This window comes from Oncorhynchus tshawytscha, linkage group LG13 (genome assembly GCF_018296145.1).
Source record: "Oncorhynchus tshawytscha isolate Ot180627B linkage group LG13, Otsh_v2.0, whole genome shotgun sequence".
Classification (NCBI taxonomy): Eukaryota; Metazoa; Chordata; class Actinopteri; order Salmoniformes; family Salmonidae; genus Oncorhynchus; species Oncorhynchus tshawytscha.
In genome coordinates this window covers 1,793,297-1,864,289 of record NC_056441.1, presented here as the reverse complement: position 1 = coordinate 1,864,289, position 70,993 = coordinate 1,793,297, and the positions used below count along the sequence as shown (strand labels likewise).

The 70,993-nt window shown below is 43.3% G+C and overlaps 1 protein-coding gene across 1 annotated transcript; it reads right to left on the bottom strand.

The window, feature by feature from the left end:
• Nucleotides 1–32,082: 32,082 nt before the first annotated feature.
• On the bottom strand, nucleotides 32,083–64,111 carry LOC112236660 (tribbles homolog 1). The gene is given in 4 exon segments (XM_042295058.1): nucleotides 32,083–33,098; nucleotides 33,100–33,360; nucleotides 60,057–60,349; nucleotides 62,399–64,111. Coding segments are annotated over 4 exon segments (1,068 nt in total). The 5' UTR covers nucleotides 62,702–64,111; the 3' UTR covers nucleotides 32,083–32,887.
• Nucleotides 64,112–70,993: the final 6,882 nt, after the last annotated feature.

Here is a 70,993-nt window from a genome sequence, read left to right as displayed (position 1 = left end):
TGGCATTTAGGCCAAAGAATTCAATCTTGGTTTAATCGGACCAAATAATCTTGTTTCTCATGGTCTGAGAGTTTTTAGGTGCCTTTTGGCAAACTCCAAGTGGGCTGTAATGTGCATTTTTACTGAAGAGTGGCTTCCGTGTTGCCACTACCATAAAGACCTGATTGGTGGTGTGAGGCAGAGATGGTTGTCCTTCTGGAAGGTTCTCCCATCTCCACAGAGGAACTCTGGAGCTCTGTAAGTGTGACAATTGGGTTCTTGGTCACCTCCCCGACTAAGGTCCTTCTCCTCCGATTCCTCATTTTGTCCAGTTGTCCAGCTCCGAAGGCCCTGTATAGCTCACTAGGTCAGGATGTAAATATATCTTTGTTGTAAATGTTTTAGGACCAGACTGGTTGCAGTTGTGGAAAAAAAGTCAATAGTTGGAGGAGTTTCAGAGTTCATCAAAAATAATCCCCTGGGCGCAGACGTTATTTCCACGGTTCAACATTTCCACATTGGTTCAACATCATTTCATCCAACCAGTGTTTGGCTTGTGGTTGATGCCCAACCAGTGTGTTGATTAGATGTTTCATCCAACCAGTGTGTGGCTTGTGGGATGCCGTGGTTGATTAGATGTTTCATCCAACCAGTGTGTGGCTTGTGGGATGCCGTGGTTGATTAGTCATGGACAATAGGGACACAGATATGGTTTTGTTTGTTATTCTAATATAAATGACCAAAGTTACCATAGATTGCCATAGATTATCTGTTAATTATCATCATCTGTTATTATCCGATAACTTTGGTAAATTACCAGTAACTTCGCAACCCTACCCCTAACTTGTGGTATTCCAGGCAACACATGGGGATGTGTGAAACTTACTCCTCAGCCTGAAGTGTCCCCACTTGCACCAGTGAATAGCTAGCTTTTCACGTGGCGCCAACTGGTAGATGCTTCAGGAAGGCAGGCAAAGGTCCTGAGTTTGCGCCAGGAATGGGCCGAATCAGGAGGAAGTGCTACTCGTTAAGCAAGCAGTGTGATGTCCTTTACACCAGTGATTTGTGATAGTCTGTGTGTGTGGAAATACCTTCCTTCCATATTGCTCCACAAGCCTGGAATATTAATGTGATATTGAACCCAGTTCAATGCAATACCTCAGATTCCTCTGGGGCTGGGTATAAATCAGGCCATTGTGACATTTAAATACTACCCAGTTTCCATTACATCAATGGAGCACCTGGCTGAGCCAAACCATCTCAGCCTCCAGGAGCACGAGCTGCAGAGATGCTGAATGTCCCACAAATGGAACCCTATTCCCTGGTAGTGCACTACCTTAGACCAGGGACCCTGGTAGTGCACTACTTTAGACCAGGGACCCTGGTAGGGCACTACTTTAGACCAGGGACCCTGGTAAAGCAGGGGTTTAGACCAGGGACCCTGGTAGTGCACTACTTTAGACCAGGGACCCTGGTAGGGCACTACTTTAGACCAGGGACCCTGGTAGTGCACTACTTTAGACCAGGGACCCTGGTAGTGCACTACTTTAGACCAGGGACCCTGGTAGTGCACTACTTTAGACCAGGGACCCTGGTAGGGCACTACTTTAGACCAGGGACCCTGGTAGTTAGCTACGCACACAGATCTGGCACCAGACTACTGTAATACAGTGTAGAACCAGCTGCGTTAATGTCCCAGACTACTATAATACAGTGTAGAACCAGCTGCCTTAATGTCCCAGACTACTGACATCACCAGACTACTGTAATACAGTGTAGAACCAGCTGCCTCAATGTCCCAGACTACTGACACACCTCAACACACAGACACACTCTCTAACCCTCAACACACAGACACACTCCCTAAACCCCAACAGTGAGGGTTAGGGAGTGTGTGAGTGGGCAGTGAGCAGACACACGCTTGCATACCGTACTTTCACAGACCATCACCGTACATGTGTAGTTTCACAGGCCAACTTCTCAAACACTTTTCCATACTGTAAACACACCCTCTAAATCATGCACCATACTATACGATATACACCCTCTATATCATGCACCATACTGTAAACACACCCTCTATATCATGCACCATACTGTAAACACCTCTATATCATGCACCATACTGTATACACCCTATATCATGCACCATACTATACTATATACACCCCCTATATCATGCACCATACTGTAAACACACCCTCTATATCATGCACCATACTGTATACACCCTCTATTTCATGCACCATACTATACTATATACACCCCTAGATCATGTACCATACTATACTATATACAACCTCTATATCATGCACCATACTGTATACACCCTCTATATCATGCACCATACTATATACACCTCTATATAGTGCACCATACTCTATACACACTCTATATCATGCACCATACTATACTATATATACCCTCTAAATCATGCACCATACTATATACACCCTCTATATCATGCACCATACTGAAAACGCACCTCTATCATGCACCATACTGTATACACCTCTATATCATGCACCATACTATACTATATACACCCTCTAAATCATGCACCATACTATATACACCCTCTATATCATGCACCATACTGTATACACCCTCTATATCATGCACCATACTATACTATATATACCCTCTAAATCATGCACCATACTATATACACCCTCTATCATGCACCATACTGTATACACCCTCTATATCATGCACCATACTGTAAACGCACCCTCTATCATGCACCATACTGTATACACCCTCTATATCATGCACCATACTATACTATATCCACCTCTATATCATGCACCATACTATAATATATACAACCTCTATATCATGCACCATACTGTAAACACACCCTCTATATCATGCACCATACTATATGCACCTTCTATATCATGCACCATACTGTAAACAGCCTTTATATCATGCACCATACTATATACACCCTATATATCATGCACCATACTATATGCACCTTCTATATCATGCACCATACTGTAAACACCCTTTATATCATGCACCATACTATATACACCCTCTATATCATGCGCCATACTATACTATATACACCCCCTATATCATGCACCATACTATACTATATACAACCTCTATATCATGCACTATACTGTAAACACCCTCTATATCATGCACCATACTGTAAACACACCTCTATATCATGCACCATACTATAATCTATACAACCTCTATATCATGCGCCATACTGTAAACACACCCTCTATATTGCGCACCATACTATACCTTCTATATCATGCACCATACTGTAAACACCTCTATATCATGCACCATACTGTAAACACCCTTTATATCATGCACCATACTATACTATATACACCCTCTATATCATGCACCATACTATATACACCCTCTATTTCATGCACCATACTATTTACACCCTCTATATCATGCACCATACTATATGATATGCACCCTCTAAATCATGCACCATACTATATACACCATCTATATCATGCACCATACTGTAAACGCACCCTCTATATCATACACCATACTATATACACCCTCTATATCATGCACCATACTGTAAAAACCCTCTATATCATGCACCATACTATTTACACCCTCTATATCATGCACCATACTATACTATATACACCTCTATATCATGCACCATACTATATACATACATGCACCATACTATACTCTGTACACCCTCTATCATGCACCATACTGTAAACACCCTTTATATAATGCACCATACTGTAAACACCTATATCATGCACCATACTATAAACGCGCCTCTATATCATGCACCATACTATACTATATACACCCTCTATATCATGCACCATACTATACACCCTCTATATCATGCACCATACTATACTATATACAACCTCTAAATCATGCACCATACTATATACACCTCTATATCATGCACCATACTGTAGACACCCTCTATAATGCACCATACTGTATACACTATATCATGCACCATACTATACTATGTACACCCCCTATATCATGCACCATACTATACTATATACAACCTCCATATCATGCACCATAATGTAAACGCACCATATCATGCACCATACTATACTATATACACCCTCTATATCATGCACCATACTCTATACACCCTCTATATCATGCACCATACTATACTATATACACCCTCTAAATCATGCACCATACTATATACACCCTCTATATAATGCACCATACTGTATACACCCTCTATATCATGCACCATACTATACTATATACAACCTCTATATCATGCACCATACTGTAAACACACCCTCTATATCATGCACCATATATGCACCTTCTATATCATGCACCATACTGTAAACACCCTCTATAGCATGCACCATACTATACTATATACACCCTCTTTAGCATGCACCATACTATACTATATACACCCTCTATATCATGCACCATACTGTAAACACCCTTTATATCATGCACCATACTATATGATATACACCTCTAAATCATGCACCATACTATATACACCCTCTATATCATGCACCATACTGTAAACACCCTCTATATCATGCACCATACTGTATACACCCTCTATATCATGCACCATACTGTATACACCCTCTATATCATGCACCGTACTGTAAACACGCTCTATATCATGCACCATACTATATACACCCTCTATATCATGCACCATACTGTATACACCTCTATCATGCACCATACTATACTATATACACCCTCTATATCATGCACCATACTCTATACACCCTCTATATCATGCACCATACTATATGATATACAACCTCTAAATCATGCACCATACTATATACACCCTTTATATCATGCACCATACTATATGATATACACCCTCTAAATCCTGCACCATACTATATACACCCTTTATATCATGCACCATACTATATGATATACACCTCTAAATCATGCACCATACTATATACACCCTTTATATCATGCACCATACTATATGATATACACCCTCTAAATCCTGCACCATACTATGTACACCCTCTATATCATGCACCATACTGTAAACACCCCTATATCATGCACCATACTATACTATATACAACCTCTATATCATGTGCCATACTGTAAACACACCCTCTAAATCCTGCACCATACTATATACACCCTTTATATCATGCACCATACTATATGATATACACCCTCTAAATCATGCACCATACTATATACACCCTTTATATCATGCACCATACTATATGATATACACCCTCTAAATCATGCACCATACTATATACACCCTCTCTATATCATGCACCATACTGTAAACACCTCTATATCATGCACCATACTGTATACACCCTCTATATCATGCACCATACTGTATACACCCTCTATATCATGCACCGTACTGTAAACACGCTCTATATCATGCACCATACTATATACACCCTCTATATCATGCACCATACTGTAAACACCCCCTATATCATGCACCATACTATAATATACAACCTCTATATCATGTGCCATACTGTAAACACACCCTCTATATCATGCACCATACTACATGATATACACCCTCTAAATCATGCACCATACTGTAAACACCCTTTATATCATGCACCATACTATATGATATACACCCTCTAAATCCTGCACCATACTATATACACCCTCTATATCATGCACCATACTACATGATATACACCCTCTAAATCATGCACCATACTGTAAACACCCTTTATATCATGCACCATACTATATGATATACACCCTCTAAATCCTGCACCATACTATATACACCCTCTATATCATGCACCATACTATAATATACAACCTCTATATCATGTGCCATACTGTAAACGCGCCCTCTATATCATGCACCATACTGTAAACACCCTCTATATAATGCACCATACTGTAAACGCGCCCTCTATCATGCACCATACTATACTATATACACCCTCTATATCATGCACCATACTCTATACACCCTCTATATCATGCACCATACTATACTATATACAACCTCTATATCATGCACAATACTATAATATATACAACCTCTATATTGCATGCTGTAAACACATATATCATGCACCACACTATATGCACCTTCTATATCATGCACCATACTGTAAACACCCTCTATAGCATGCACCATACTATACTATATACACCCTCTTAGCATGCACCATACTATACTATATACACCCTCTGTATCATGCACCATACTGTAAACACACCTCTATATCATGCACCATACTATATACACCCTCTATATCCTGCACCATACTATACTATATACACCCTCTATATCATGCACCATACAATACAATATACACCCTCTATATCATGCACCATACTGTAAACACCCTCTATATCATGTACCATACTATATGATATACACCCTCTAAATCATACACCATACTATATACACCCTCTATATCATGCACCATACTGTAAACACCCTCTATATAATGCACCATACTGTATACACCCTCTATCTCATGCAACATACTATACTATATGCAACCTCTATATCATGCACCATACTGTAAACGCACCCTCTATATCATACACCATACTATATACAACCTCTATATCATGCACCATACTGTAAAAACCCTCTATATCATGCACCATACTATATGATATACACCCTCTAAATCATGAACCATACTATATACAACCTCTATATCATGCACCATACTGTAAACACCCTCTATAGCATGCACCATACTATATGCACCTTCTATATCATGCACCATATTGTAAACACCCTCTATAGCATGCACCATACTGTAAACACCCTCTATATCATGCACCATACTACATGATATACACCCTCTAAATCATGCACCATACTGTAAACACCCTTTATATCATGCACCATACTGTAAAGACACCCTTTATATCATACACCATACTATATGCACCTTCTATATCATGCACCATACAGTAAACACCCTTTATATCATGCACCATACTATATACACCCTATATATCATGCACCATACTGTAAACACACCCTCTATATTGCGCACCATACTGTAAACACCCTCTATATCATGCACCATACTATACTATGTACACCCCTATATCATGCACCATACTATACTATATACAACCTCCATATCATGCACCATAATGTAAATGCACCTCTATATCATGCACCATACTATACTATATACAACCTCTATATCATGCACCATACTGTAAACACACCCTCTATATCATGCACAATACTATAATATATACAACCTCTATATTGCGCGCCATACTGTAAACACACCCTCTATATCATGCACCACACTATATGCACCTTCTATATCATGCACCATACTGTAAACACCCTCTATAGCATGCACCATACTATACTATATACACCCTGCATGCACATACTATACTATATACACCCTCTATATCATGCACCATACTGTAAACACCCTTTATATCATGCACCATACTATATGATATACACCCTCTAAATCATGCACCATACTATATACACCCTCTATATCATGCACCATACTGTAAACACCCTCTATATCATGCACCATACTGTATACACCTCTATATCATGCACCATACTATACTATATACACCCTCTATATCATGCCATACTGTAAACACACCCTCTATATCATGCACCGTACTGTAAACACGCTCTATATCATGCACCATACTATATACACCCTCTATATCATGCACCATACTGTAAACACACCCTCTGTATCATGCACCATACTGTAAACACACCCTCTATATCATGCACCATACTATATACACCCTCTATACCATGCACCATACTATATACACCCTCTATATCCTGCACCATACTATACTATATACACCCTCTATATCATGCACCATACAATACAATATACACCCTCTATATCATGCACCATACTGTAAACACCCTCTATATCATGTACCATACTATATGATATACACCCTCTAAATCATACACCATACTATATACACCCTCTATATCATGCACCATACTGTAAACACCCTCTATCTCATGCAACATACTATACTATATGCAACCTCTATATCATGCAGCATACTGTAAACACACCCTCTATATCATGCACCATACTATACTATATACAACCTCTATATCATGCACCATACTATTTACACCCTCTATATCATGCACCATACTACATGATATACACCTCTAAATCATGCACCATACTATATACACCCTCTATATCATGCACCATACTGTAAACACCCTCTATATCATGCACCATACTATATGCACCTTCTATATCATGCACCATATTGTAAACACCCTATAGCATGCACCATACTGTAAACACCCTCTAAATCATGCACCATACTATATACACCCTCTATATCATGCACCATACTGTAAAGACACCCTTTATATCATGCACCATACTGTAAAGACACCCTTTATATCATACACCATACTATATGCACCTTCTATATCATGCACCATACAGTAAACACCCTTTATATCATGCACCATACTATATACACCCTATATATCATGCACCATACTGTAAACACACCCTCTATATTGCGCACCATACTGTAAACACCCTCTATATCATGCACCATACTGTAAACACCCTTTATATCATGCACCATACTTTATACACCCTCTATATCATGCACCATACTATCTACACCTCATTTCAAGCACCATACTATTTACACCCTCTATATCATGCACCATACTATATGATATGCACCCTCTAAATCATGCACCATACTATATACACTCTTATATCATGCACCATACTATACGATATACACCTCTAAATCCTGCACCATACTATATACACCTCTATATCATGCACCATACTGTAAACACCCTCTATATAATGCACCATACTGTAAACACCCCTATATCATGCACCATACTATACTATATACAACCTCTATATCATGTGCCATACTGTAAACACACCTCTATATCATGCACCATACTGTATACACCCTCTATCTCATGCACCATACTATACTATATGCAACCTCTATATCATGCAGCATACTGTAAACACCCTCTATATCATGCACCATACTGTAAACACACCTCTATATCATGCACCACACTCTATACACCCTCTATATCATGCACCACACTCTATACACCTCTATATCATGCACCATACTGTAAACACCCTCTATATCATGCACCATACTGTATACACCCCTCTATATCATGCACCGTACTGTAAACACGCTCTATATCATGCACCATACTATATACACCCTCTATATCATGCACCATACTGTAAACACACCCTCTATATCACACCACACAATATGCACCTTCTATATCATGCACCATACTGTAAACACCTCTATAGCATGCACCATACTATACTATATACACCCTCTTTAGCATGCACCATACTATACTATATACACCCTCTATATCATGCACCATACTATACTATATACAACCTCTATATCATGTGCCATACTGTAAACACACCTCTATATCATGCACCATACTATATACACCCTCTATATCATGCACCATACTATACACACCTCAATATCATGCACCATGCTATATACACCCTCTATATCATGCAACATACTATTTACACCCTCTATGTCATGCACCATACTATACTATATACACCCTATATCATGCACCATACTCTATACACCCTCTATATCATGCACCATACTATACTCTATACACCTTCTTTTTCATGCACCATACTGTAAACACCCTTTATATAATGCACCATATTGTAAACACCCTCTATATCATGCACCATACTGTAAACGCGCCCTCTATATCATGCACCATACTATACTATATACACCCTCTATCATGCACCATACTCTATAAACCCTCTATATCATGCACCATACTATACTATATACACCTCTATATCATGCACCATACTGTAAACACCCTCTATATAATGCACCATACTGTATACACCCTCTATATCATGCACCATACTATACTATGTACACCCCCCTATACCATGCACCATACTATACTATATACAACCTCCATATCATGCACCATAATGTAAACGCACCCTCTATATCATGCACCATACTATACTATATACACCCTCTATATCATGCACCATACTCTATACACCCTCTATATCATGCACCATACTATACTATATACAACCTCTATATCATGCACTATACTGTAAACACCCTATATCATGCACAATACTATAATATATACAACCTCTATATTGCGCGCATACTGTAAACACACCCTCTATATCATGCACCACACTATATGCACCTTCTATATCATGCACCATACTATACTATATACACCCTCTATAGCATGCACCATACTATATACACCCTCTATATCATGCACCATACTGTAAACACCCTCTATATCATGCACCATACTATTTACACCCTTTATATCATGCACCATACTATATGGTATACACCCTCTAAATCATGCACCATACTATATACACCCTTTATTTCATGCACCATACTCTATACACCCTCTATATCATGCACCATACTATACTATATACAACCTCTATATCATGTGCCATACTGTAAACACACACTCTGTATCATGCACCATACTATATACACCCTCTATATCATGCACCATGCTGTAAACACACCCTCTATATCATGCACCATACTATACTATATACAACCTCTATCATGCACCATACTATATGCACCTTCTATATCATGCACCATATTGTAAACACCCTCTATAGCATGCACCATACTGTAAACACCCCCTATATCATGCACCATACTATATGATATACACCCTCAAAATCATGCACCATACTATATACACCTCTATATCATGCACCATACTGTAAACACCCTCTATATCATGCACCGTACTGTAAACACCTCTATATCATGCACCATACTATTTACACCCTTTATATCATGCACCATACTATATGATATACACCCTAAATCATGCACCATACTATATACACCCTCTATATCATGCACCATACTGTAAACACCCTCTATATCATGCACCATACTATACTATATACACCCTCTATATCATGCACCGTACTGTAAACACGCTCTATATCATGCACCATACTATACTATATACACCCTCTATATCATGCACCATACTGTAAACACACCCTCTATCATGCACCATACTATATACACCCTCTATATCATGCACCATACTATATACACCCTCTATATCCTGCGCCATACTATACTATATACACCTCTATATCATGCACCATACAATACAATATACACCCTCTATATCATGCACCATACTCTATACACCCTCTATATCATGCACCATACTATACTATATACACCCTCTAAATCATGCACCATACTATATACACCCTCTATATCATGCACCATACTGTAAACACCCTATATAATGCACCATACTGTATACACCCTCTATATCATGCACCATACTATACTATATACAATCTCTATATCATGCACCATACTGTAAACACACCCCTCTATATCATGCACAATACTATAATATATACAACCTCTATATTGCGCGCCATACTGTAAACACACCCTCTATAGCATGCACCATACTATATACACCCTCTATATCATGCACCATACTATATACACCCTCTATATCATGCACCATACTGTAAGCACCCTCTATATCATGCACCATACTATATGATATACACCCTCTAAATCATACACCATACTATATACAACCTCTATATCATGCACCATACTGTAAACACACCCTCTATATCATGCACCACACTCTATACACCCTCTATATCATGCACCATACTATATACACCCTCTATATCATGCACCATACTATATACACCCTCTATATCATGCACCATACTATTTACACCCTCTATATCATGCACCATACTGTCAACACACCCTCTTTATCATGCAGCATACTGTAAACACCCTCTATCATGCACCATACTGTAAACACACCCTCTATATCATGCACCACACTCTATACACCCTCTATATCATGTACCATACTATATGATATACACCCTCTAAATCATGCACCGTACTATATACACCCTCTATATCATGCACCATACTATTTACACCCTCTATATCATGCACCATACTATATGATATACACCCTCTAAATCATGCACCATACTGTAAAAACCATCTATATAATGCACCATACTGTATACACCCTCTATATCATGCACCACACTCTATACACCCTCTATATCATGCGCCATACTGTAAACACTCCTCTATATCATGCACCATACTATACTATATACACCCTCTATATCATGCGCCATACTGTAAACACCCTCTATATCATGCACCATACTGTAAACACCCTCTATATCGTGCACCATACTATATAAACCCTCTATATCATGCACCATACTATATTATATACACCCCTATATCATGCACCATACTGTAAACACCCTTTATATCATGCACCATACTATATAAACCCTCTATATCATGCACCATATTATACTATATACACCCTCTATATCATGCACCACACTATATACACCCTCTATATCATGCACCATACTCTATACACCCTCTATATCATGCACCATACTATACTATATACACCCTCTATATCATGCACCATACTGTAAACACCCTTTATATCATGCACCATACTATATACACCCTCTATATCATGCACCATACTATTTACACCCTCTATATCATGCACCATACTATATACACCTCTATATCATGCACCATACTATTTACACCCTCTATATCATGCACCATACTATATGATATACACCCTCTAAATCATGCACCGTACTGTAAACACACCCTCTATATCATGCACCATACTGTAAACACCCTCTATATCATGCACCATACTATTTACACCCTCTATCTCGTGCACCATACTATACTATATACACCCCCTATATCATGCACCATACTATACTATATGCAACCTCTATATCATGCACCATACTGTAAACACCCTTTATTTCATGCACCATACTCTATACACCCTCTATATCATGCACCGTACTGTAAACACACCCTCTATATCATGCACCATACTATATACACCCTCTATATCATGCACCATACTATTTACACCCTCTATATCATGCACCATACTAAATGATATACACCTCTAAATCATGCACCATACTATATACACCATCTATATCATGCACCATACTATACTATATGCAACCTCTATATCATGCACCATACTGTAAACACCCTTTATTTCATGCACCATACTCTATACACCCTCTATATCATGCACCATACTGTAAACACCCTCTATAGCATGCACCATACTATACTATATACACCCTCTATATCATGCACCATACTATATGATATACACCCTCTAAATCATACACCATACTATATACAACCTCTATATCATGCACCATACTGTAAACACCCTTTATATCATGCACCATACTATATAAACCCTCTATATCATGCACCATACTATACTATATACACCCTCTATATCATGCACCACACTATATACACCCTCTATATCATGCACCATACTATACTATATACACCCTCTATATCATGCACCATACTCTATACACCCTCTATATCATGCACCATACTATACTATATACACCCTCTATATCATGCACCATACTGTAAACACCCTTTATATCATGCACCATACTATATACACCCTCTATATCATGCACCATACTATTTACACCCTCTATATCATGCACCATACTATATACACCCTCTATATCATGCACCATACTATTTACACCCTCTATATCATGCACCATACTATATGATATACACCCTCTAAATCATGCACCATACTATATACACCATCTATATCATGCACCATACTGTAAACACCCTCTATATCATGCACCATACTATTTACACCCTCTATCTCGTGCACCATACTATACTATATACACCCCCTATATCATGCACCATACTATACTATATGCAACCTCTATATCATGCACCATACTGTAAACACCCTTTATTTCATGCACCATACTCTATACACCCTCTATATCATGCACCGTACTGTAAACACACCCTCTATATCATGCACCATACTATATACACCCTCTATATCATGCACCATACTATTTACACCCTCTATATCATGCACCATACTATATGATATACACCCTCTAAATCATGCACCATACTATATACACCATCTATATCATGCACCATACTATACTATATGCAACCTCTATATCATGCACCATACTGTAAACACACCCTCTATATCATGCACCACACTCTATACACCCTCTATATCATGCACCATACTGTATACACCCTCTATATCATGCACCATACTATACTATATACACCCCTCTATATCATGCACCATACTATACTATATACAACCTCAATATCATGCGCCATACTGTAAACACACCCTCAATATCATGCACCATACTATATACACCCTCTATATCATGCACCATACTCTATACACCCTCTATATCATGCACCATACTATACTCTATACACCCTCTGTTCCATGCACCATACTGTAAACAGCCTTTATATCATGCACCATACTATATACACCCTCTATATCATGCACCATACTGTAAACACCCTCTATATATGCACCATACTGTATACACCCTCTATATCATGCACCATACTATACTATATACACTCTATATCATGCACCATACTGTAAACACACCCTCTATATCATGCACAATACTATAATATATACAACCTCTATATTGCGCGCCATACTGTAAACACACCCTCTATATCATGCACCACACTATATGCACCTTCTATATCATGCACCATACTGTAAACACCCTCTATAGCATGCACCATACTATACTATATACACCCTCTATAGCATGCACCATACTATACTATATACACCCTCTATATCATGCACCATACTGTATACACCCTCTATCTCATGCACCATACTATACTATATGCAACCTCTATATCATGCAGCATACTGTAAACACCCTCTATATCATGCACCATACTGTAAACACACCCTCTATATCATGCACCACACTCTATACACCCTCTATATCATGCACAATACTGTATACACCCTCTATATCATGCACCATACTATACTATATACACCCCCTATATCATGCACCATACTATACTATATACAACCTCAATATCATGCGCCATACTGTAAACACACCCTCTATATCATGCACCATACTATATACACCCTATATCATGCACCATACTCTATACACCCTCTATATCATGCACCATACTATACTCTATACACCCTCTGTTCCATGCACCATACTGTAAACAGCCTTTATATCATGCACCATACTATATACACCCTCTATATCATGCACCATACTATAAACACCCTCTATATCATGCACCATACTGTATACACGCTCTATATCATGTACCATACTATACTATATACACCCTCTATATCATGCACCATACTATACTATATTCAACCCCTATATCATGCACCATACTGTCAACACACCCTCTATATCATGCAGCATACTGTAAACACCCTCTATATCATGCACCATACTGTAAACACACCCTCTATATCATGCACCACACTCTATACACCCTCTATATCATGCACCATACTATTTACACCCTCTATACCATGCACCATACTATACTATATACAGCCTCTATATCATGCACCATACTGTAAACACCCTCTATCATGCACCATACTGTAAACACACCCTCTATATCATGCACCACACTCTATACACTCTCTATATCATGCACCATACTATATACACCCTCTATATCATGCACCATACTGTAAACACACCCTCTATATCATGCACCACACTCTATACACTCTCTATATCATGCACCATACTATATACACCCTCTATATCATGCACCATACTGTAAACACCCTCTATATCATGCACCGTACTGTAAACACACCCTCTATATCATGCACCATACTATATACACCCTCTATATCATGCACCATACTATTTACACCCTCTATATCATGCACCATACTATATGATATACACCCTCTAAATCATGCACCATACTATATACACCATCTATATCATGCACCATACTGTAAACACCCTATATCATGCACCATACTATTTACACCCTCTATCTCATGCACCATACTATACTATATACACCCCCTATATCATGCACCATACTATACTATATGCAACCTCTATATCATGCACCATACTGTAAACACCCTTTATTTCATGCACCATACTCTATACACCCTCTATATCATGCACCGTACTGTAAACACACCTCTATATCATGCACCATACTATATACACCCTCTATTTCATGCACCATACTATTTACACCCTCTATATCATGCACCATACTAAATGATATACACCCTCTAAATCATGCACCATACTATATACACCATCTATATCATGCACCATACTATACTATATGCAACCTCTATATCATGCACCATACTGTAAACACCCTTTATTTCATGCACCATACTCTATACACCCTCTATATCATGCACCATACTGTAAACACCCTCTATAGCATGCACCATACTATACTATATACACCCTCTATATCATGCACCATACTATATGATATACACCCTCTAAATCATACACCATACTATATACAACCTCTATATCATGCACCATACTGTAAACACACCCTCTATATCATGCACCACACTCTATACACCCTCTATATCATGCACCATACTGTAAACACCCTCTATATCATGCACCATACTGTAAACACACCCTCCATATCATGCACCATACTATAATATATACACCCTCTATATCATGCACCATACTGTCAACACACCCTCTATATCATGCAGCATACTGTAAACACCCTCTATCATGCACCATACTGTAAACACACCCTCTATATCATGCACCACACTCTATACACCCTCTATATCATGCACCATACTATAAGATATACACCCTCTATATCATGCACCGTACTATATACACCCTCTATATCATGCACCATACTATTTACACCCTCTATATCATGCACCATACTATATACACCCTCTATATCATGCACCATACTGTAAAAACCATCTATATAATGCACCATACTGTATACACCCTCTATATCATGCACCACACTCTATACACCCTCTATATCATGCGCCATACTGTAAACACACCCTCTATATCATGCACCATACTATACTATATACACCCTCTATATCATGCGCCATACTGTAAACACCCTCTATATCATGCACCATACTGTAAACACCCTTTATATCATGCACCATACTATATAAACCCTCTATATCATGCACCATATTATACTATATACACCCTCTATATCATGCACCACACTATATACACCCTCTATATCATGCACCATACTCTATACACCCTCTATATCATGCACCATACTATACTATATACACCCTCTATATCATGCACCATACTGTAAACACCCTTTATATCATGCACCATACTATATACACCCTCTATATCATGCACCATACTATTTACACCCTCTATATCATGCACCATACTATATACACCCTCTATATCATGCACCATACTATATACACTCTCTATATCATGCACCATACTATATACACCCTCTATATCATGCACCGTACTGTAAACACACCCTCTATATCATGCACCATACTGTAAACACCCTCTATATCATGCACCATACTATTTACACCCTCTATCTCGTGCACCATACTATACTATATACACCCCCTATATCATGCACCATACTATACTATATGCAACCTCTATATCATGCACCATACTGTAAACACCCTTTATTTCATGCACCATACTCTATACACCCTCTATATCATGCACCGTACTGTAAACACACCCTCTATATCATGCACCATACTATATACACCCTCTATATCATGCACCATACTATTTACACCCTCTATATCATGCACCATACTATATGATATACACCCTCTAAATCATGCACCATACTATATACACCATCTATATCATGCACCATACTATACTATATGCAACCTCTATATCATGCACCATACTGTAAACACCCTTTATTTCATGCACCATACTCTATACACCCTCTATATCATGCACCATACTGTAAACACCCTCTATAGCATGCACCATACTATACTATATACACCCTCTATATCATGCACCATACTATATGATATACACCCTCTAAATCATACACCATACTATATACAACCTCTATATCATGCACCATACTGTAAACACCCTTTATATCATGCACCATACTATATAAACCCTCTATATCATGCACCATACTATACTATATACACCCTCTATATCATGCACCACACTATATACACCCTCTATATCATGCACCATACTATACTATATACACCCTCTATATCATGCACCATACTCTATACACCCTCTATATCATGCACCATACTATACTATATACACCCTCTATATCATGCACCATACTGTAAACACCCTTTATATCATGCACCATACTATATACACCCTCTATATCATGCACCATACTATTTACACCTCTATATCATGCACCATACTATATACACCCTCTATATCATGCACCATACTATTTACACCCTCTATATCATGCACCATACTATATGATATACACCCTCTAAATCATGCACCATACTATATACACCATCTATATCATGCACCATACTGTAAACACCCTCTATATCATGCACCATACTATTTACACCCTCTATCTCGTGTACCATACTATACTATATACACCCCTATATCATGCACCATACTATACTATATGCAACCTCTATATCATGCACCATACTGTAAACACCCTTTATTTCATGCACCATACTCTATACACCCTCTATATCATGCACCGTACTGTAAACACACCCTCTATATCATGCACCATACTATATACACCCTCTATATCATGCACCATACTATTTACACCCTCTATATCATGCACCATACTAAATGATATACACCCTCTAAATCATGCACCATACTATATACACCATCTATATCATGCACCATACTATACTATATGCAACCTCTATATCATGCACCATACTGTAAACACCCTTTATTTCATGCACCATACTCTATACACCCTCTATATCATGCACCATACTGTAAACACCCTCTATAGCATGCACCATACTATACTATATACACCCTCTATATCATGCACCATACTATATGATATACACCCTCTAAATCATACACCATACTATATACAACCTCTATATCATGCACCATACTGTAAACACACCCTCTATATCATGCACCACACTCTATACACCCTCTATATCATGCACCATACTGTAAACACCCTTTATATCATGTACCATACTATATACACCCTCTATATCATGCACCATACTATTTACACCCTCTATATCATGCACCATACTGTCAACACACCCTCTATATCATGCAGCATACTATATACACCCTCTATATCATGCACCATACTGTAAAAACCATCTATATAATGCACCATACTGTATACACCCTCTATATCATGCACCACACTCTATACACCCTCTATATCATGCGCCATACTGTAAACACACCCTCTATATCATGCACCATACTATACTATATACACCCTCTATATCATGCGCCATACTGTAAACACCCTCTATATCATGCACCATACTGTAAACACCCTCTATATCGTGCACCATACTATATAAACCCTCTATATCATGCACCATACTATATTATATACACCCCTATATCATGCACCATACTGTAAACACCCTTTATATCATGCACCATACTATATAAACCCTCTATATCATGCACCATATTATACTATATACACCCTCTATATCATGCACCACACTATATACACCCTCTATATCATGCACCATACTCTATACACCCTCTATATCATGCACCATACTATACTATATACACCCTCTATATCATGCACCATACTGTAAACACCCTTTATATCATGCACCATACTATATACACCCTCTATATCATGCACCATACTATTTACACCCTCTATATCATGCACCATACTATATACACCCTCTATATCATGCACCATACTATTTACACCCTCTATATCATGCACCATACTATATGATATACACCCTCTAAATCATGCACCATACTATATACACCATCTATATCATGCACCATACTATACTATATGCAACCTCTATATCATGCACCATACTGTAAACACCCTTTATTTCATGCACCATACTCTATACACCCTCTATATCATGCACCATACTGTAAACACCCTCTATAGCATGCACCATACTATACTATATACACCCTCTATATCATGCACCATACTATATACACCCTCTATATCATGCACCATACTGTAAGCACCCTCTATATCATGCACCATACTGTAAACACACCCTCTATATCATGCACCACACTCTCTACACCCTCTATATCATGCACCATACTGTAAACACCCTTTATATCATGTACCATACTATATACACCCTCTATATCATGCACCATACTATTTACACCCTGGTATCATGCACCATACTGTCAACACACCCTCTATATCATGCAGCATACTGTAAACACCCTCTATCATGCACCATACTGTAAACACACCCTCTATATCATGCACCACACTCTATACACCTCTATATCATGCACCATACTGTAAACACCCTCTATATCATGCACCGTACTATATACACCCTCTATATCATGCACCATACTATTTACACCCTCTATATCATGCACCATACTATATACACCCTCTATATCATGCACCATACTGTAAAAACCATCTATATAATGCACCATACTGTATACACCCTCTATATCATGCACCACACTCTATACACCCTCTATATCATGCGCCATACTGTAAACACACCCTCTATATCATGCACCATACTATACTATATACACCCTCTATATCATGCGCCATACTGTAAACACCCTCTATATCATGCACCATACTGTAAACACCCTCTATATCGTGCACCATACTGTAAACACCCTTTATATCATGCACCATACTATATAAACCCTCTATATCATGCACCATACTATACTATATACACCCTCTATATCATGCACCACACTATATACACCCTCTATATCATGCACCATACTATACTATATACACCCTCTATATCATGCACCATACTCTATACACCCTCTATATCATGCACCATACTATACTATATACACCCTCTATATCATGCACCATACTGTAAACACCCTTTATATCATGCACCATACTATATACACCCTCTATATCATGCACCATACTATTTACACCCTCTATATCATGCACATACTCTATACACCCTCTATATCATGCACCATACTATACGATATACACCCTCTAAATCATGCACCATACTATATACACCCTCTATATAATGCACCATACTGTATACACCCTGTATATCATGCACCATACTATACTATATACACCCCCTATATCATGTACCATACTATACTATATACACCCTCTATATCATGCACCATACTATACTATATACACCCTCTATATCATGCACCACACTATATACACCCTCTATATCATGCACCATACTATACTATATACACCCTCTATATCATGCACCATACTCTATACACCCTCTATATCATGCACCATACTATACTATATACACCCTCTATATCATGCACCATACTGTAAACACCCTTTATATCATGCACCATACTATATACACTCTATATCATGCACCATACTATTTACACCCTCTATATCATGCACCATACTATTTACACCCTCTATATCATGCACCATACTCTATACACCCTCTATATCATGCACCATACTATACGATATACACCCTCTAAATCATGCACCATACTATATACACCCTCTATATAATGCACCATACTGTATACACCCTGTATATCATGCACCATACTATACTATATACACCCCCTATATCATGTACCATACTATACTATATACACCCTCTATATCATGCACCATACTATACTATATACACCCTCTATATCATGCACCATACTATATACACACCTCTATATCATGCACCATACTGTAAACACACCCTCTATATCATGCACCATACTGTAAACACCCTCTATATCATGCACCATACTATACTATATGCAACCTCTATATCTTGCGCCATACTGTAAACACCCTCTATATCATGCACCATGCTATATTATATACAACCTCTATATCATACGCCATACTGTAAACACACCCTCTATATCATGCACCATACTCTATACACCCTCTATATCATGCACCATACTATACGATATACACCCTCTAAATCATGCACCATACTATATACACCCTCTATATAATGCACCATACTGTATACACCCTGTACATCATGCACCATACTATACTATATACACCCCCTATATCATGTACCATACTATACTATATACACCCTCTATATCATGCACCATACTATACTATATACACCCTCTATATCATGCACCATACTATATACACCCTGTATATCATGCACCATACTGTAAACACACCCTCTATATCATGCACCATACTGTAAACACCCTCTATATCATGCACCATACTATACTATATGCAACCTCTATATCATACGCCATACTGTAAACACCCTCTATATCATGCACCATGCTATATTATATACAACCTCTATATCATACGCCATACTGTAAACACACCCTCCATATCATGCACCATACTATTTACACCCTCCATATCATGCATCAGCGTCGCTGTCACTAAGTTAGAAGGTCCTGTCAGGTAGCCCAGGCAGGCTGGCTCTGACATGTTAGGTAATTGCATCACCTGTGTGTGTGTGTGTGTGTGTGTGTGTGTGTGTGTGTGTGTGTGTGTGTATGTGTGAGTCTGTGTGTGTGTATGTGTGAGTCTGTGTGTGTGTGTGTGTGAGTCTGTGTGTGTGTCTGTGTGTGAGTCTGTGTGTATGTGTGTGTGTGTGTTTGTGCGTGTGTGTTTGTGCGTGCAGCATCAGTAGTGTGTAACGAGTCCTTGGCAGCGTCCCAGCAACAGGGAACTTCCAGTTAGCCAGTTGATTTCTAATCCAGCCCTCCCTAATCACCACTTACGTAACGCAACTACAAAATCCTAACAAATGTGAGTACATATATCTGGTAGTTCTTGTCGGTTAAACAACAAGCAGATTTACAGAAAAGTATTCACCCCCTTGGCATGTTTCCTATTTTGTTGCCTTACAACCTGTAATTAAAATGGATTTGTATTTGGATTTCATGTAATGGACATACACAAAATAGTGAAACTAAAAAAATAACTTGTTACAAACAATTCAATTTATTTTTATGAATAGTGGTGTGCATGTATGTATTCACCCCTTTGCTATGAAGCCCCTAAATAAGATCTGGTGCAACCAATTACCTTCAGGAGTCACATCATGTATGTATTCACCCCTTTGCTATGAAGCCCCTAAATAAGATCTGGTGCAACCAATTACCTTCAGGAGTCACATCATGTATGTATTCACCCCTTTGCTATGAAGCCCCTAAATAAGATCTGGTGCAACCAATTACCTTCAGAAGTCACGTCATGTATGTATTCACCCCTTTGCTATGAAGCCCCTAAATAAGATCTGGTGCAACCAATTACCTTCAGGAGTCACATCATGTATGTATTCACCCCCTTTGCTATGAAGCCCCTAAATAAGATCTGGTGCAACCAATTACCTTCAGAAGTCACATCATGTATGTATTCACCCCCTTTGCTATGAAGCCCCTAAATAAGATCTGGTGCAACCAATTACCTTCAGAAGTCACATCATTAGTTAAGTACTGAGTCTTGCTGTCACATGATTGCAAAACCCAAGACAGCAGCATGTCAAGTCATTTGTCTGTGACTAGTAGATTTTAACCTACTAATAACCTATTCATTTATGGTTGAGTAAATCCAGTTTCCTTGTTGTGTCGTGCAAACTATTTTGTTTTGCTGTGTAAAGATTGTGGGTCTCCCTCAACTCAGACACATTTTGTTTTCTCGCTATTTGCACTTCTTTAGTTGAAGTTTAGGAACCCTCTCTCTGGCTGGCCTGGGTTCTGTCCTCAGATTTCCCTCTGCGGAGTGTCTGGTCCAACCTGCTCCTCTTCCCTCTCCACCTGGCTGTCAGCGGCAGCTCCCCAACCCGTTCTCTCAATCGACCCTCACACCCAATCTACTCACACTCGCACACACTCACATACAGACTCAGACATACACAGTCCCTCTCTCCTCTTACCATTCCTTGGCCTCTATTTCTTACATCTCTCAGAGAAAATGACAATTTTCATGGTATTGCTTTGTGCACTAACTTCACTGAACTCTGGAGAAAACGAACATTGTCGCTGGGTGATCTGACAATGTGCTCTCCCGTCCATTAGACATTTTGTCTGCGGGAACTCGCTCTTTTTCACTCCGTCCACTCGTCCAAGTGCCGATGTATTTGTGGCCTGATGTGAACAGTACGAACTTGTGTCACTACCAACGTCTAATGGTTTGACTGTTTTGTATTGTCTGGAAACTCACTTGTAGAATCCAAAGCCGTATAAGGTTATTAAACAGAGGTGCCTAGTTATTATTCTGTTGTTGATATCAGGTGACGTGCAACCTAACCCTGGCCCTGATATGCAATGTCTCCAAACCCCCTCTGATTTTAAATCTACTTCTGGCTTTGGTATTTTTCATGTTTTCAAAAATTGATGGGGTTTAGGATTTGGGCTAAATCAACTGATGCTGATGTAATTATGTTTTCTGAAACCTGGCTCAGCAAGTCTGTTCTAAGGGTTTCTAAGGGTTTCTCTATAACTGTGATTGGCTGCTATATACCCCCTCTGCACTCTGTATGTGTGATTGGCTGTTATAGACCCCCGCCCTCTGCTCTCTATAACTGTGATTGGCTGATAGACCCCCCCCCCTCTGCTCTCTGATGCACCTGATGTCTAAACTTCTTTACAGTGAAATGATCTTGATTGGTCAACATCTCACTCTAAAGTTTCCAAAACTGTTACAATAATGTCTGTGAGTATAACAGAACTGAAATGGCAGGCGAAAACCTGAGGAAAATCCATCCAGGAAGTGCTATTATTTTGAAATGGGTGTTTTTCCATTCAAAGCCACCAAAGGGGTAGGACCCAGATTATGTTTCCTATGGCTTCCACTATCTGTGACCAGTCTTTAGACATTGTTTCAGGCCTTTATTCTGAAAAATGAGGGAGAATGAGCAGTTTCAATGAGAGGCCAGTGGAAAATCCCCAACCTGTTTGGTGCGCAACCCCAAGAGCACACGCCTTTCTTGTTTTTCTTTTATATTGATTATTTCGGCTAAAAACAACCTGAGGATTGATTATAAACATCGTTTGACATGTTTCTACGAACTTTACGGAAACTATTTGGAATTTTCGTCTGCCTCTTGTGACCGCATTTGAGCCATTGCATTACTGAACAAAACGCTCTAACAAAATTGAGGTTTTTGGATATAAAGAGGGACTTTATAGAACAAAACAAACATTAATTGTGTAACTGGGAGTCTTGAGTGCAACCATATAAAGATCATCAAAGTGATTTAATTTTATTTCTGACTTTCGTGACTAATCTACTTGGCTGCTAACTGTTTAATGTTTTGTGGCTGGATTAACAAGTTAAGCTTTATTTTTGATGTATTGTGATTTCATGAAAGTTAAATATTTATAGTAATTTCATTTGAATTTGGCGCTCTGCAATTTCACCGGAAGTTGTCGAGGTGGGACGCTAGCTCTGTACTTGGTCCCCTCTTATTCACTATTTATATAAATAATTTAGAGAAAAATGTACAAGATGCGCAACCTCGCTTTTATGCTGATGATGCTGTTATTTATTGTTGTGCCTTGTTTCTCACAAAGCTTTCCAGAACTTGCAAACTGCTTTTTATACTGTTCAACATACCTTGTGTCAATTGAAGCTTATCCTCAATACTGACAAAACTAAACTAGGAATGATGGATGGTGATTTTTCACAAAATTTCAAATCTCTACTATACATCTTTACATAATTTATCTGTTTCATAGTGTAGTTTCTTCTTTTTATTCCATTTAGTCACGTGATTTCTCAATTTTCAGTACTTTTAACAATTGATTGTACAGCCAGACTTATTTTTTTTTTTAAATTCCTCATCAAGCCACAGGGATATAACAGTTTGTACAGTCATTTTCTTAATGGGTGCCTGCTTATTAGTAACTGGAATAAACAATGTCATCACTACAAAACATATTGTATGACCTCGCCCAGCCTTTGGAACCTTGTTTTTCCTAGACTACTATATTGTGATCACTACATCCGATGGACCTGGATGCTGCTTTCAAGCACATTTCTGCATCATTAATCAATCAATTAATCAAATTAAATTATCAAATCAATTAATCAAATTAAATTATCAAATCAATTAATCAAATGTATTTATAAAGCCCTTCTTATATCAGCTGATGTCACAAAGTGCCGTGCAGAAACCCAGCCTAAAACCCCAAACAGCAACCAATGCAGGTGTAGAAGCATGGTGGCTAGGAAAACTCCATTGAAATGCCGGAACCTAGGAAGCAATCTAGAGAGGAACCAGGCTATGAGGGGTGGCCAGTCCTCTTCTGGCTGTGCCGGGTGGAGATTATAACAGAACATGGCCAAGATGTTCATAGATTACCAGCAGGGTCAAATAATAAGAATCACAGTGGTTGTAGAGGGTGCCACAGGTCAGCACCTCAGGAGTAAATGTCAGTTAGCTTTTCATAGCCGATCATTCAGAGTATCTCTACCGTTCCTGCTGTCTCTAGAGTTGAAAACAGCAGGTCTGGGACAAGGTAGCACGTCCGGTGAATAGGTCAGGGTTCCATAGCCGCAGGCAAACAGTTGAAACTGGAGCAGCAGCATGACCAAGTGGACTGGAGGCAGCCAGGAGTCATCATGCCAGGTAGTCCTGAGGCATGGTCATAGGGCATGGGCTCAGGTACGTACGTATGTACGTAGACAGACAGAAAATAAATAAATACTTAAATTGACACAGGACACCAGATAAGACAGGAGAAATACTCCAGATATAACAGACTGACCCTAGCCCCCCGACGCATAAATACTGGAGGCTGAGACAGGAGGGGTCGGGAGACACTGTGGCCCCATCCGATGATACCCCCAGACAGGGCCAAACAGACAGGACATAACCCCACCCACTTTGCCAAAGCACATCCCCCACACCACTAGAGGGATATCTTCAACCACCAATTTACTATCCTGAGACAAGGCGGAGTATAGCCCGCGAAGATCAACCCCCACGGCACGAACCCAAGGGGGGCGGGACAGGAAGACCACGTCAGCGACTTAACCCACTTATGTGGCACACCCCTTCCAGGGACAGCATGGAAGAGCACCAGTAAGCCAGTGACTCTGCCCCTGTAATAGGGTTAGAGGCAGAGAATCCCAGTGGAAAGAGGTGAACTGGCCAGGCAGAAACAGCAAGGGTGGTTTGTTGCTCGTGCCTTTCCGTTCACCTTCACACTCCTGGGCCAGACTACACTCAATCATAGGACCTTCTGAAAAGATGAGTCTTCAATAAAGACTTAAAGGTCGAGACCGAGTCTGCGTCTCTCACATGGATAGGCAGACCATTCCATTAGTAAAGATGTAGTCAATACATGTTGATGATTTCATTCCTGTGTTACAGTTCGAAGCTTTTTCTTGAGTGGGCAGCTTGATGAAAGCCAGTCAATATTTAAATCATCCAGAAAATATACCTCTCTGTTGATATCACATACATTATCAAGCATTTCACACGTTATCCAGATACTGACTGTTAACACTTGGTGGTCTATAGCAGCTTCCCACCAGAATGGGCTTTAGGTGAGGCAGATGAACCTGAGATCCTCTCGCTTCACAGGAATGTGGTTCTGAATATTAACAACAATACACCGCCTTTGGCATTTCTATATTTTCTGTAAATGTTTTAACCTTGTATTGCTACCACTTTATCATCAAAGGTTTTATCTAAGTGAGTTTCAGAGACAGTCAGTATATACATGTCATATACATGTCATCTGTTACAAGTTATTGATATTATGATTTTGAGCACTTTTCTTCTGTGATTCTTACATGATTTTATTGCTTTTACTGGGAAGCTGAGCAGCATTAGATGTGCTTTATGTTCGTGCAGGGTGAGCTGCAAGCAGTGGACTTCCTGTTAGGGCAAACTGCCTTAATGCTGACTGTATAAATCTGGTTCAGAGGCACATGATTACTGCAGACAACAGCTGTAGGATCAGCTGAGGCATTCAGGGCAGTTAGAGGGACATACATTAGGTTACTTACATTGTGTCTACCAACACTGCTGGTATAATGTACATTGTGACATCTCAGGGACACAATGGTAGGGATTAACTGAGCTGGGCTTGGGTCATTGATAAGTCATTGTCTCAACGCAGCCTTATAATGCTGTGAAAGGATCCCATCCTCCTCATAAAACGACCTTTGTTTCCAAAAGGTATTGAAATTGTAAATAAAGTTCCTCCCACTGAGCTGCAATAATCACGTAGCCAGTTGTGAAGAGAAAGAATCCTGCTAAATCGTTCAATGCCTCAATTCAGAGAAGGGCACAGGGCCAGATATGATGGGTCTTTTATTAGTGTCTAGCAGAGAGTCAACCAGCTCTTTAAAATCCAGTTTAAACTGTTCAGAACTGACCTTCATAGTGGCATTAAGACCCACATAGACTATGATAGAATCCATGTCCATGCCCTGGCCTAGTACACTCGGGAGCAGCTTAGTAATGTCATTTACTTAAGATCCGGGATAAGACATTGTTTTTGCACCAGGAACGGTCCCATTTCTTACCATGGAGCTGCCCAAAATCATGGCTGGCGAGAAGGACGAGGAAATCCTCCCACTCCCACCTTCACAGGATTCAGAGAACACATTATGGACGTGAGGCAGGACAACTTGAGCCCGTTGGTCCCAACGCCTGGTGCCACCAAACAGATGGAGAAGCTCGATCCAGAGGAGGGACGGAAGGTTCCCGACGTCGACTACAAAATCATAGGAGTTGTAGGCACTGCGGCCACAGACACAGGTACCCCCATCGCTGAAGGTGCAGGAAGATCAGGCTCCAGACACAGCCACCCCCATCGTTGAAGGTGCAAGAAGATCAGGCTCCAGACACAGCCACCCCCATCGCTGAAGGTGCAGGAAGATCAGGCTCCAGACACAGCCACCCCCATCGCTGAAGGTGCAGGAAGATCAGGCTCCAGACACAGCCACCCCCATCGCTGAAGGTGCAGGAAGATCAGGCTCCAGACACAGCCACCCCCATCGCTGAAGGTGCAGGAAGATCAGGCTCCAGACACAACCACCCCCATCGCTGAAGGTGCAGGAAGATCAGGCTCCAGACACAGCCACCCCCATCGCTGAAGGTGCAGGAAGATCAGGCTCCAGACACAGCCACCCCCATCGCTGAAGGTGCAGGAAGATCAGGCTCCAGACACAGCCAACCCCATCGCTGAAGGTGCAGGAAGATCAGGCTCCAGACACAGCCACCCCCATCGCTGAAGGTGCAGGAAGATCAGGCTCCAGACACAGCCACCCCCATCGCTGAAGGTGCAGGAAGATCAGGCTCCAGACACAGCCACCCCCATCGCTGAAGGTGCAGGAAGATCAGGCTCCAGACACAGCCACCCCCATCGCTGAAGGTGCAGGAAGATCAGGCTCCAGACACAGCCACCCCCATCGCTGAAGGTGCAGGAAGATCAGGCTCCAGACACAGCCACCCCCATCGCTGAAGGTGCAGGAAGATCAGGCTCCAGACACAGCCACCCCCATCGCTGAAGGTGCAGGAAGATCAGGCTCCAGACACAGCCACCCCCATCGCTGAAGGTGCAGGAAGATCAGGCTCCAGACACAGCCACCCCCATCGCTGAAGGTGCAGGAAGATCAGGCTCCAGACACAGCCACCCCCATCGCTGAAGGTGCAGGAAGATCAGGCTCCAGGATGGCGAAACTATTCGTTGCTGGTATCCCCTCCGGGCCTCTCGTTGGGAGTGTAGACTGCTTTATGGGAGGCCGCTGTCTTCGTCTTCCACGGCCCATGACATGCCACCATCGTTGATTGTCCCTTCGACTCCGCTATCAGATGGGGGGGAGAGGCAGGAGATATCTCCCATGGCGAACGAACTCTAGGCGTGCTCCTTCGACTCCGCTATCAGATGGGGGAGGCAGGAGATATCTCCCATGGCGAACGAACTCTAGGCGTGCTCCTTCGACTCCGCTATCAGATGGGGGGAGAGGCAGGAGATATCTCCCATGGCGAACGAACTCTAGGCGTGCTCCTTCGACTCCGCTATCAGATGGGGAGAGGCAGGAGATATCTCCCATGGCGAACGAACTCTAGGCGTGCTCCTTCGACTCCGCTATCAGATGGGGGGAGGCAGGAGATATCTCCCATGGCGAACGAACTCCAGGCGTGCTCCTTCGACTCCGCTATCAGATGGGGGGAGGCAGGAGATATCTCCCATGGCGAACGAACTCCAGGCGTGCTCCTTCGACTCCGCTATCAGATGGGGGAGGCAGGAGATATCTCCCATGGCGAACGAACTCCAGGCGTGCTCCTTCGACTCTGCTATCAGATGGGGGGCAGGAGATATCTCCCATGGCGAGACGAACTCCAGGCGTGCTCCTTCGACTCCGCTATCAGATGGGGGAGACAGGAGATATCTCCCATGGCGAACGAACTCCAGGCGTGCTCCTTTTAAATGAATCGACTCCGCTATCAGATGGGGGAGGCAGGAGATATCTCCCATGGCGAACGAACTCTAGGCATGCTCCTTCGACTCCGCTATCAGATGGGGGAGAGGCAGGAGATATCTCCCATGGCGAACGAACTCTAGGCGTGCTCCTTCGACTCCGCTATCAGATGGGGGAGAGGCAGGAGATATCTCCCATGGCGAACGAACTCTAGGCGTGCTCCTTCGACTCCGCTATCAGATGGGGGGAGGCAGGAGATATCTCCCATGGCGAAACGAACTCTAGGCGTGCTCCTTCGACTCCGCTATCAGATGGGGGGGAGAGGCAGGAGATATCTCCCATGGCGACGAACTCTGGCGTGCTCCTTCGACTCCGCTATCAGATGGGGGAGAGGCTGGAGATATCTCCCATGGCGAGGAACTCTAGGCGTGCTCCTTCGACTCCGCTATCAGATGGGGGCAGGAGATATCTCCCATGGCGAACGAACTCTAGGCATCCAACAAGTGTGTGAACGGTAGTGTGTGAGTGGAAAAATACAAAATAAACAGAATCTGAATATAAAATATATATTTTATAACATTTCTCCACATACATATTTACATGTTTTTACAATGAATCATATTTCCTCTTTAACCTACGTGGTCAAGCTTTGAGAATGTGCCACAAATACTTCATTCACAGCGCACTATAAATGCTGTGCACGCCTGTCAGTTAAAGTCTACATCGAGTTTATACGTGGTTCACCCTACGTCAAACAGCTTTTCAGAAGATCAAATAAAACAATAGATAATGAAAGGCCTAATAAAACCAATAGTTGATTGTAGATTAATTTGGCCAAACAACATTGAGGAAACACTACCTGGGCCACAACAGACGAGAAGAAAATGACTGCTGGACTTTAAAGAGAGGCAACATCACTGTCTTAGTCGGCATCACAAATGGAACCCTACTCCCTATGTAATTCATTACTGTTGACCAGGGCCTTGTGGTGCCCTATAAAGGTAACAGGCTGCCAAATGGACAGACTAACCATGGCGATGGAGCCATTGAACCTCAGATTTGAAAGGAGGAGCAGTAATCACAGTACAGTTCAGTTCAGTAGTCTGATATCAGTTCAGTACTCAGTAGAAATAGTCAGATATCAGTTCAGTACTCAGGGTAGAAATAGTCAGATGTCAGTTCAGTTCAGTACTAGCCCCGATGTCAGTAGAAATAGTCTGATGTTCAGTTCAGTACAGATATCAGTTCAGTACTCAGGGTAAAATAGTCAGATGCCAGTTCAGCACTCAGCGTCCCGATGTCAGTTCAGTACTCAGGGTAGAAATAGTCCGATATCAGTTCAGTACTCAGGGTAGAAATAGTCAGATGCCAGTTCAGCACTCAGTTCAGTACTCTGATGTCAGTTCAGTAGCGTAGAAATAGCCCGATGTCAGTTCAGTACTCAGTTCAGTAGAAATAGTCAGAGTACTCAGCAGTTATCAGTTCATTACTCAGCATAGAAAAAGTAAAATGTCAGTTCGGTACTCAGCGTAGAAATAGACAGATGTCAGTTCAGTACTCAGGGTAGAAATAGTCCGATGTCAGTTCAGTACTCAGGGTAGAAATAGTCCGATGTCAGTTCAGTACTCAGGGTAGGAATAGTCAGATATCAGTTCAGTACTCAGCGTAGAAATAGTCCGATGTCAGTGCTCAGTGTAGAAATAGACAGATGTCAGTTCAGTACTCAGCGTGGAAATAGTCTGATGTCAGTTCAGTACTCAGCGTAGAAATAGTCTGATATCAGTTCAGTACTCAGGGTAGAAATAGTCTATCAGTTCAGTACTCAGCGTAGAAATAGTCAGATGTCAGTTCAGTACTAAGGGTACTAATATACACTTTCCCACACCTCTATTAGCCCCTGAGTTTCTACTCTGTTATTCCCACAGCTATTTATCAAAACAGTGTCAGGGTGTCGTTTGAACAACAGATTGTATCTTTAATCTACTCTAATAAAACATCATCATGTGACGGTGAGCTGGTTTTTAGCACCAAATTACTTCTTGTGAACACAACGCACAATGATGGTGGAGTACTTCACACAATTCCCTTAATCTAACACACATAGATGAAACACTACAGTACTTTTGAGTTATAAACTTGTGTCTGAGGTACATACACAACAGTATACCACCATTATCCAAAAACAAATCAAAATAAAATGTAAACCCTCTTGAAGGTAACATTTGAGCATGTTTTGGTCCGATTCCACTCGAGGGGTTGAGTCAGTCACGGTGACGCACCCCATCGATCAACAGAACAGATCATCCTCCTCTTCCACATCACAGGAAGGCACTGTCTGTTCCACTGAGCCCACTTCCTGTTCACTGACCCCTGTTTCCTGTGCGTTGGTGGCAGTGGTGTGGAACCACGGATGGATAAGCACCTCGGCGGCAGTCAGTCTGTCCCATGGTTCTTTCCTCAGCAGGGATCGCAGCAGGCACTTGGCCTGGGGAGAGAGGCTCGGGTAGGCAGCAATGGCCCCGGCGGATCTTGGAGAAGAGGGTAGCTGGGTCTGGGTCGTGGAAAGGGTAGCGTCCCACCAGCATAGTGTAGAGCATCACCCCTAGGGACCAGACGTCCGCCTGCTTCCCGGAGTAGGAGCTGGAGACGCTCAGGATCTCTGGGCTGATATAGGCTGGGCAGCCATAGGTGTATGACATGGAGTCATCTTCTCCTTCTAGAACCCTGCAGTCCTCCAGGCCTTCCAGCTTCACATGGGTCCTACAGGACAGAAAGAGCATGGGTTGGTTATTAACAGAGAGGGCGAAGCAAGAGGCTCCACTCACATTAAAATCTGTCCACGCGAGAATACAGCGATAAGCAGACCAAGAGGGTATTTTTTTGTATGGAGGTCTATGAGAGAGTGTCGGATTTGGTCAACAAAAATTGTGATTGCTAATTTGCTAAGTGAGACTTATTTGATCAAATATAAGTTCCGTAATGTTTATCTTGTTACGAATGTACTGATATAAGTGGACGTACGTGGCATCTCGGCAACTTTGAGAAATCTATTTTATGTTGGAGTCTGTTGTTCACACGCGTATCTGCCCTCTCACTGGCTAGAATGTTCCCACCTGATCTCACTTCCTCCCACCTGCCTTTCTGTCTTTGCGACAAACACTCACAGAGACCATCTCGTCATTTATATAACATCTCTCTGTTATTAGATCCGAAGTCAAATGATCACCGGTCACACTTTATTTGGATTGTCTGGATTTTCCATCTGTAGATGCTCTACAGATGGTCATACTATCAACAAACTATCTGTCGATAAGCAACTGCTTGCTAATGTTAGGATTATGGTTAGACTAATGGTTAGGTGGCTACAAAAGCTGTCCTTGGTTGCAATACTCTACCGAGTTCCAAACTGCCTCTGAAAGCAACATCAGCACAATAACTGTTCGTCTGAATGTCATGAAATGGGTTTCCATGGCTGAGCAGCACACAAGACTAAGATCACCATGCGCAATGCCAAGTGTCGGCTGGAGTGGTGTAAAGCTTGCCACCATTGGACTCTGGAGCAGTGGAAACCTGTTCTCTGGAGTGATGAATCACGCTTCACCATCTGGCAGTCCAAAGGACAAATCTGGTTTTGGCTGATGCCAGGAGAACTCTACCTGCCCGGATTCATAGTGCTGTAACTGTAAAGTTTGGTGGAGGAGGAATCATGGTCTGGGGCTGTTTTTCAAGGTTTGGGCCCCTTAGCTCAAGTGAAGGGAAATCTTAATGCTACAGCATACAATGACATTCTAGACAATTCTGTGCTTCCAACTTTGTGGAAACAGTTTGGGGAAGGCCCTTTCCTGTTTCCGCATGACAATGGCCCTCATGCACAAAGCGAGTTCCATACAGAAATGGTTTGTCAAGATCGGTGGGAAAGAACTTGACTGGCCTGCGCAGAGCCCTGACCTGAACCCCATCAAACAACTTTGGGATTAATTGGAACGCTGACCGTGAGCCTAATCGCCCAACATCAGTGCCCGACCCCACTAATGCTTTTTTTGTTTTAATGGAAGCAATGTTCCAACATGTAGTGGAAATCCTTCTCAAAAGAGTGGAGGCTATTATAGCAGCAATGTTCCAACATCTAGTGGAAAGCCTTCTCAAAAGAGGGGAGGCTGTTATAGCAGCAAAGGCGGGACCAACTCCATATTAATGCCCATGATTTTAGAATGAGATATTCGACAAACAAGTTTCCACATACTTTTGGTGTAGTTAGTTGGAATATTACTGATAGTCTGTAGAATATCTATCCAAATAGTGTTACCTGCTCCTTACTGTAGGGGGAGGACATCTTAGGTATAATACCAGAAACAATTGTCAAATTAAAGATATAGGTCAAGGATTCTGCAATACAGTGCCATGCAAAAGTATTCATCCACCTTGGAGTTTCTCCTGTTTTGTTGCATTACAACCTGGAATTTAAATGGATTTTTATTTTGGATTTCATGTAATGGACATACACAAAATAGTCCAAATTGGTGAAATGAAAAAATATATACTTATGAATAAAAACAGAAAAGTGGTGTACCCCAGTACCCCCTTTGTTATGAAGCCCCTAAATAAGATCTGGTGCAACCAATTACCTTCAGAAGTCACATAGTTAAATAAAATCCACCTATCTGCAATTTAAGTGTCACATGATCTCAGTATATATACACCTGTTCTGAAAGGCCCCAGAGTCTGCAACACCACGAAGCAAGAAGCACCATGCAGACCAAGGAGATCTCCAAACAGGTCAGGGACAAAGTTGTGGAGAAGTACAGATCAGGGTTGGGTTATAAAACAATATCAGAAACTTTGAACATCCCACGGAGGAACATTAAATCTATTATTAAACAATGGAAAGAATATGGCACCACAACAAACCTGCCGAGAGAGGGCCGCCCACCAACACTCACAGACCAGGCAAGGAGAGCATTAATCAGAGGCAACAACGAGACCAAAGAAACTATCATTTCTGCAAGTAGAGATACCCCCAAAACTACTTAAGTAGTACATTAAAGTATTTTTACTGAAGTACTTTATACCACTGGTATACAGTACATCACTTCACACCCAGACAAATCCAGCCAAACCCTCATTCACTCACACACTGTGCTGTGCTATAGCCATATTAATAGCAGAGCTTAGATCCATGAGGTTGGGAGGTAGGGGGTGTCCCTTAACAGAGTCGGGAGAGGACAAGCTAATGATCTGAGACTGGATGGGATGTGTCCCAAATGGAGCCCTATTGCCTACACAGGGCCTCTGGTCAAAAGTAGTGCACTATACAGTATACTGAGTGCCATTTGGAACTTAGCCAATATCTGCCTCTCTTGTAACCCAAGAAAGACCATGTAGAGTATGGGCTTCCAACAGTGACTGGTCTGTCTGAGAGAGACAAACAGCCCTGGTGCATAGCGACAGAGAGAAAGTAGGTGAGTCATCTCCAGGTGGAGTAGTAGAGATCTCTCTACCTCTTCTCCTCCTCTCTTCCTCTCTCCACCTCTTCCCCCCTCCCCTCCCCTCTCTTCCCCCTTCCCCCCTTCCCCTCCACTCCCTTCCCCTCCACTCTCTTCCCCCTTCCCCTCCACTCTCTTCCTGTTTTCTCCTATCCTCTCCTCCCATCCTCTCTTCCCCCTTCCCCCCCTCTCTTCCCCCTTCCTCCACTCTCTTCCCCCTTCCCCTCCACTCTCTTCCCCCTTCCCCTCCACTCTCTTCCTGTTTTCTCCTAGCCTCCCCACCCCTCCTCCCTTCCTCCCTTTCTCCCCCTCCTCCCCCTCCCCTCTCTTCCCCTCCTCTCTTCCTCCCCTCCTCTCTCTCCCCCCCTCCTCTCTCCCCCCCCGTCCTCTCTTCTCCTCTTAATATTATGATGGTTTATCTGCTGTCAGAATAAAGACTGTAATCAATCATGTGATTAAACTCAGATCTGCCTGTGCACTTCAATATGATCCATGTATAAAATACAGTTTAAGTCTGAAGTTTACATACACTTGGGTTGGAGTCATTAAAACTAGTTTTTCAACCACTCCACAAATTTATTGTTAACAAACTATAGTTTTGGCAAGTCGGTTAGGATATCTACTTTGTGCATGACACAAGTCATTTTCCCAACAATTGTTTACAGATTATTTCACTTATAATTCACTGTATCACAATTCCAGTGGGTCAGAAGTTTACGTACACTAAGTTGACTGTGCCTTTAAACAGCTTGGAAAATTCCAGAAAATGTCATGGCTTTAGGAGCTTCTGATAGGCTAATTGACATCATTTGAGTCAATTGGAAGTGTACCTGTGGATGTATTTCAAGGCCTACCTTCAAACTCAGTGCCTCTTAGCTTGACATCATGGGAAAATCCAAAGAAATCAGCCAAGACCTCAGAAAAAAATGTATAGACCTCCACAAGTCTGGTTCTTCCTTGGGAGCAATTTCCAAATGCCTGAAGGTACCACGTTCATCTGTACAAACAATAGTACGCAAGTATAAACACCATGGGACCACGCAGCCGTCAAAAAGTATCTATAGCCAAAGTAAAACGAGTCCTATATCGACTTAACCTGAAAGACCACTCAGGAAGGAAGAAGCCACTGCTCCAAAACCACCATAAAAAGCCAGACTGCAGTCTGCAACTACACATGGGGACAAAGATCGTACTTTTGGAGAAATGTCCTCTGGTCTGATGAAACAAAATAGAACTGTTTGGCCATAATGACCATCGTTATGTTTGGAGGAAAAAGGGGGAGGCTTGCAAGCCGAAGAACACCATCCCAACGTGAAGTACCGGGGTGTCAGCATCATGTTGTGGGGGTGCTTTGCTGCAGGAGGGACTGGTGCACTTCGCAAAATAGATGGCTTCATGAGGCAGGAAAATGATGTGGATATATTGAAGCAACATCTCAAGACATCAGTCAGGAAGTTTAAGCTTGGTCGCAAATGGGTTTTCCAAATGGACAATGACCCCAAGCATACTTCCAAAGTTGTGGCAAAATGGCTTAAGGACAACAAAGTCAAGGTATTGGAGTGGCCATCACAAAGCCTTGACCTCAATCCTATAGAAAATTTGTGGGCAGAACTGAAAAAGCATGTGCGAGCAAGGAGGCCTACAAATCTGACTCAGTTACACCAGCTCTGTCAGGAGGAATGGGCCAAAATTCACCCAACTTATTGTGGGAAGCTTGTGGAAGGCTACCTGAAACGTTTGACCCAAGTTAAACAATTTAAAGGCAATGCTACCAAATATTACTGGAGTGTATGTAAACTTCTGACTCTCTCTCTGGGAATGTGATGAAAGAAATAAAGCTGAAATAAATCATTCTCTCTTCTATTATTCTGACATTTCACATTCTTAAAATAAAGTGGTGATCCTAACTGACCTAAAACAGGGAATTATTATTAGGATGTCAGGAAATGTCAGGAATGATGAAAAACTGAGTTTAAATGTGTTTGGCTAAGCTGTATGTAAACTTCCGACTCAACTGTAGATGGTAATGTTGTGGGGCTTCTTCAGAGCCCTCAGCCAGTTATAGATGGTAATGTTGTGGGGCTTCTTCAGAGCCCTCAGCCAGTTATGCATGGTAATGTTGTGGGTCCTCTACACAGCCCTCAGCCAGTTATAGATGGTAATGTTGTGGGGCTTCTTCAGAGCCCTCAGCCAGTTATAGATGGTAATGTTGTGGGGCTTCTTCAGAGCCCTCAGCCAGTTAGATGGTAATGTTGTGGGGCTTCTTCAGAGCCCTCAGCCAGTTATAGATGGTAATGTTGTGGGGCTTCTTCAGAGCCCTCAGCCAGTTATAGATGGTAATGTTGTGGGGCTTCTTCAGAGCCCTCAGCCAGTTATAGATGGTAATGTTGTGGGGCTTCAGAGCCCTCAGCCAGTTATAGATGGTAATGTTGTGGGGCTTCTTCAGAGCCCTCAGCCAGTTATAGATGGTAATGTTGTGGGGCTTCTTCAGAGCCCTCAGCCAGTTATAGATGGTAATGTTGTGGGGCTTCAGAGCCCTCAGCCAGTTATAGATGGTAATGTTGTGGGGCTTCTTCAGAGCCCTCAGCCAGTTATAGATGGTAATGTTGTGGGGCTTCAGAGCCCTCAGCCAGTTATAGATGGTAATGTTGTGGGGCTTCTTCAGAGCCCTCAGCCAGTTATAGATGGTAATGTTGTGGGGCTTCTTCAGAGCCCTCAGCCAGTTATAGATGGTAATGTTGTGGGGCCTCTACACAGCCCTCAGCCAGTTATAGATGGTAATGTTGTGGGGCTTCTTCAGAGCCCTCAGCCAGTTATAGATGGTAATGTTGTGGGGCTTCTTCAGAGCCCTCAGCCAGTTATAGATGGTAATGTTGTGGGGCCTCTACACAGCCCTCAGCCAGTTATAGATGGTAATGTTGTGGGGCTTCTTCAGAGCCCTCAGCCAGTTATAGATGGTAATGTTGTGGGGCCTCTAGACAGCCCTCAGCCAGTTATAGATGGTAATGTTGTGGGGCTTCTTCAGAGCCCTCAGCCAGTTATAGATGGTAATGTTGTGGGGCTTCTTCAGAGCCCTCAGCCAGTTATGCATGGTAATGTTGTGGGTCCTCTACACAGCCCTCAGCCAGTTATAGATGGTAATGTTGTGGGGCTTCTTCAGAGCCCTCAGCCAGTTATAGATGGTAATGTTGTGGGGCTTCTTCAGAGCCCTCAGCCAGTTATAGATGGTAATGTTGTGGGGCTTCTTCAGAGCCCTCAGCCAGTTATAGATGGTAATGTTGTGGGGCTTCTTCAGAGCCCTCAGCCAGTTATAGATGGTAATGTTGTGGGGCTTCTTCAGAGCCCTCAGCCAGTTATAGATGGTAATGTTGTGGGGCTTCTTCAGAGCCCTCAGCCAGTTATAGATGGTAATGTTGTGGGGCTTCTTCAGAGCCCTCAGCCAGTTATAGATGGTAATGTTGTGGGGCTTCTTCAGAGCCCTCAGCCAGTTATAGATGGTAATGTTGTGGGGCTTCTTCAGAGCCCTCAGCCAGTTATAGATGGTAATGTTGTGGGCTTCTTCAGAGCCCTCAGCCAGTTATAGATGGTAATGTTGTGGGGCTTCTTCAGAGCCCTCAGCCAGTTATAGATGGTAATGTTGTGGGGCTTCAGAGCCCTCAGCCAGTTATAGATGGTAATGTTGTGGGGCTTCAGAGCCCTCAGCCAGTTATAGATGGTAATGTTGTGGGGCTTCTTCAGAGCCCTCAGCCAGTTATAGATGGTAATGTTGTGGTGCTTCAGAGCCCTCAGCCAGTTATAGATGGTAATGTTGTGGGGCTTCTTCAGAGCCCTCAGCCAGTTATAGATGGTAATGTTGTGGGGCTTCTTCAGAGCCCTCAGCCAGTTATAGATGGTAATGTTGTGGGGCTTCTTCAGAGCCCTCAGCCAGTTATAGATGGTAATGTTGTGGGGCTTCTTCAGAGCCCTCAGCCAGTTATAGATGGTAATGTTGTGGGGCCTCTTCACAGCCCTCAGCCAGTTATAGATGGTAATGTTGTGGGGCTTCTTCAGAGCCCTCAGCCAGTTATAGATGGTAATGTTGTGGGGCTTCTTCAGAGCCCTCAGCCAGTTATAGATGGTAATGTTGTGGGGCCTCTACACAGCCCTGCCAGTTGATGGGGCTTCAGAGCCCTCAGCCCTCAGCCAGTTATAGATGGTAATGTTGTGGGGCTTCTTCAGAGCCCTCAGCCAGTTATAGATGGTAATGTTGTGGGGCCTCTACACAGCCCTCAGCCAGTTATAGATGGTAATGTTGTGGGGCTTCTTCAGAGCCCTCAGCCAGTTATAGATGGTAATGTTGTGGGGCTTCTTCAGAGCCCTCAGCCAGTTATGCATGGTAATGTTGTGGGGCTTCTTCACAGCCCTCAGCCAGTTATAGATGGTAATGTTGTGGGGCCTCTACACAGCCCTCAGCCAGTTATAGATGGTAATAAATGTGGGGCCTCTTCACAGAGACCAGTGGGGAGAGGACACCAGTGGGGAGAGGACACCAGTGGGGAGAGGACACCAGTGGGGAGAGGACACCAGTGGGGAGAGGACACCAGTGGGGAGAGGACACCAGTGGGGAGAGGACACCAGTGGGGAGAGGACACCAGTGGGGAGAGGACACCAGTGGGGAGAGGACACCAGTGGGGAGAGGACACCAGTGGGGAGAGGACACCAGTGGGGAGAGGACACCAGTGGGGAGAGGAGAGGAGACCAGTGGGGAGAGGAGAGGAGACCAGTGGGGAGAGGAGAGGAGACCAGTGGGGAGAGGAGAGGAGACCAGTGGGGAGAGGAGAGGACACCAGTGGGGAGAGGAGAGGAGACCAGTGGGGAGAGGAGAGGAGACCAGTGGGGAGAGGAGAGGAGACCAGTGGGGAGAGGAGAGGAGAGGAGACCAGTGGGGAGAGGAGAGGAGAGGAGACCAGTGGGGAGAGGAGAGGAGAGGAGACCAGTGGGGAGAGGAGAGGAGAGGAGACCAGTGGGGAGAGGAGAGGAGAGGAGACCAGTGGGGAGGAGAGGAGAGGAGACCAGTGGGGAGAGGAGAGGAGAGGAGACCAGTGGGGAGAGAGACCAGTGGGGAGAGGAGAGGAGACCAGTGGGGAGAGGAGAGGAGACCAGTGGGGAGAGGAGAGGAGACCAGTGGGGAGAGGAGAGGAGACCAGTGGGGAGAGGAGGGAAGTGGGGAGAGGTGACCAGTGGGGAGAGGAGACCAGTGGGGAGAGGAGAGGAGAGAGGAGAACAGTGGGGAGAGGAGAGGAGACCAGTGGGGAGAGGAGACCAGTGAAGAGAGGAGAGGAGACCAGTGGGGAGAGGAGACCAGTGGGGAGAGGAGAGGAGAGCAGAGCAGTGAGGAGAGCAGAGCAGTGAGGAGAGCAGAGCAGTGGGGAGAGGAGACCAGTGGGGAGAGGAGAGCAGTGGAGAGAGGAGAGCAGTGGAGAGAGGAGAGGAGACCAGTGGGGAGAGGAGAGGAGACCAGTGGGGAGAGGAGAGGAGACCAGTGGGGAGAGGAGAGGAGACCAGTGGGGAGAGGAGAGGAGACCAGTGGGGAGAGGAGAGGAGACCAGTGGGGAGAGGAGAGGAGACCAGTGGGGAGAGGTGACCAGTGGGGAGAGGTGACCAGTGGGGAGAGGGAGAGAGGAGACCAGTGGGGAGAGGAGACCAGTGGGGAGAGAGAGGAGACCAGTGGGGAGAGGAGAGAGACCAGTGGGGAGAGGAGAGGAGACCAGTGGGGAGAGGAGAGGAGACCAGTGGGGAGAGGAGAGGAGACCAGTGGGGAGAGGAGAGGAGACCAGTGGGGAGAGGAGAGGAGACCAGTGGGGAGAGGAGACCAGAGCAGTGGGGAGAGGAGACCAGAGCAGTGGGGAGAGGAGACCAGAGCAGTGGGGAGAGGAGACCAGAGCAGTGGGGAGAGGAGAGGAGAGAGACCAGTGGGGAGAGGAGAGGAGACCAGTGGGGAGAGGAGAGGAGACCAGTGGGGAGAGGAGAGGAGACCAGTGGGGAGAGGAGAGGAGACCAGTGGGGAGAGGAGAGGAGACCAGTGGGGAGAGGAGGGAGAGGAGGGAGAGGAGACCAGTGGGGAGAGGAGAGGAGACCAGTGGGGAGAGGAGACCAGAGCAGTGGGGAGAGGAGACCAGAGCAGTGGGGAGAGGAGACCAGAGCAGTGGGGAGACGAGAGGAGACCAGAGCAGTGGGGAGAGGAGACCAGAGCAGTGGGGAGAGGAGACCAGAGCAGTGGGGAGAGGAGAGAGACCAGTGGGGAGAGGAGACCAGAGCAGTGGGGAGAGGAGAGGAGACCAGTGGGGAGAGGAGAGGAGACCAGTGGGGAGAGGAGAGGAGAGCAGTGGGGAGAGGAGAGGAGACCAGTGGGGAGAGAGGAGACCAGTGGGGAGAGGGAGAGGAGAGGAGACCAGTGGGGAGAGGAGAGGAGAGCAGTGGGGAGAGGAGAGGAGACCAGTGGGGAGAGGAGAGGAGACCAGTGGGGAGAGGAGACCAGACCAGTGGGGAGAGGAGAGGAGACCAGTGGGGAGAGGAGAGGAGACCAGTGGGGAGAGGAGACCAGTGGGGAGAGGAGAGGAGACCAGTGGGGAGAGGAGAGGAGAGCAGTGGGGAGAGAGGAGAGGAGAGCCAGTGGGGAGAGAGGAGACCAGTGGGGAGAGAGGAGACAGTGGGGAGAGAGGAGAGCAGTGGGGAGGAGACAGTGGGGAGAGGAGAGGAGAGGAGAGAGGAGACCAGTGGGGAGAGGAGAGGAGAGCAGTGGGGAGAGGAGAGAGCAGTGGGGAGAGGAGAGGAGAGCAGTGGGGAGAGGAGAGCCAGTGGGGAGAGGAGAGGAGACAGTGGGGAGAGGAGAGGAGAGCAGTGGGGAGAGGAGAGGAGAGCAGTGGGGAGAGGAGAGGAGACCAGTGGGGAGAGGAGAGGAGACCAGTGGGGAGAGGAGAGGAGACCAGTGGGGAGAGGAGACCAGTGGGGAGAGGAGAGGAGAGCAGTGGGGAGAGGAGACCAGAGCAGTGGGGAGAGGAGAGGAGACCAGTGGGGAGAGGAGAGGAGAGGAGACCAGTGGGGAGAGGAGAGGAGAGCAGGAGAGGGAGAGGAGACCAGTGGGGAGAGGAGAGGAGAGGAGAGGGAGACCAGTGGGGAGAGGAGAGGAGAGCAGTGGGGAGAGAGAGGAGAGAGAGCAGTGGGGAGAGGAGAGGAGAGCAGTGGGGAGAGGAGAGGAGACCAGTGGGGAGAGGAGAGGAGAGGAGAGAGGGAGAGAGACCAGTGGGGAGAGGAGAGCAGTGGGGAGAGGAGAGGAGACCAGTGGGGAGAGGAGAGGAGACCAGTGGGGAGAGGAGAGGAGACCAGTGGGAGAGAGGAGACCAGTGGGGAGAGGAGAGGAGAGCAGTGGGGAGAGGAGGAGAGCAGTGGGGAGAGGAGAGGAGAGCAGTGGGGAGAGGAGAGGAGAGCAGTGGGGAGAGGAGAGGAGAGCAGTGGGGAGAGGAGAGGGAGAGCAGTGGGGAGAGGAGAGGAGAGCAGTGGGGAGAGGAGAGGAGAGCAGTGGGGAGAGGAGAGGAGAGCAGTGGGGAGAGGAGAGTGGGAGAGCAGAGGGGAGAGGAGAGGAGACCAGTGGGGAGAGGAGAGGAGCAGTGGGGAGAGAGGAGAGCAGTGGGGAGAGAGGAGAGGGGGAGAGGGAGGAGAGGAGAGAGGAGACCAGTGGGGAGAGGAGACCAGTGGGGAGAGGAGAGGAGAGGGAGGGGAGAGGGAGAGGAGAGGAGTGGGGAGAGGAGAGGAGACCAGTGGGGAGAGGAGACCAGTGGGGAGAGGAGAGGAGTGGGGAGAGGAGAGGAGACCAGTGGGGAGAGGAGAGGTGGGGAGAGGAGAGGAGAGGAGAGGAGACCAGTGGGGAGAGGAGAGGAGAGTGGAGGAGACCAGTGGGGAGAGGAGTGGGGAGAGGAGAGGAGACCAGTGGGGAGAGGAGGAGAGAGAGAGACCAGTGGGGAGAGGAGACCAGTGGGGAGAGGAGAGGAGAGCAGTGAGAGGAGACCAGTGGGGAGAGGAGACCAGTGGGGAGAGGAGAGGAGAGCCGTGGGGAGAGGAGAGGAGAGCAGTGGGGAGAGGAGAGGAGAGCAGTGGGGAGAGGAGAGGAGAGCAGTGGGGAGAGGAGACCAGTGGGGAGAGGAGAGGAGAGGAGAGAGGAGACCAGTGGGGAGAGGAGACCAGTGGGGAGAGGAGAGGAGAGGAGAGAGAGACCAGTGGGGAGAGGAGAGGAGACCAGTGGGGAGAGGAGAGGAGAGGGGGAGAGGAGAGGAGAGACCAGTGGGGAGAGGAGAGGAGGAGACCAGTGGGGGAGAGGAGAGGAGACCAGTGGGGAGAGGAGAGGAGAGGGAGGAGACCAGTGGGGAGAGTGGGGAGAGGAGAGGAGACCAGTGGGGAGAGGAGAGGAGAGGAGTGGGGAGACCAGGAGAGGGAGACCAGTGGGGAGAGGAGAGGAGAGAGAGGACCAGTGGGGAGAGGAGACCAGTGGGGAGAGGAGAGGAGAGCCGTGGGGAGAGGAGAGGAGAGCAGTGGGGAGAGGAGAGGAGAGCAGTGGGGAGAGGAGAGGAGAGCAGTGGGGAGAGGAGACCAGTGGGGAGAGGAGAGGAGAGGAGAGAGGAGACCAGTGGGGAGAGGAGACCAGTGGGGAGAGGAGAGGAGAGGAGAGAGACCAGTGGGGAGAGGAGAGGAGACCAGTGGGGAGAGGAGAGGAGAGGAGAGAGGAGACCAGTGGGGAGAGGAGAGGAGAGCGGTGGAGAGAGGAGAGGGGAGACCAGTGGGGAGAGGAGAGGAGAGGAGAGAGAGACCAGTGGGGAGAGGAGAGGAGACCAGTGGGGAGAGGAGAGGAGAGCAGTGGGGAGAGGAGAGGGTGGAGGGGAGAGGAGACCAGTGGGGAGAGGAGAGGAGAGCGGTGGAGAGAGGAGAGGAGAGCAGTGGGGAGAGGAGAGGAGAGCAGTGGGGAGAGGAGAGGAGGAGAGCAGTGGGGAGAGGAGAGAGAGACAGTGGGGAGAGGAGAGGAGACCAGTGGGGAGAGGAGAGGAGACCAGTGGGGAGAGGAGAGGAGACCAGTGGGGAGAGGAGAGGAGACCAGTGGGGAGAGGAGAGGAGACCAGTGGGGAGAGGAGAGGAGACCAGTGGGGAGAGGAGAGGAGACCAGTGGGGAGAGGAGAGGAGACCAGTGGGGAGAGGAGAGGAGACCAGTGGGGAGAGGAGAGGAGACCAGTGGGGAGAGGAGAGGAGACCAGTGGGGAGAGGAGAGGAGACCAGTGGGGAGAGGAGAGGAGACCAGTGGGGAGAGGAGAGGAGAGCAGCGGGGAGAGGAGAGGAGAGCAGCGGGGAGAGGAGAGGAGAGCAGCGGGGAGAGGAGAGGAGAGCAGCGGGGAGAGGAGACCAGGAGAGAGCGGGGAGAGGAGAGAGGAGAGAGTGGGGAGAGGAGAGGAGACCAGTGGGGAGAGGAGAGGAGAGCAGTGGGGAGAGGAGAGCAGTGGGGAGGAGAGGAGAGGAGGTGGAGAGAGGAGACCAGTGGGGAGAGGAGAGGAGACCAGTGGGGAGAGGAGAGGAGACCAGTGGGGAGAGGAGGAGAGACCAGTGGGGAGAGGAGGAGAGCAGTGGGGAGAGGAGAGGAGAGCGGTGGAGAGAGGAGAGGAGAGCGGTGGAGAGAGGAGACCAGTGGGGAGAGGAGAGGAGAGCGGTGGAGAGAGGAGACCAGTGGGGAGAGGAGAGGAGAGCGGTGGAGAGAGGAGACCAGTGGGGAGAGGAGAGGAGAGCGGTGGAGAGAGGAGAGCAGTGGGGAGAGGAGAGGAGACCAGTGGGGAGAGGAGAGCAGTGGGGAGAGGGAGGAGACCAGTGGGGAGAGGAGAGCAGTGGGGAGAGGAGAGGAGAGGAGAGCAGTGGAGAGAGGAGAGCAGTGGGGAGAGGAGAGGAGAGCGGTGGAGAGAGGAGACCAGTGGGGAGAGGAGAGGAGAGCGGTGGAGAGAGGAGAGCAGTGGGGAGAGGAGAGGAGACCAGTGGGGAGAGGAGAGCAGTGGGGAGAGGAGACCAGTGGGGAGAGGAGAGCAGTGCTATGTAAAAATGTACCCTCACAAATCCCAGGATGGTCAAGCTGTCATCTAAGTCAAATCAGTCTGGTGGGTCAGCCTGTTCGCCTGGCTGGGTGTGTGCATGTATGTGCATTTGTGTCTGGCCTGGCAGCAGAGTGTAGCAATGTCAACAGCACCCCACTTAACGCCTAGCTTGCTAATATTATCTCTGTGCAAGGTTGGCTGTGTCTCCGTTCATGATCTCCAACTATTTCTGAGCGCCTCCCTTCCACCCTCGCTCTCTCCCACCCTCTGTCCTTCCCTTGCACCCCCACTCTCTCCCACCCTCTGTCCCTCCCTTCCACCCTCACTCTCTCCCACCCTCTGTCCCTCCCTTCTATCCCCACTTTCTCCCAACCTCCGTCCCTCCTCAGTGCAGTGGAGTGACTCATCCCCTTTGCAGCCATATTGCTATCAGAGAGACCGTATTGCTATAAGAGAGACCGTGTTGCTATCAGAGAGACCGTGTTGCTATCAGAGAGACCGTATTGCTATCAGAGAGACCGTGTTGCTATCAGAGAGACCGTATTGCTATCAGAGAGACCGTATTGCTATCAGAGAGACCGTATTGCTATCAGAGAGACCGTATTGCTATCAGAGAGACCGTATTGCTATCAGAGAGACCGTATTGCTATCAGAGAGACCGTATTGCTATCAGAGAGACCGTATTGCTATCAGAGAGACCGTATGCTATCAGAGAGACCGTATTGCTATCAGAGAGACCGTGTTGCTATCAGAGAGACCGTGTTGCTATCAGAGAGACCGTATTGCTATCAGAGAGACCGTATTGCTATCAGAGAGACCGTGTTGCTATCAGAGAGACCGTGTTGCTATCAGAGAGACCGTGTTGCTATCAGAGAGACCGTGTTGCTATCAGAGAGACCGTGTTGCTATCAGAGAGACCGTGTTGCTATCAGAGAGACCGTATTGCTATCAGAGAGACCGTATTGCTATCAGAGAGACCGTATTGCTATCAGAGAGACCGTATTGCTATCAGAGAGACCGTGTTGCTATCAGAGAGACCGTGTTGCTATCAGAGAGACCGTATTGCTATCAGAGAGACCGTATTGCTATCAGAGAGACCGTATTGCTATCAGAGAGACCGTATTGCTATCAGAGAGACCGTGTTGCTATCAGAGAGACCGTGTTGCTATCAGAGAGACCGTGTTGCTATCAGAGAGACCGTATTGCTATCAGAGAGACCGTATTGCTATCAGAGAGACCGTATTGCTATCAGAGAGACCGTATTGCTATCAGAGAGACCGTGTTGCTATCAGAGAGACCGTGTTGCTATCAGAGAGACCGTGTTGCTATCAGAGAGACCGTGTTGCTATCAGAGAGACCGTATTGCTATATCAGAGAGACCGTATTGCTATCAGAGAGACCGTATTGCTATCAGAGAGACCGTGTTGCTATCAGAGAGACCGTGTTGCTATCAGAGAGACCGTATTGCTATCAGAGAGACCGTATTGCTATCAGAGAGACCGTGTTGCTATCAGAGAGACCGTGTTGCTATCAGAGAGACCGTGTTGCTATCAGAGAGACCGTATTGCTATCAGAGAGACCGTGTTGCTATCAGAGAGACCGTGTTGCTATCAGAGAGACCGTGTTGCTATCAGAGAGACCGTGTTGCTATCAGAGAGACCGTGTTGCTATCAGAGAGACCGTATTGCTATCAGAGAGACCGTATTGCTATCAGAGAGACCGTATTGCTATCAGAGAGACTTGAGCAGAGCGACACCAGCTTCTCACACAACACAACAACAAAACAACACACCACAACACAAGCATTGCTGTTGAAAGTAACTGCTGTTGAAACTCTGCACCAATCAGTTCTAGCACATTCGAGGCTGCTGCCTACAGGCATAGACTAGGAATCACTGGCCACATTAAGGGATGGAACACTGGTCACTTTAATAATGTTTATATATCTGGCATTACTCATCTCATATGTATATACTGAATTATATCCTATTCTATGGTATCTCATTCACTTAATAATGTTTATATATCTGGCATTACTCATCTCATATGTATATACTGAATTATATCCTATTCTATGGTATCTCATTCACTTAATAATGTTTATATATCTGGCATTAATCATCTCATATATATACTGTATTCTATACTATTCTATGGTATCTCATTCACTTAATAATGTTTATATATCTGGCATTACTCATCTCATATCTTATGTACTGTATTCTCTACTATCCTACGGTATCTTAGTCACTTTATAAGGTTTATATATCTGTCATTAATCATCTCATATGTATATACTGTTTTCTAAACTATTCTACGGTATCTTAGTCCTTCCGCTCTGACATCGCCCGTCCATATGTACATAGTCTTAGTTCATTCCTTACTTAGATTTGTGGTATATATTGTGTAATTTGTTAGGTATTACTTGTTAGATATTACTGCACTGTTGGAGCTAGGAACACCAGCATTTAGTTAGATATTACTGCACTGTTGGAGCTAGAAACACCAGCATTTAGTTAGATATTACTGCACTGTTGGAGCTAGAAACACCAGCATTTAGTTAGATATTACTGCACTGTTGGAGCTAGAAACACCAGCATTTAGTTAGATACTACTGCACTGTTGGAGCTAGGAACACCAGCATTTAGTTAGATATTACTGCACTGTTGGAGCTAGGAACACCAGCATTTAGTTAGATATTACTGCACTGTTGGAGCTAGAAACACCAGCATTTAGTTAGATACTACTGCACTGTTGGAGCTAGGAACACCAGCATTTAGTTAGATATTACTGCACTGTTGGAGCTAGGAACACCAGCATTTAGTTAGATACTACTGCACTGTTGGAGCTAGGAACACCAGCATTTAGTTAGATACTACTGCACTGTTGGAGCTAGGAACACCAGCATTTAGTTAGATACTACTGCACTGTTGGAGCTAGGAACACCAGCATTTAGTTAGATACTACTGCACTGTTGGAGCTAGAAACACAAGCATTTAGTTAGATACTACTGCACTGTTGGAGCTAGGAACACCAGCATTTAGTTAGATACTACTGCACTGTTGGAGCTAGGAACACCAGCATTTAGTTAGATACTACTGCACTGTTGGAGCTAGAAACACAAGCATTTAGTTAGATACTACTGCACTGTTGGAGCTAGGAACACCAGCATTTAGTTAGATACTACTGCACTGTTGGAGCTAGGAACACCAGCATTTAGTTATATACTACTGTTGGAGCTAGAAACACAAGCATTTAGTTAGATACTACTGTTGGAGCTAGAAACACAAGCATTTAGTTAGATACTACTGTTGGAGCTAGAAACACAAGCATTTAGTTAGATATTACTGTTGGAGCTAGAAACACAAGCATTTAGTTAGATACTACTGTTGGAGCTAGAAACACAAGCATTTAGTTAGATACTACTGTTGGAGCTAGAAACACAAGCATTTAGTTAGATATTACTGTTGGAGCTAGTAACACAAGCATTTAGTTAGATATTACTGTTGGAGCTAGAAACACAAGCATTTAGTTAGATACTACTGTTGGAGCTAGAAACACAAGCATTTAGTTAGATACTAGTGTTGGAGCTAGAAACACAAGCATTTAGTTAGATACTACTGTTGGAGCTAGTAACACAAGCATTTAGTTAGATATTACTGTTGGAGCTGGGAACACAAGCATTTAGTTAGATACTACTGTTGGAGCTAGTAACACAAGCATTTAGTTAGATACTACTGCACTGTTGGAGCTAGGAACATAAGCATTTAGTTAGATACTACTGTTGGAGCTAGAAACACAAGCATTTAGTTAGATATTACTGCACTGTTGGAGCTAGTAACACAAGCATTTAGTTAGATATTACTGGAGCTTGAAACACAAGCATTTAGTTAGATATTACTGGAGCTTGAAACACAAGCATTTAGTTAGATACTACTGTTGGAGCTAGTAACACAAGAATTTAGTTAGATATTACTGTTGGAGCTAGAAACACAAGCATTTAGTTAGATATTACTGCACTGTTGGAGCTAGGAACACAAGCATTTAGTTAGATATTACTGCACTGTTGGAGCTAGGAACACAAGCATTTAGTTAGATATTACTGCACTGTTGGAGCTAGGAACACAAGCATTTAGTTAGATATTACTGTTGGAGCTAGAACACACACATTTAGTTAGATACTACTGCACTGTTGGAGCTAGAAACACCAGCATTTAGTTAGATACTACTGTTGGAGCTAGTAACACAAGCATTTAGTTAGATATTACTGTTGGATCTAGAAACACAAGCATTTAGTTAGATATTACTGCACTGTTGGAGCTAGGAACACAAGCATTTAGTTAGATATTACTGCACTGTTGGAGCTAGGAACACAAGCATTTAGTTAGATATTACTGTTGGAGCTAGAACACACACATTTAGTTAGATACTACTGCACTGTTGGAGCTAGAAACACCAGCATTTAGTTAGATACTACTGTTGGAGCTAGTAACACAAGCATTTAGTTAGATATTACTGTTGGATCTAGAAACACAAGCATTTAGTTAGATATTACTGCACTGTTGGAGCTAGGAACACAAGCATTTAGTTAGATACTACTGCACTGTTGGAGCTAGGAACACAAGCATTTAGTTAGATACTACTGCACTGTTGGAGCTAGGAACACCAGCATTTAGTTAGATACTACTGCACTGTTGGAGCTAGGAACACCAGCATTTAGTTAGATACTACTGCACTGTTGGAGCTAGGAACACAAGCATTTAGTTAGATACAACTGCACTGTTGGAGCTAGAAACACCAGCATTTAGTTAGATACTACTGCACTGTTGGAGCTAGGAACACAAGCATTTAGTTAGATACTACTGCACTGTTGGAGCTAGGAACACAAGCATTTAGTTAGATACTACTGCACTGTTGGAGCTAGGAACACCAGCATTTAGTTAGATACTACTGCACTGTTGGAGCTAGGAACACCAGCATTTAGTTAGATATTACTGCACTGTTGGAACTAGGAACACGAGCATTTAGTTAGATACTACTGCACTGTTGGAGCTAGGAACACCAGCATTTAGTTGGATACTACTGCACTGTTGGAGCTGGGAACACACGCATTTAGTTAGATACTACTGTTGGAGCTGGGAACACACGCATTTAGTTAGATACTACTGTTGGAGCTAGAAACACAAGCATTTAGTTAGATATTACTGTTGGAGCTAGGAACACAAGCATTTAGTTAGATACTACTGCACTGTTGGAGCTAGAAACACAAGCATTTAGTTAGATACTACTGTTGGAGCTAGTAACACAAGCATTTAGTTAGATATTACTGTTGGAGCTAGAAACACAAGCATTTAGTTAGATACTACTGCACTGTTGGAGCTAGAAACACAAGCATTTAGTTAGATACTACTGCACTGTTGGAGCTAGAAACACAAGCATTTAGTTAGATACTACTGCACTGTTGGAGCTAGGAACACCAGCATTTAGTTAGATACTACTGCACTGTTGGAGCTGGGAACACACGCATTTAGTTAGATACTACTGTTGGAGCTAGTAACACAAGCATTTAGTTAGATATTACTGTTGGATCTAGAAACACAAGCATTTAGTTAGATATTACTGCATTTAGTTAGAGCTAGGAAACACAAGCATTTAGTTAGATACTACTGCACTGTTGGAGCTAGGAACACAAGCATTTAGTTAGATACTACTGCACTGTTGGAGCTAGGAACACAAGCATTTAGTTAGATACTACTGCACTGTTGGAGCTAGGAACACCAGCATTTAGTTAGATACTACTGCACTGTTGGAGCTAGGAACACAAGCATTTAGTTAGATACAACTGCACTGTTGGAGCTAGAAACACCAGCATTTAGTTAGATACTACTGCACTGTTGGAGCTAGGAACACAAGCATTTAGTTAGATACTACTGCACTGTTGGAGCTAGGAACACAAGCATTTAGTTAGATACTACTGCACTGTTGGAGCTAGGAACACCAGCATTTAGTTAGATACTACTGCACTGTTGGAGCTAGGAACACCAGCATTTAGTTAGATACTACTGCACTGTTGGAGCTAGGAACACAAGCATTTAGTTAGATACTACTGCACTGTTGGAGCTAGGAACACCAGCATTTAGTTAGATACTACTGCACTGTTGGAGCTGGGAACACAAGCATTTAGTTAGATACTACTGTTGGAGCTAGTAACACAAGCATTTAGTTAGATATTACTGTTGGATCTAGAAACACAAGCATTTAGTTAGATATTACTGCACTGTTGGAGCTAGGAACACAAGCATTTAGTTAGATATTACTGCACTGTTGGAGCTAGGAACACAAGCATTTAGTTAGATATTACTGTTGGAGCTAGTAACACAAGCATTTAGTTAGATATTACTGTTGGAGCTAGAAACACACACATTTAGTTAGATACTACTGCACTGTTGGAGCTAGAAACACACACATTTAGTTAGATACTACTGCACTGTTGGAGCTAGAAACACCAGCATTTAGTTAGATATTACTGCACTGTTGGAGCTAGGAACACAAGCATTTAGTTAGATACTACTGCACTGTTGGAGCTAGGAACACCAGCATTTAGTTAGATACTACTGCACTGTTGGAGCTAGGAACACCAGCATTTAGTTAGATACTACTGTTGGAGCTAGGAACACAGGCATTTAGTTAGATATTACTGTTGGAGCTAGGAACACAGGCATTTAGTTAGATACTACTGTACTGTTGGAGCTAGGAACACAAGCATTTAGTTAGATACTACTGCACTGTTGGAGCTAGAAACACAAGCATTTAGTTAGATACTACTGTTGGAGCTAGTAACACAAGCATTTGGTTAGATATTACTGCACTGTTGGAGCTAGGAACACAAGCATTTAGTTAGATACTATTGGACTGTTGGAGCTAGAAACACAAGCATTTAGTTAGATACTACTGTTGGAGCTAGTAACACAAGCATTTAGTTAGATATTACTGTTGGAGCTTGAAACACAAGCATTTAGTTAGATATTACTTTTGGAGCTTGAAACACAAGCATTTAGTTAGATATTACTGTTGGAGCTAGTAACACAAGCATTTAGTTAGATATTACTGTTGGAGCTAGAAACACAAGCATTTAGTTAGATATTACTGTTGGAGCTGGGAACACAAGCATTTAGTTAGATACTACTGTTGGAGCTAGTAACACAAGCATTTAGTTAGATATTACTGGACTGTTGGAGCTAGAAACACCAGCATTTAGTTAGATATTACTGCACTGTTGGAGCTAGGAACACCAGCATTTAGTTAGATACTACTGCACTGTTGGAGCTAGGAACACAAGCATTTAGTTACATACTACTGCACTGTTGGAGCTAGGAACACCAGCATTTAGTTAGATACTATTGCACTGTTGGAACTAGGAACACAAGCATTTAGTTAGATATTACTGTTGGAGCTAGTAACACAAGCATTTAGTTAGATATTACTGTTGGAGCTAGAAACACACACATTTAGTTAGATACTACTGCACTGTTGGAGCTAGAAACACCAGCATTTAGTTAGATACTACTGCACTGTTGGAGCTAGGAACACCAGCATTTAGTTAGATACTACTGCACTGTTGGAGCTAGGAACACCAGCATTTAGTTAGATACTACTGCACTGTTGGAGCTAGGAACACAAGCATTTAGTTAGATACTACTGCACTGTTGGAGCTAGGAACACCAGCATTTAGTTAGATATTACTGCACTGTTGGAACTAGGAACACGAGCATTTAGTTAGATACTACTGCACTGTTGGAGCTAGGAACACCAGCATTTAGTTAGATACTACTGCACTGTTGGAGCTAGGAACACAAGCATTTAGTTACATACTACTGCACTGTTGGAGCTAGTAACACAAGCATTTAGTTAGATATTACTGTTGGAGCTAGAAACACAAGCATTTAGTTAGATATTACTGCACTGTTGGAGCTAGGAACACAAGCATTTAGTTAGATATTACTGCACTGTTGGAGCTAGGAACACAAGCATTTAGTTAGATATTACTGTTGGAGCTAGTAACACAAGCATTTAGTTAGATATTACTGTTGGATCTAGAAACACAAGCATTTAGTTAGATACTACTGCACTGTTGGAGCTAGGAACACAAGCATTTAGTTAGATACTACTGCACTGTTGGAGCTAGGAACACCAGCATTTAGTTAGATACTACTGCACTGTTGGAGCTAGGAACACAAGCATTTAGTTAGATACTACTGCACTGTTGGAGCTAGAAACACACACATTTAGTTAGATACTACTGCACTGTTGGAGCTAGAAACACCAGCATTTAGTTAGATACTACTGCACTGTTGGAGCTAGGAACACCAGCATTTAGTTAGATACTACTGCACTGTTGGAGCTAGAAACACCAGCATTTAGTTAGATACTACTGTTGGAGCTAGTAACACAAGCATTTAGTTAGATATTACTGTTGGATCTAGAAACACAAGCATTTAGTTAGATATTACTGCACTGTTGGAGCTAGGAACACAAGCATTTAGTTAGATACTACTGCACTGTTGGAGCTAGGAACACAAGCATTTAGTTAGATACTACTGCACTGTTGGAGCTAGGAACACAAGCATTTAGTTAGATACTACTGCACTGTTGGAGCTAGGAACACCAGCATTTAGTTAGATACTACTGCACTGTTGGAGCTAGGAACACAAGCATTTAGTTAGATACAACTGCACTGTTGGAGCTAGAAACACCAGCATTTAGTTAGATACTACTGCACTGTTGGAGCTAGGAACACAAGCATTTAGTTAGATACTACTGCACTGTTGGAGCTAGGAACACAAGCATTTAGTTAGATACTACTGCACTGTTGGAGCTAGGAACACCAGCATTTAGTTAGATACTACTGCACTGTTGGAGCTAGGAACACCAGCATTTAGTTAGATATTACTGCACTGTTGGAACTAGGAACACGAGCATTTAGTTAGATACTACTGCACTGTTGGAGCTAGGAACACCAGCATTTAGTTAGATACTACTGCACTGTTGGAGCTGGGAACACACGCATTTAGTTAGATACTACTGTTGGAGCTAGTAACACAAGCATTTAGTTAGATATTACTGTTGGATCTAGAAACACAAGCATTTAGTTAGATATTACTGCACTGTTGGAGCTAGGAACACAAGCATTTAGTTAGATATTACTGCACTGTTGGAGCTAGGAACACAAGCATTTAGTTAGATATTACTGTTGGAGCTAGTAACACAAGCATTTAGTTAGATATTACTGTTGGAGCTAGAAACACACACATTTAGTTAGATACTACTGCACTGTTGGAGCTAGAAACACACACATTTAGTTAGATAACTGCACTGTTGGACTAGAAACACATTTAGTTAGATACTACTGCACTGTTGGAGCTAGAAACACCAGCATTTAGTTAGATATTACTGCACTGTTGGAGCTAGGAACACAAGCATTTAGTTAGATACTACTGCACTGTTGGAGCTAGGAACACCAGCATTTAGTTAGATACTACTGCACTGTTGGAGCTAGGAACACCAGCATTTAGTTAGATACTACTGCACTGTTGGAGCTAGGAACACCAGCATTTAGTTAGATATTACTGTTGGAGCTAGGAACACAAGCATTTAGTTAGATACTACTGCACTGTTGGAGCTAGAAACACAAGCATTTAGTTAGATATTACTGTTGGAGCTAGTAACACAAGCATTTAGTTAGATATTACTGTTGGAGCTAGAAACACACACATTTAGTTAGATACTACTGCACTGTTGGAGCTAGAAACACCAGCATTTAGTTAGATACTACTGCACTGTTGGAGCTAGGAACACAATCATTTAGTTAGATACTACTGCACTGTTGGAGCTAGAAACACCAGCATTTAGTTAGATACTACTGCACTGTTGGAGCTAGGAACACCAGCATTTAGTTAGATACTACTGCACTGTTGGAGCTAGGAACACCAGCATTTAGTTAGATATTACTGCACTGTTGGAACTAGGAACACGAGCATTTAGTTAGATACTACTGCACTGTTGGAGCTAGGAACACCAGCATTTAGTTAGATACTACTGCACTGTTGGAGCTGGGAACACAAGCATTTAGTTAGATACTACTGTTGGAGCTAGTAACACAAGCATTTAGTTAGATATTACTGCACTGTTGGAGCTAGGAACACAAGCATTTAGTTAGATATTACTGCACTGTTGGAGCTAGGAACACAAGCATTTAGTTAGATATTACTGCACTGTTGGAGCTAGGAACACAAGCATTTAGTTAGATATTACTGTTGGAGCTAGTAACACAAGCATTTAGTTAGATATTACTGTTGGAGCTAGAAACACACACATTTAGTTAGATACTACTGCACTGTTGGAGCTAGAAACACCAGCATTTAGTTAGATATTACTGTTGGAGCTAGAAACACACACATTTAGTTAGATACTACTGCACTGTTGGAGCTAGGAACACCAGCATTTAGTTAGATACTACTGCACTGTTGGAGCTAGGAATACCAGCATTTAGTTAGATACTACTGCACTGTTGGAGCTAGGAACACAAGCATTTAGTTAGATACTACTGCACTGTTGGAGCTAGGAACACCAGCATTTAGTTAGATACTACTGTTGGAGCAAGTAACACAAGCATTTAGTTAGATATTACTGTTGGAGCTAGAAACACAAGCATTTAGTTAGATATTACTGTTGGAGCTAGGAACACAAGCATTTAGTTAGATACTACTGCACTGTTGGAGCTAGAAACACAAGCATTTAGTTAGATACTACTGTTGGAGCTAGAAGCACAAGCATTTGGTTAGATATTACTGCACTGTTGGAGCTAGGAACACAAGCATTTAGTTAGATACTATTGGACTGTTGGAGCTAGAAACACAAGCATTTAGCTAGATACTACTGCACTGTTGGAGCTAGGAACATAAGCATTTAGTTAGATACTACTGTTGGAGCTAGTAACACAAGCATTTAGTTAGATATTACTGTTGGAGCTTGAAACACAAGCATTTAGTTAGATATTACTTTTGGAGCTTGAAACACAAGCATTTAGTTAGATATTACTGTTGGAGCTAGTAACACAAGCATTTAGTTAGATACTACTGTTGGAGCTAGTAACACAAGCATTTAGTTAGATATTACTGTTGGAGCTAGAAACACAAGCATTTAGTTAGATATTACTGTTGGAGCTGGGAACACAAGCATTTAGTTAGATACTACTGTTGGAGCTAGTAACACAAGCATTTAGTTAGATATTACTGTTGGAGCTAGAAACACACACATTTAGTTAGATACTACTGGACTGTTGGAGCTAGAAACACCAGCATTTAGTTAGATATTACTGCACTGTTGGAGCTAGGAACACAAGCATTTAGTTAGATACTACTGCACTGTTGAAACTATAAACACAAGCATTTAGTTAGATACTACTGCACTGTTGGAGCTAGAAACACAAGCATTTAGTTAGATACTACTGCACTGTTGGAGCTAGAAACACCAGCATTTAGTTAGATACTACTGCACTGTTGGAGCTAGAAACACAAGCATTTAGTTAGATACTACTGCACTGTTGGAGCTAGGAACATAAGCATTTAGTTAGATACTACTGCACTGTTGGAGCTAGAAACCCAAGCATTTAGTTAGATACTACTGCACTGTTGGAGCTAGGAACACCAGCATTTAGTTAGATACTATTGCACTGTTGGAGCTAGGAACACCAGCATTTAGTTAGATACTATTGCACTGTTGGAACTAGGAACATGAGCATTTAGTTAGATACTACTGTTGGAGCTAGTAACACAAGCATTTAGTTAGATATTACTGTTGGAGCTAGAAACACAAGCATTTAGTTAGATACTACTGCAGTTGGAGCTGGGAACACAAGCATTTCACTACACCCACAATAACATCTGTTAACCGTGTGTATGTGACAAATAACATTTGTTTTTAATTTAAATTAAGAGAGGAGAGGACTATGGGAAAAGGTGTTCTACAGTAAGACAATGATGCTGTCTGGAGGGGGAGGAGGGGGTCTGGAGGGGGTGTTCTACAGTAAGACATTGAGGCTGTCTGGAGGGGGAGGGGGGGAGGGTGTTCTACAGTAAGACATTGAGGCTGTCTGGAGGGGGGGGGGGGTGTTCTACAGTAAGACATTGAGGCTGTCTGGAGGGGGGGGGGTGTTCTAGGGAGGCTGTTCTACAGTAAGACATTGAGGCTGTCTGGAGGGGGGTGTTCTACAGTAAGACATTGAGGCTGTCTGGAGGGGGGGGGGGGTGTTCTACAGTAAGACATTGTCGCTGTCTGGAGGGGGGGAGGGGGGAGGGGGTGTTCTACAGTAAGACATTGAGGCTGTCTGGAGGGGGAGGGGGTGTTCTACAGTAAGACATTGAGGCTGCCTGGAGGGGGGGGTGTTCTAGGAGGGGGAGGGGGTGTTTTACAGTAAGACATTGAGGCTGTCTGGAGGGGGAGGAGGGGGAGGGGTGTTCTACAGTAAGACATTGAGGCTGTCTGGAGGGGGAGGGGGTGTTCTACAGTAAGACATTGAGGCTGTCTGGAGGGGGGGAGGGGTGTTCTACAGTAAGACATTGAGGCTGTCTGGAGGGGGAGGGGGAGGGGGTGTTCTACAGTAAGACATTGAGGCTGTCTGGAGGGGGAGGGGGTGTTCTACAGTAAGACATTGAGGCTGTCTGGAGGGGGAGGAGGGGGTTCTACAGTAGGGGCTGTGTTCTACAGTAAGACATTGTGGCTGTCTGGAGGGGGGGGGGAGGTTCTACAGTAAGACATTGAGGCTGTCTGGAGGGGGAGGAGGGGTCTGGAGGGGTGTTCTACAGTAAGACATTGAGGCTGTCTGGAGGGGAGGAGGGGGAGGGGGCTGTTCTACAGTAAGACATTGAGGCTGTCTGGAGGGGGAGGGGGTGTTCTACAGTAAGACATTGAGGCTGTCTGGAGGGGGGGGGTGTTCTAGGAGGGGTCTGGAGGGGTGTTCTACAGTAAGACATTGAGGCTGTCTGGAGGGGGGGGGGGGTGTTCTACAGTAAGACATTGAGGCTGTCTGGAGGGGGAGGGGGTGTTCTACAGTAAGACATTGAGGCTGTCTGGAGGGGGAGGGGGTGTTCTACAGTAAGACATTGAGGCTGTCTGGAGGGGGAGGGGGTGTTCTAAGACAGTAAGACATTGAGGCTGTCTGGAGGGGGAGGAGGAGGCTGTCTGGAGGGGGTGTTCTACAGTAAGACATTGAGGCTGTCTGGGGGAGGGGGGGAGGGGGTGTTCTACAGTAAGACATTGAGGATGTCTGGAGGGGGAGGAGGTGATGAACAGCATATGACCAATACATTCTGATTAGATTCATATGAAGGACTTCTGAATGTAGTAAACAACAGGTAACTGTGAAACACAATAAACACTGTATTTGGCCATTAACCCCAATTACACTGTGAAACCAAAGACTTCCCGTAAACAGGTATGACCCCTTTATAATGCCTTATCATCCCCTGCCCACCCTATCTTGCTGGGTCCAGTACGTGTCTCTAATATAATACCACTGACATCAATCAAGGGCCCTTTCACACTACACAGCCAAGCTGAGCCGAGCCGAGCCGAGTCGAGCCAAATCGAGCCGAATCGAGTCAAGCTGAGCCGAGTAAAGCCGAGCCGAGTCAAGCCAAGCCGAGCCGAGTCGAGCCGAGTCAAGCCGAGCCGAGTCAAGCCGAGCCGAGTCGAGCTGGCACGGTTACATATCCACCATAAGTCCTGGAATGGTCAAAAGAAAGGCAATATCTGACCCAGCTTGGTACGGTTTGGGTTGACAGGATATTGTATGAAAACGGTACACGTGTCATCTCACCTTTTCCTGTCAGAGAAGACAAACTTGCGTAGCTTCAGGTCTCCTAATACGACGCCATGCTGGTGACAGTGTGACACGGCCGACGCCACCTGGTGAAAGAGCTGTGCCGCCCGCTCCTCGTCCAAACGCTTGCAGCTCTTAACGAAGGTGTGCATGTCCCCGTGGTCCTTCTCTAGGAAGACGTATGCCCAACGCTCTCCCAGGACAATGTCTCGGATACAGCTGATGTTCCTGTGGACCGGCAGGATGCGGTAGGCCCGAATCTTCTCCTGGTACAGACCCATGTCAAACATCTGTGAGAACAAGAGAGAGGAGACAGGGATCTATCGATCAGGATTCAGATGTATTAGCTTAGAGTTTGGCCTCATTGGTGTGAGTCAATACGTATTATAATCGTCTAACAAATCCAATCCATTGAAACAACTGATTTCAAATGTTTAGTATTTAAACCTGTAGGCTATCAGTGTGGACTGAGCTTATTTATGAGAGTTTTGCCCCCAAGGGGTGGAGAGAGCGGACTTCCACCAATAATAACGTTTGTATGTTACTTATTAATGTGTTAAAATTAGGGGACGCAGGTCTCCCAAACTACACCTGGCTTTAATCTCATCTGTGATCAAGGTTGGTCTTTATTTAAGCACCTGGAACAGGAGAATGATGACTCTACATTTCCACTCCGGTGTTTACATGGGGTGGTGTTTTCTACTGACGTGAATATACAAATGAGAGGAGTTGATAAACAGCAGAGAGGGTGTGATGTGTGAAATCATCGTAACATAAGCTAATGTAAGGTGGCCAAGGTCAAGTAGGCTTTTACGGTATTATTAGGCTTTTACGGTATTATTAGGCTTTTACGGTATTATTAGGCTTTTACGGTATTATTAGGCTTTTACGGTATTATTAGGCTTTTACGGTATTATTAGGCTTTTACGGTATTATTAGGCATTAGGCTTTTTACCATATTAGGCTTTTACCGTATTAGTAGGCTTTTACCGTATTAGTAGGCTATTACTGTATTAGTAGGCTATTACTGTATTATTAGGCTTTTACGGTATTATTAGGCTTTTACGGTATTATTAGGCTTTTACCGTATTAGTAGGCTATTACTGTATTATTAGGCTTTTACGGTATTATTAGGCTTTTACGGTATTATTAGGCTTTTACCGTATTATTAGGCTTTTACCGTATTAGTAGGCTATTACTGTATTATTAGGCTTTTACTGTATTATTAGGCTTTTACTGTATTATTAGGCTTTTACCGTATTAGTAGGCTATTACCGTATTATTAGGCTTTTACCGTATTAGTAGGCTTTTACCGTATTAGTAGGCTTTTACTGTATTATTAGGCTTTTACCGTATTAGTAGGCTATTACCGTATTATTAGGCTTTTACCGTATTAGTAGGCTTTTACTGTATTATTAGGCTTTTACCGTATTAGTAGGCTTTTACTGTATTATTAGGCTTTTACCGTATTAGTAGGCTTTTACGGTATTATTAGGCATTAGGCTTTTTACCATATTAGGCTTTTACCGTATTAGTAGGCTTTTACCGTATTATTAGGCTTTTACCGTATTAGTAGGCTATTACTGTATTATTAGGCTATTACTGTATTATTAGGCTTTTACGGTATTATTAGGCTTTTACGGTATTATTAGGCTTTTACGGTATTATTAGGCTTTTACCGTATTAGTAGGCTATTACTGTATTATTAGGCTTTTACGGTATTATTAGGCTTTTACGGTATTAGTAGGCTTTTACGGTATTATTAGGCTTTTACCGTATTAGTAGGCTATTACTGTATTATTAGGCTTTTACTGTATTATTAGGCTTTTACCGTATTATTAGGCTTTTACTGTATTATTAGGCTTTTACCGTATTAGTAGGCTTTTACCGTATTATTAGGCTTTTACCGTATTAGTAGGCTTTTACTGTATTATTAGGCTTTTACCGTATTAGTAGGCTATTACCGTATTATTAGGCTTTTACCGTATTAGTAGGCTTTTACTGTATTATTAGGCTTTTACCGTATTAGTAGGCTTTTACTGTATTATTAGGCTTTTACCGTATTATTACTCAATGTGAAAAAGGCGCAAGGGGTATTTGGATCATTGGCCACTGCTCATCAATGCATCACGTAATGAATAAATGAATGATTTCAGGTGATTTAAATAGGCTACGGTCACATTATTATTTCAGTTAAAACGTTGTATAATGACACCAAAGGGTTCATGAAGACTAGGCTTCGTGTGAGGTTGTGTGCTGTTGAGCAACACACCACATCTCAGAAACAGTCATTCATTCAAAGAAATTGCACAATGACTGGTTATGATCTTTGGACTTACCTTGCACACCAGCGCGTCTCCAGTGTCAATGTTGAGTGCGCTGTGCATCCTGTCCCTGTCAGCCATATGTAGGAGCAGAAACTGGCCTATCCGGGACGGACCTTGATGGGTCGGGCCGCTCAAGGGGACCGGGGACAGCAGTGACCCTGGCGAGCTACCGAGGAGCCCCGCGTCACCCGGAGACTCACTCAGCCTGGCGCATTTAGACACCAGTTCTTCACCCGTTTCTGAGTCCTCCCGTTTCTGTCCGACTCTTCTCGTGCGGATGCATGGGATCGGGTTGCTCCACTTAACGTTTATCATTCTAATAGAGCAAATTATCACTTTGCAAACGCGAATCAATAAACCGTGTATTGTATCCAAATCAGATTACTTTTATGATTAATGGCAAATTGTGCTTTTCATTATTGTAGCTTCCTATGCGCATGGAGCAGCTGCTGTCCCAACGCTTTTCACCAAACTGCAACTCTTACTTTTCAGGTTAAATCTATTTGTATGCTGCATCAAGAATCTGGTAGTGGAATGTATCCTTCAAATACAGTTTCTGTGTCAAACCCTGTCGTCGCTTTTTGGGGACAGCCCCAGTCCAGTCCCCAAAAGGGTCTCTCAAAGGTCCGTCTGGACTGGAGAGAGGATGTCCAGAGAGATCGCGTTGTACTTTCTGGTGTGAAATTCTCCCCGCTGTACGGAGAGAGAGACAAGTCTAGCTGTAGCACAGAGCAGAGAAAGCTACAGCTGATTCCAAAGACTCACGCGCAGTCGAACAGCGCCGCTGGAACTCCGCCCGGTCCAGCCTCCTCTTGAATGACACACGCAGCCTCTGGCGACGATTGAGCAATTCACACACACACACACACACACCACACACGCATTACACAGGCCGATAACCCATCATCATAAATTAATGTGGGTCATATAGCCTACAGTAGGTCTACTATGACAAGGCGACAAGGGCTCAATAAATAGTTAATCTGAACCAAATATTCCTACTATTGTCGATAGGTAGCCTAGAGGTTAAAAGAGCATTGGGCCAGTAACCGATAGGTCGCTGGTTTGAATCTGTGAGCTGACTAGGTTCAAATATTTAGCTGATGTGCCCTTGAGCAAGGGGCTTAACCCTAATTGCACCTATAAATTGCTCTGGTTAAGAGTGTCTGCTAAATCAGAGGTTCCCAAACTGTGGGATGTATTGTGTGTTGTTGACGTCTTCGTGTTCTTTAGTCCATAGATTAAACATGTGTTCTTTAGTCCATAGATGAAACATGTGTTCTTTAGTCCATAGATTAAACATGTGTTCTTTAGTCCATAGATTAAACATGTGTTCTTTAGTCCATAGATGAAACATGTGTTCTTTAGTCCATAGATTAAACATGTGTTCTTTAGTCCATAGATTAAACATGTGTTTTTTAGTCCATAGATTAAACATGTGTTCTTTAGTCCATAGATGAAACATGTGTTCTTTAGTCCATAGATTAAACATGTGTTCTTTAGTCCATAGATTAAACATGTGTTCTTTAGTCCATAGATTAAACATGTGTTCTTTAGTCCATAGATGAAACATGTGTTCTTTAGTCCATAGATTAAACATGTGTTCTTTAGTCCATAGATTAAACATGTGTTCTTTAGTCCATAGATGAAACATGTGTTCTTTAGTCCATAGATTAAACATGTGTTCTTTAGTCCATAGATTAAACATGTGTTTTTTAGTCCATAGATTAAACATTTGTAGAATTTCAGGAATTAAGCTTTAAACCTGCAGATTTCTCACCACCAACAAGAAGGGTGTGAACAGTTTGTGTCATGAACAGTGCTTGTGCCCATTGAAATATATATATATATATATATATATATATATATTTTTTTACCTTTTATTTAACTAGGCAAGTCAGTTATGAACAAATTCTTATTTACAATGACGACCTAACCCGGACAACGCTGGGCCAATTGTGCGCAGCTCTATGGGACTCCCAATTGCGGCCGGGTTGTGATACAGCCTGGAATCGAACCAGGGTCTGTAGTGACGCCTCTAGCACTGAGATGCAGTACCTTAGACAGGTGTGCCACTCGGGAGACCAAATAGACGTTGTGCGGGATATTCCCCAATGCTGGAAGGAGAGCCCTGGGTGAAAATGGCTGGGAACCGCAGTGCTAAATGACTAAAATCTAAATGTATTATCTACTATGAACAGACTCAATACTCTAGCAGGGATTTTCCATAGTTGGAACCTTAGCATTATCTAAAGGACTGTTATTTAGCAGTAGAACATATTTTCCCTGCCGTGCATGTTAGTTGTGTTCGTGACTCACCTCCATAAAGGTTGAGTGGTGGTAGTGCCGGCCTATAGTCTGACTCAAGCATTCACATAAACTGCAGGCCTTCTTGTAAACAAGACTATAGCTGGATCACAGAGAGGGAGAGGTATTGCAAATCAGCCGGGGGTTAGTGTATGCCAACCAAAACCACAAAGAACAAATGCTAAAACAATAGCTACAACACCATCAAATATTTTCACACAAGTAGTCAGATAGCAAAGGGAATAGTCAGCACCTTTTTTAATTGTTGACTGTAAAGTTAAAGTGAGAGTCAGAGGCTGTATCACAAATGGCACCCAATCTATCCTATGCAGTGCACTACTTTTGTTAAAAAGTTATATAGGGAACAGGGTGCTAATTCTCCGCCTGGGTAAGTGATGGTGACTATTTGTCTGTCTCCTGTCTGATGACCTGTGTAGAGGGCCCACTGATGTCACACCATAGCAGAAAGAGGTGCTGAACATAACATAGCATAACATAACACAACACATCACATAGCATAACATAATATTACATATTACAACATAACATATCATAATGTAACATATCATAATGTAACATAACATAGCATAACATAACATAGCATAACATAATATTACATATTACAACATAACATATCATAATGTAACATATCATAATGTAACATAACATAGCATAATGTAACATAACATAGCATAACATAATATTACATATTACAACATAACATATCATAATGTAACATATCATAATGTAACATAACATATCACATAGCATAACATAATATGACATATTACAACTTAACATAGCATAACATAGCATAATGTAACATAATGTAACATAGCACAACATAGCATAACATAATATGACATTACAACATAACATAGCATAACATAGCATAATGTAACATAACATAAAATATCACATAGCATAACATAGCATAATGTAACATAACATAACAACATAACATAGCATAACATAGCATAATGTAACATAACATAAAATATCACATAGCATAACATAGCATAATGTAACATAACATATCATATAATGTAGCATAGCATAGCATAACATATCATATCATAATGTAACATAGCATAACATAGCATTGCATAACATATCATAATGTAACATAGCGTAACATGGTATAGAATCAGCTTGATCCCCTCTGTCGAAGACGCTTGGATCTTCTTATTTTATATTTTCAGTGGTATTGTTAACAAACACGCCCCCATAAAGAAAATGAGAATTAAAAACAGGTTCAGCCTGGCAGAGTTACTCCACCTCAAGAATTCCATTTGGCGAAAGGCTCGGCACAGACATACTGACTGGCTGTCGTTCAGGCAAATGAGAAATAAGTGCACTCAGGCTATCTGGAAGGCCAAAGTTAGTTACTTTAAGGAGCAGTTCTCTCTCTGTAGGTCGAACCCCAAGAAGTTCTGGAAAACGGTTAAAGACCTGGAGAATAAACCCTCCTTCTCACAATTGCCCATGTCCCTTAATGTTGATGATGTGGTTGTTACTGACAAGAAGTGCATGGCTGAGTTCTTTAATTACCACATCATTAAGTCAGGATTCCTATTTGACTCAGCCATGCCTCCTTGCACGTCCAACATTTCCGCATCCCCCACCCCTTCTAATGCGACTATCCCTGATGCTTCTCCCTCTTTTTCCCCTGCCCAGCTACAAAGTTTCTCCCTGCAGGCAGTCACTGAGTCCGAGGTGCTAAAGCAGCTCCTGAAACTTGACCCTCAAAAAACATCTGGGTCAGATGGTTTAGACCCTTTCTTCTTTAAGGTTGCTGCCCCTATCATCGCCAAGCCTATCTCCAACCTTCTTAATCTGTTTCTCCTTCCTGGGGAGGTTCCCATTACTTGGAAGGCAGCCACGGTTCATTCTTTATTTAAAGGGGAGATCAAGCTGATCCTAACTGTTACAGGCCTATTTCTATTTTGCTCTGTTTATCAAAAGTTTTGGAAAACCTTGTCAAAAATCAACTGACTGGGTTTCTTGATGTCTATCATATTCTCTCGGGTATGCAATCTGGTTTCCGTTCAGGTTATGGCTGTGTCACCGCAACCTTAAAGGTCCTCAATGATGTCACCATTTGCCCTTGATTCTTAGCAATATTGTGCTGCTGTTTTTATTGACGTGGCCAAAGCTTTTGATACGGTAGACCATTCCATTCTTGTGGGCCGGCTAAAGAGTATTGGTGTCTCTGAGCGTTCTTTGGGCTGGTTTGCTAACGACCTCTCTCAAAGAGTGCAGTGTATAAAGTCAGAATATCTGCTGTCTCAGCCACTGCCTGTCACCAAGGGAGTACCCCAGGGCTCAATCCTAGACCCCACGCTCTTCTCAATTTACGTCAACAACACAGCTCAGGCAGTAGGAAACTGTCTCATCCATTTATATGCAGATGATACAGTCTTATACTCAGCTGCCTCCCCCCCGGATTTTGTGTTAAATGCTCTACAACAAAGCTTTCTTAGTGTCCAACAAGCTTTCTCTACCCTTAACCTTGTTCTGAACACCTCCAAAACAAAGGTCATGTGGTTTGGTAAGAAGAATGCCCCTCTCCCCACAGGTGTTATTACTACCTCTGAGGGTTTAGAGTTTGAGGTAGTCACCTCATACAAGTACTTGGGAGTATGGCTAGACGGTACACTGTCCTTCTCTCAGCACATATCAAAGCTGCAGGCTAAAGTTAAATCTAGGTTTGGATTCCTCTATCGTAATCGATCCTCTTTCACCCCAGCTGCCAAACTAACCCTGATTAGATAGATTACGGAGACATCGTTTATAGATCGTCAGGTAAGGATGCTCTCGAGCGGCTAGATGTTCTTTACATTCGGCCATCAGATGTACCACCAATGCTCCTTATTGGACACATCACACCACTGCACTCTATACTCCTCTGTAAACTGGTCATCTCTGTATACCTGTCGCAAGACCCACTGGTTGATGGTAATTTATAAAACCCTCTTAGGCCTCCCTCCTCCCGATCTGAGATACCTACTGCAGCCCTCATCCTCCACATACAACACCCGTTCTGCCAGTCACATGGTCCCCAAAGCACAAACATCCCTGGGTCGCTCCTCTTTTCAGTTCGCTGCAGCTAGTGACTGGAATGAGCTGCATCAAACACTCAAACTGGACATTTATCTCAATCTCTCCCTTAAAATATTCAATCGTGGACACTCTTACTGACAGTTGGGGTGATGTATCGTTGTCTCTACCTCCTTGCCCTTTGTGCTGTTGTCTGTGTTTGTATAGTGTTTTGTGTTGCTACCATGTTGTGTTGTTACCATGTTGTGTTGTTACCATGTTGTGTTGTTACCATGTTGTTGTGTTGTCATGTGTTGCTGCCTTGCTATGTTCTTGTCTCTTGTTGGGATGTGTGTTTTGTCCTATATTTATATTGTGTTTATTTTTTATATTTAATCCCAGGCCCCCGTCCCTGCAGGAGGTCTTTTGCCGTTTGGTAGGCCATCATTGTAAATAAGAATTTGTTCTTAAACTGACTTGCCTAGTTAAATAACGGTTAAATAAATAAAAATAACATAGCATAACATAATACATAATGTGAAAGAAGTCAGTGATTGGAGGATATATTGGCAGGCAACTTTCACTTTTAATTTAAGGGTAGCCATTTGATTCGCTCTTCAGTAGTCTTATTTTGCTTTATCTTGGCCAGGTCACAGTTGTAAATGAGAACTTGTTCTCAACTGGCCTACCTGGTTAAATAAAGGTGAAATAATAATAATTTTAAAAAGCCATTTGATTAACTGTTCAGTAGTCTTCCGGCTTGGGGGTAGAACCTGTTAGGGAGGCTTTTGTAACCAACACATGATGTTATTTTATGAATTTATTCATACCATTTAATCCTTTCATGAGATATAGTCCTGACAGAAATCAAGGATTGCTATCCAAGCCGGCTGGTCGTTTGTTCTATCGGTTCGGTTGCCTGGTACGCGACCCAGTCTTTTTTGTTCCAAACCTTTGGAGGCCGTCGTTCGTTCTAAATGTTCCATTCCATGATGGTTGACAATGTTCTTATCCGTTGCTATGGCTAACACAGTCACGTCAAACAGTGCAGCCAGAATAACAGCAAAGAAGCTGTGTTTTTGTTTGTTTAAGCTGTTTTCTAGGGATTTTTTGGGGGATACATCCATAACAATGAGCTAATGATGCGTGATTTCGCCTGACATAGAACATTTTCTCTCTCGCCAGGACACTAATTCAGAGGAGCTAGCCAACTAAACAAATAACACAATCACTTTTTACTCAATGTGTAATGACAGCAAACTAACTGCATTTTGTGTTTTCCATTTAAATGTCTTTATATACATACAAATTATGCTGATTCATGATTTCGACTGGCTAAGGAAAGCTGGCAGCCTGTCTGTCTCGTACCAACATGTTCTTTACTATGGAACAGCTGGAGATCAAATCTGAATATTGAAACAATGTTCCAAATGTCGGAGAGACAGACAGCAAGGTCAATACAAATCTCCGCTGTTGAAAACCAGTCTATTGGGGCGGCAGGGTAGCCTAGTGGTTAGAGCGTTGGACTAGTAACCGGAAGGTTGCAAGTTCAAATCCCCGAGCTGACAAGGTACAAATCTGTCGTTAACTCACTGTTCCTAGGCCGTCATTGAAAATAAGAATTTGTTCTTAACTGACTTGCCTAGTTAAATCAAGGTAAAATAAAAAATAAAAATATTCTCTAAGTGCTGCACTACTTTGGACAAGGGCCAATGGGGCTCCGGTCAAAAGTAGTGCACTATAAATGGAATAGGGCGCCATTTGTGATGCAAACCCTGTACTCTGTACTCTGCTCTAGTCCAAACAAGGATGAAGTGTAAAATCCATAGGGATTATGTGTTAATATGAGCAGCTAAGCATACCCTGTGCGTAATTTTCTCTGTCCAGTGGTCTCCCCAGAAGGTCAGTCATTCTCTGTCCAGTGGTCACCCCAGAAGGTCAGTCATTCTCTATCCAGTGGTCTCCCCAGAAGGTCAGTCATTCTCTGTCCAGTGGTCACCCCAGAAGGTCAGTCATTCTCTATCCAGTGGTCTCCCCAGAAGGTCAGTCATTCCCAGTTGTCAGAAGGTCATCCAGTGGTCTCCCCAGAAGGTCAGTCATTCTCTGCCCAGTTGTCAGAAGGTCAGTCATTCTCTGTCCAGTGGTCTCCCCAGAAGGTCAGTCATTCTCTGTCCAGTTGTCTCCCCAGAAGGTGAGTCATTCTCTGTCCAGTGGTCTCCCCAGAAGGTGAGTCATTCTCTGTCCAGTGGTCTCCCCAGAAGGTGAGTCATTCTCTGTCCAGCTGTCTCCCCAGAAGGTGAGTCATTCTCTGTCCAGTGGTCTCCCCAGAAGGTTGAGTCACCAAGCAGCTGACTGAGGTGTGTTTGTCATTTAGTGTAACAGGACTGATTGACGTGTCTGTTTGTCATGCAGTTTAACAGGACTAACTGACATTTAGGATTGTCATGTGGTTTAACAGGACTGACTGCCGTGTGTGCACTACTTTTGACCAGAGCCATACTAGATATTCGTAGACAACAGACAGTTGTAGTCAGTAGTAGTCAGTAGTAGTCAGTAGTAGACAGTAGTAGACAGTAGTAGTCAGTAGTAGACAGTAGTAGTCAGTAGTAGACAGTAGTAGACAGTAGTAGACAGTAGTAGACAGTAGTAGACAGTAGTAGACAGTAGTAGTCAGTAGTAGACAGTAGTAGACAGTAGTAGACAGTAGTAGACAGTAGTAGACAGTAGCAGACAGTAGCAGACAGTAGTAGTCAGAGTAGACAGTAGTAGTCAGTAGTAGACAGTAGTAGTCAGTAGTAGACCGTAGTAGACAGTAGCAGACAGTAGCAGACAGTAGTAGACAGTAGTAGATAGTAGTAGACAGTGATAGAGTAGTCGTAGTAGACAGTGAGTAGACAGTAGACAGTAGTAGACAGTAGTAGACAGTAGTAGACAGTCGAAGACAGTGATAGACAGTAGACAGTAGCAGACAGTAGTAGTCAGTAGTAGACAGTAGTAGTCAGTAGTAGACCGTAGTAGACAGTAGTAGACAGTAGCAGACAGTAGCAGACAGTAGTAGACAGTAGTAGACAGTCGAAGACAGTGATAGACAGTAGACAGTAGTAGATAGTAGTAGACAGTGGTACACAGTAGACAGTAGTAGACTGTAGGCAGTAGTAGTGTGGGTGGTCGTGTGAAGGTGTGGTATCGTCATGTGGGTCGTTGTGTGAAGGTGTGGTATCGTCATGTGGGTCGTTGTGTGAAGGTGTGGTATCGTCATGT